The 72089-nt window shown below is 32.7% G+C and overlaps 1 protein-coding gene across 1 annotated transcript; it reads left to right on the top strand.

Annotated features, from left to right (window-relative positions):
* The first annotated feature begins 39874 nt into the window (after positions 1–39874).
* On the top strand, positions 39875–48635 carry LOC127705534 (uncharacterized). Its single transcript, XM_052209862.1, has 7 exons — positions 39875–39900; positions 42774–42879; positions 44108–44170; positions 45240–45411; positions 45956–45984; positions 46308–46363; positions 48521–48635. Exons 1-7 carry the CDS (start codon positions 39875–39877, stop codon positions 48633–48635), a joined length of 567 nt encoding a protein of 188 aa, XP_052065822.1.
* Positions 48636–72089: the final 23454 nt, after the last annotated feature.

Raw genomic sequence — 72089 nt, 5'->3', positions numbered from 1 at the left:
ATTCATACAAAACGTTTTGGAAAGAAATGAGAAAAAAAATCAAAAATAGTTGGGACACCAACTGATAATCTATTTATATTTTGTTTTAAATTGATATCCCAGCCAGTCATGTCAAACGATATTTGAGTTGTTAATTAAAGAATGACAAAAATGAAAATAAAATATATAGATTATATCAAATTCTAGGCTATATGCAGCACTTTTACATTTTTTTAAAACAAAACAAAACATCATCGAATTTTCCAATAATTCACCGTCGTAAACATAAAGGATTCAGTTTTTATATTTCTATGGAAACTTTCGATTTGTGTTAATGTTTTGGTGTAAAAAAACGCTGAAATAATTTTGACACAATAATAGTATCATAAAAAAAGAATGCGAATATACGTTTGGGTATTTATATTAAACAAACGGTCAATAGAAAAAAGAGCACTTTTACTGAATGTAAAAACTGCAATTTTAGAATTGTTTACATTTTTACATTTTATTGATAGATGCCATTATCATAGTTTGCAGTCGTAAGATTTAAGACAGTTCTGTATTATACACTGATTTAAACATGAAATTGTTCATAAGCCTTGATAAATGGAAATTTATTAAATTTCAATCATGCTAAGGATATATTTCTTGGCACCATGAAGCCATTTAAGTACCAAGCCACTTTGACATTTTGTTTTCATAACAATTATTTGATCATTATTGATATTTATTGAATAAATTTTAATAACAAAGTTGCTTCATATATATTGTTCAAGAAAAAAACAAAAACAAAAATTTTTAAATTAGGGTTTTCTTGTTCAATTAAAAATAATCTCAAAACTGAACTGTGACTTTTTGTCCTGTGACTTTTTGTCCGTGACTTTTTGTCTGTGACTTTTTTTCCTGTGACTTTCTGTCCTACATTCGAATTATAGTGTCAAGTTATATTGCTAATGCCTGTTTATCGAAGCAGTCTTATGATTATGATATGTCCTGAGACCATCATCACGGCTGTCATTCGGTATATCGAGAAAATGATCGTGAAAGAATACCTAATGGTGGTCAAGCATTGCGATCGGATCGTGAGGATCTGGTATCGGATTGTGAATGTAATGAATAGTAGTTCTACTTCAAAATCTGTGAAAAATCGACAGTATTTTCAAAACACGGAAAAAATCCGGAAAAATAAATTGTCTGTCAAAATGATTTAACTTTCTCAATAATAATGTGTAATAAGATAAACAAAATATGCAGTACTTTATGAGAAAACACAAAAGGCGCAACACAAGTATATTGGATGTATTGAAACAAAACACGTTGTGTACCTATAATGGTCACATTCCAATATATAATGGTATATTTGAAACTGAATCATTGGTGTGTCATAGTACAGTAAACATATAAGTTTTTACCCCTTGAAACCGTTCATTTTGTTTTTCAAAACATTGAATTTTGTTATTTTTTTTATCAAAATTAATCGTGAAAGATCGGGCAACGCATAATCTTGATCGTGAAAAAAATGGCTTGACCAGACGGACGCACCTGACGTTTTTGCTTTTTACCTGTAGCACTATAAAGGACATTTGCGCCTTAGACTTTGATACACCTGAATAAAATTGACAAGACATTTGCGCTTTTTACCCATAATAGTATACATGTAATCTTTAGAAATTTACCAAAGTCATGAAAAGATGTTCACATATTCTTTGAAAGTTCTTCCGAACAAACGACAAAATCAGAAAAAAAATATAGTACACGTTTCTGGGTAAACGATAGAAGAAAAAGAAAATTTTATGGATGGATCATTTAAATTTTGATCCAAATTCTTTAATTTATATAGCTTTCTTACTAGTGGATTAGAATTAGAAACTATATTCCTCTTGTGCCTATTTTGTTAATGAATAGTCGAGGAACTGTACCATCATAGTTTTTTTAAGTTTGTTTCAATTTGTGAAAGACCGGGAAAGGTTTATGATTTTAGCTGTATATAAATATATGAATGTTTGTGCTTTTTTTATATATTAAATGATTTTTTTTATGTTGATAAAGCGCAAATGTCCTATTAAAAAAAGCCAATGTCTTTTTTTTAAAAAGCGCAATATCCTAAAAATTTAAGCGCAAATGTCCTATCAAAAAGCGCAAACGTCCTGCGCCGGACCAGCATTAAAAATTTGTTTACCAATTGATATATTTGCAACTAGTTGAAGCGTGTAATTATTTTAATAAGAAAGAACATTAATGCTTTCATTTTTTTTTCTCACTTTTTTTCAAAACTTTTACTTAAAAGTTATTAAAATAATCAAAAACGTGTCTAAATAAGAAGATATCCAAGATATTGGCGAAATTACCAATTCAAATATGTATTGCCATATAAACTTTAAACATTAAGTTTGTGACAAATTACCAATCAACGAACATCGCTTTAGATTCTGCCTGATGCCATGCTTGAACTGTAATTTAGATTAGGCTCTATTCTCAATCTTAATTTGTATAAGATAATCAGATCATATGGCATTGAACGAGTATAGCCCTATTCACCAACAAAAGAGAACAGGAATGAGTCATGCAAATCCAATATTTGCTATACCAATTAGAAATATAAACCATCATATAATTAAAAAATGGTTTGAACGTTTTCGTTCCATCAAATCTTCCACGATCCTTTTCACGATCTTCGAAAAGCGGTACGCGATCTTTCACGATCCTAAAAATCAATGTTTTGTAAATATTTCATTGTTTGCAGAATGTCTGATTATGCTAACACAAGATAACTTTAGGAACCATTTAAATCATGAAAATGGAATGGCATGTTTCGGAAAAAAAAGTTGGTTAGTAATTTGAATTATGAAAAAAATCTTGTTTGTTTCCATATTTAATATCATTTAAATGTCGAGGAGCAATCTGCCTTTTGTAGTTTTGTAAAAACGGTTTACTTTTAAACCTTGAAATTCTCAGATACTAATCATAATGTTGAACCATTTTGACAGACAGTTTTATTTTTTGGTAAATTTGTCCGTATAATTAATTAAATTAGATAAGTAATTGACCTTGCATATATGTCTTCTCGATAAGATTTCCTTCCCGATCCTATACCAGAGCTTTCACGATCCAATTGCAATACTTGACCACCGTTACGTATTCTTTTACGATCTTTTTTCTGGATATAACGAATGACAGACATATCTTATGTGGGTGTATAAAATCTGTCGCAACCTAGAATATATCATAGGAATTATCCTAATTTAAGACACTAATTTAGGTGTCTAAGTATGGTCTTTTTAATATGGTTCTAACTTAAGGATACATTTGATGTTGCTTAATTTAAATCTCAAATCCCCCTTTAAGCACTATTATTCGCAACATTGCAACGGAGAGTTCACTAAAAGGTAATGATTTATGCGTTTCCACTGTCAACGTCTATTTGTTCCACCTAAAAAAGTTTCCTTGGATATTTTGAAGGAAACAATGCCATATATAATATGTGTTCCTGTTGGAACAAATATTCTATACTCTTTATTCCGTAAGGTACAACTACTGTCATAAATGCATTCAGGGGAGTCTGTTGTTCTGAATATGTAAAGTTTGGTTCCATTATTGTGCTCATATTCACTCGTATATTTCAACGTATGTGCTCTTTGAAACTTTGAATTAACTCACTAAAAATTATTTCATCATTTCTTATAAAATTATGCAAGTTTCCAGTAATATCATAATTTTACATGATGGTTCTCCTTCTTGTCTGTTTCAACCTTCAGTAGATTGTTATTATTGACAAGTGATTATTGATTGTGTGTGCTCCGCGAATTGTGCTTTAATAGAGCTAACCTCAACTCGACGTCACATTGAGAATGTTATCAAGGGGGATGTAAATCCTGAAAACAGTATAGATACTGCCGAGCGGAGCTGAAAAATATACATTTTCCAATCAAAGGTGGGTGGTTTGTACGTGCGCTAATGATGTTCAAAGTAGAGGTATGGCGACCCTATCCCCTATCCATGACTTTACTTCACAAAGGACACCTTGTATTTATTTTAATTACTAATATCTGATTAAAACTTAACACGGAAAATTTGTAATTATTTCAATTTCTGTGTAATACTTTAGAAATCTGGGATAATAGAGCTTTCTTACATTTTGACGAAAGGTTCGAACGAACGTAAAGGGAGCATGCACTACATTTCCACGATTACACTTAGAATCTTTGTTTAATCCGGTAAAACATCATTCTTGTCTGAATAAAACGTATCTTTAAAAAATTTAAACATATCGCAACTGAAACACGCTTTTAATATCTGAAAATAAAGAAAACTAGTTGCATATAAAAAAAAAGTAAAATCATAAAAATACTGAACTCCGAGGAAAATTCAAAACGGAAAGTCCCTAATCAAATGGCAAAATCAAAAGCTCAAACACGTCAAAGGAATGGACAACAACTGTCATATTCCTGACTTGGTACAGGCATTTTCTGATGTAGAAAATGGTGAATTAAACCTGGTTTTATAGCTAGCTAAACCTTTCACTTGTATAACAGTCGCATAAAATTCCATTATATTGACAACGATGTGTGAACAAAACAAACAGACATAATAGATAAAAATGTCAAAAAATAGGGGTACAGCTGTCAACATTGTGATATTATCTTAATCACTAGAAAAACAAAGAAATATCTTAACAAACATTTACCATGGCACAAAACACAATGACGGGATGTATAAGTACAGAGCCACGTCATATGTAACAAAGAAACAAAAAAAGTCATAAAGACATGAATACAAAAATAATCATAGAACAATAACACAATGACGGGATGTATAAGTACAGAGCCACGTCAAACGGATACCACTAAAAACAGACTAAACAGTAAAAGTAATATTCATAAAGACAAATAACAGAACACTATAACACGTTATTAAGATGATAAACAAAGTCAGTACCCAGAATCTTTACTTCAAGACCATCGTGTATTATTTGTGAAGTTGATACGGAATATTTATCAACAAGGTCTTGATACCTTCCGATGAACTTTTTTAGAAAAAGGACGAGACGTTCTTTGACATACCCCTGGTTCATCAACTTTCTACTCAAACACTGGTGACGTTTTAAAAATTCCTCAGTAGTTGCTGCATGCCCTCGAATACCGAATAAGTTGGGAAATGTATATCCCATGTGCAGGTAAAGTTGGTATATTGCTACTAAGGTTGGGGAAATTGATAATTTCAAAATTAAAATCATCTCATTTGTCATAGATTCTGGTACTGAGATGACCGTGTACAATTCGTTCCCATAGGAATGCCGACAATTTGTTGAAAAAGTCTACCTTCAAATTCAACAAATATGTTGTCAATAAGAAGAAACTCTAGCACGCTGATCACTTGTTTCTCTGTGTAGCATGTTTTACCTCTTTGTTCATTATTAACAAAATATGCCGTATGGTATCCCAAAGTAATAAATTCATAGCGTATGCTACCATTTTTATGTTGAAAAGCATTGTGGATTATTTCTTTTAAACGATTTTTCAATTTCGCATGGGGAATGGTGGTATACAGGGTTGAAAAATCAAAAGTTTTGATAGAACTAATTTCAGAAAAAGATCGAGATTTAAAATTATCCAGAAGTTCTTATGTCCGATACGTAACTTATGTTAACAACGATTACACACATTTTCGTGGGAATTTTTCAAGCATGCGTTTCACGATTAACGTTGTAATGAAATTATTGAAGTAGGATACTCTAAATTTAACGACAAGATTATTTTTATTTTAAATGAGTATGCTACCATCAAATATTCAACGTGGATCATCGAGATTTGCAAGAAAAGGATGCTGTAATGTTTTAAAAAAGAAATCATTTCTTATTATGTGAAATAAATATGGGAATCTAACAACGGATGTTCTTAAACCCTGCTGACGGCCATTGGCGATTGCCAAATAAACGGATCACCAGATGTAACAAAATGGATACATCTCGTGATCCGTTTATTTGGCAATCGCCAATGGTAGTCAGCAGGCTTTAAGAACATCCGTTGTTCGACCTGCTAGTCAAATGCGTTTTGTTTAAATATACTTTTTCACTTTTTTGGTCTTTTGGAAAATGTTATTTTGTGCTGTATTTAGATCCCTCTACAAAGAAATTTGTTTTGCATGCACACGTATAAAAATTAGGGTTTTTATCCAACGCAATCATAGGTTTGAACGTTGTTTTCAATTTAGACTTGTATATATATATATATATATACTGTTCCCGGAGTAACTGACGGACTTAACAATGATCTACAGACATCGACCTCTAATTCTTGATATTACAAACAGCTCCAGATAGGGTCCTGCCCTAAAGCCCCGATTCTTTTGGTGGGGTAGCTCTTCAACTTTTTCGGTTCTTGTACATCATTGGCTTTCAGAAATTCGGCTTTGGGCGTTCCTGATGTAGGTAAATCCAATTTATAATGTGTCGTTTTAATTTTTTCTTTTATATATCTATTGACGTAAGATCCTCTAATAGTCTACCAGCAGAGGTATCGAACCAGTGCTGTAAAAGATGAAAACAACACGTATCAGGAAAATTAGTGAAAGCGTTTTTGAGTAATTGTCCGAAGTGTTGACGACGGACGGACGGAAAGACGAACAATGGTTACCAAAATACGTCTTGTAAACTGGCGTATAAAACAAAACAAAACCCAACAAAATCAGAGGTGTGATCTCAGGTGCTCCGGAAGGGTAAGCAGTATTTTTTCAATATTATTTATAACATTTAAAATACTCCAAAAAAGAGACAGCCAGACGCAATTTAAGTTATTTATTAAATAAAGAAAAACAATAAAAACCAAAACGTCAGTCAAGAAGATAAAAAAAAAAAACAAAAACAACAAAACACTGAGACAAAGCAGAGGAAAACAAAAAAGAACTAAATAGAGACCTGATTAAACTTGCAAGACATGGTGATAACATCTTATATGGTGTATATGATGTCATAAATGTTTTATACGACTCCTACAGATACGATCAGATACATGTACTAGCGTTTTACTTTTTTGGCAAATATCAAAATATTTTTTCCCAAAAAATCACACAATATTATCTGTCAGAGCAAAAAAGACGATGACATCCCGTTAGTCCGACAACCATTATTCCAACATCCCCTTACTTCGACATCCCATAATTCAACAGCCCATTAATCCGACATCTCTTTATTCCGACAACCCACTACTCCGACATCCAATTATTCCGACAGCCAATTATTCCGACATCTCATTATTCTGACACTGCATCTGTCATAAGTTTATGGGTAAATTTTCTCCAAATAGACCCAACTACTCTCATGTGGGATATTTGTCTCAGTGCCTTGTAGTTGATACACATGCTTATTGCAACCTCACGGTCCTTATCCTACGGTCCCCCATTTCGTTTTACGGGTCGGGTCCTGGTATTCTATTTGTCTTTAATTTTCGGCGTTTGTGTGTCCATTGTCATTCGGTGCTGATCTAGTCCCAGGATTTGTTTGTGTCCTGATTTACCATCTAGATCATCAGTTTCCCCCTTTCGTATTTTCACCACTACTAACTACATATATAAATATACCAGAGTTGGATTATCCTACCCGCCCTCTTTGATCGTAACACTTTTAACCACTTGTATCACTCAACTAAGCTTTTTTTTAAATTTTGTCGCGGAAAAAAACAAATGAAGCGTCAGTTAAAAATGAGGAAAATCACCAGACAAATACAAACACAGGACCCAAAAAAAAATAGGACAAATAGGACGAACTATGTATGTACTCCGAACAGATTAGCAACTCTAGCTGCTATCAAGATACCTAAATTGCGGTTTGATAAATGTCATGTTCGGAAATACGAATCCACGAAATACGGAGACAGTACGCGGCACCTACAATAACGGTCGATCAGACATAGGGATTACACTCAATATATATGTAGGGGTACCGATTTTATATCCTGAGCTTATTTTGAAATCTAGAAAAAAAAACATGCCACTTTAATAATGCAGTTTTGAGGCGCAGGACGGGGTGAATGATAACAAAACTATTTACGATAATTAAACAAATATGACAAGCATGAACCAACGACAACCACTGAACTTGACTTGGGACAGGCACATAAATAATGTGGCGGGATTAAACATCTTTGAAGGCGCCAATCCTCCACAATCCTGGGACAGTGGTGTAAAAGTACAACATAAGAGCAAACTATAAAAAAGCAGTTCAAAAGAATTTAACACATCCGATCGAAACAAAATAGAAAGCATCTAACACAAACACAGACCGGACGTGGCAAGGTATTAATACATCCCTCACAGCAATAAAAACACAAATAAGACAAATTTAAAAGTACTCGCAGTTACTGACAGCTAGTTCAAATCCAATAACAAATATTAAAAAATCGTGTATGTAAGACGCTGTGTGCCTTTCTTGTCCCATGTGTGTCTTTGTCAAATGATTTCCCTTCTCCTGGACTTACACTTGGAGTGTCTACCATTCATTGGTTTAGTCAAGACAATTGTTGAGACAAACTGACTGTGCATAACACTACTGTATCGATTTTATTCCAATATTGAAGTAAACTGGCGGCAAGGTCTTTAAAAAGATATTGAAGTTTAAGGTCAATTTCAAAATGCGATTATTGAAGTAAAAAAATACTTCTATAATAAACAATAGCTTGTAAAAAGAAAAGTGTTTGTTAATGTATCATAATACGGGGCCCCAGTAGAATACCACCTTAAGGTCGCGTAAAAAATGCATCAGTTCGCCTCACTTTGAAGCAAATATAAAAAAAAAAATAATGTCGTAGGTTGTTATAAATGAAACGCAGATTCGCTCACTTAATCCCTTAAGTGGCGGGTCTGATTATGCTATATTGGGGCCACACAATATCTAATATACAGAATAAATTCTGTATTTTAAAAAGCAAACCTGCAGAAGCAAATTGTTGTTTTTGCTTCGCCGGGATTCGAACTCATGCTATTGTGATATCGAGACAACACCGCCTGCAATATGTCCATCGCTCTAGACAACTCGGCCACCTACACTGAACTAAATAATTCAGCTTTCGGTGGCCTAGTGTTACCTTCTCGTCAGTAGAATCTAGAGTTGTAACACAGTACTTGATATATGGAATTGGTTGCAGATTAGCTAAATATCGTAAGATACAGTCACAGAAATAATTATTTTGATAAGTACGTCTAAACACGTGATACACGGCTGAAACACATTTTATATTCTTAATTACTCTAAATATCAGCACAGCTCTGTATTTGCGTATAAATGTTACGTCATAATTCCGTATACACGGAATTTGAAGTCTATCCATACGGAAACAGTTCTGAATATCCGTCTTTTGAATTCTGTAAATACATAAACGATTTCTGTATATACAAAAAGGGCGCGAACATACATAATTGAATAATATACCCCTATACACAAATTGTAATTTTATTGCTGTTCTTCATCTCAAAGTCACAGTGAGGCCTTCAACACGGAGTAAAAAAAAAAAAAAAAACTCCCACCTCACTGCTCACTAAATAAGATGGCCCTTAGCACCGGCTTCAGCGGAATTCTTTGCAAAACTAATTTGGATACACTTTGTAAGATGTCACACCACATAATCGGGCCTGGACAGAAAAGAACATACTGGAAAGTAGTACATATTTAAAACAAAATAGTTCCTACGCATACAGGTAAAACTGGCGGAGTAATGGGTTATCGAATAATTTGGTTGTCGGACTAATGGGTTGTCAACCCCTTGCTACTGTGCATGTGTCATGAGGAGAACCACTATTGGGATAATCTCATATCTGTAGCTAGTTCTAAATGACCTCCCTTTGATGACCTCTGCATTGTTGTGATGTAAAGTCCCTCGCTGCTGTGCACTTGTCATGAGGAGAACTACTACAACATGAGCTAGAAACTATATTTCCTGTTAATAAATTTTATATCATATTCTTTTAAATTTTTTATAAAACCGACCTCTTTACACTTAATGCTTCATACTGTAATAATATCCTACATTGCTCATATTATCACTTTATTACTTTGTGTTTTATGTATTGTGTATTTCACTAAAAAAAAATTTTTTTATAACAATCATTGTATTATGATGTTTAATGTCTAATGATTGTCGGACTAATGAGCTGTCGGAATTGGTTGTTGGAATAATGGCGTGTAACAAAAAAGACAAAGGACAGGAAAACAGTCTATTGCTTGGCTAAGATCAATTACACAGCTCCGATTACGATCATTTTGACATTGTATACCAAATGATCTATACTGGTTTAATGTCAATTATCAAAAATAAATTGTATGTGCAGAAAAATCACAATTTCATTATTTTTCTGTTAATCATTTATTTCTTAAATCATTTTTTTCCCTTATTCTTTATTTTTTACAGAATATTCTTTATATTTTAGCACCACATTTGTCTCAATTCCTTATATTTGAGCACCTCATTTTTCTCTATTCTTTACTTTTTGGGTCATTGTTCTCTATTCTGTAAAACCCATTGATGTACATGCTCGGCATCGTAGGATAAAACAGCCCTCAGTTCACTCTAAATCTAGTCCTCGGACCGATCACAGAACAAATCCCCCCCCCCCCCCCGCCCAAGGGTGACATGCCTTTTTTCCTGACGCCATGACCTTTTTTTTCGGACGCCATGCCCTCATAGCCAGAAATTAGTAGTACTTTTGCTAATTAATATTGATAATATGTAAATGAGAATTGTACCACGTGATAATAGTTTGAACTGGACTGGCTTGATATCATTAAAATCTTTAAAACACGGATATTATAAGTTGCCCGTCACATAGTCCTTGTTTATAATCACTCTGATATTTCCGTAAAGTTGTCAGGCGGTCAAAATCAAAACAATGAACGTGAATTTAGTGAATTTTTCGTGTTTTAGTGAGTTTATTCTTCTTGAAATAGGGGCATTTTAACTTTACGTGGGAACCTAGAGTTCAACGACTACACATACAAGGTTTGGACTTGCTTATTCTTTGGACATTCAAGTTTCAAGTTTCATCCCCGCAACCTGTTTTTGTAATGACCTTGTTAGCCAATTTTCAACACGAAGTTTGCAAATTTGACGTTTCAGCCATTTTAGCCTGTATTTAATACTGCAACGTTAAAAGCCTCTCGCTTCGATTTTTAAAATAGCTCAGGAACCTTGATTTTTGCAACGACAGTCATTATGTTTCGTTTAAATGGTGTTTATTTATTTTCTTCCCAGCAACCTGTCTATCACTTAAATTAAAGTTAAAACAGACATTTTTTTTCAAAATTCCCTATCATTTCAATATAATTTCCGTGACCCGTATCCGATTTCTTTAGTATAATATTCACTGAATAAGCAAAGTGGCGTTGATTTCTGGACATGTTTTTCTTCTGAAAAATTTGACGCCATTTGCCCTTAAGCGAAATAAGGGTCGAGATCGGATCGCGATATTGGGGTTTTTTCGCTGATCGAAAGGCGACAAGCATCGTCTAAAGTTAGTTGCATGTTATTTCATGAAGACAGTATTTATCACTTCCGCAATACTCGAGAGCGTACGTCAAATCATTCTTAATTTCGGCATAATAAGTCGGTTACTTCGTAAGAACGTGGTGAAATTGCATGAAGTAAATTTGTTATTCATTTATTGCATTAAAAACGTCATATTCCTTTCCAAATTGCGTGCCTAACATCATTTTTTTTGGTAAATTTCCTCGTCCGCCATTGAAATATTTATCGGAGTCGGAAAACGGACCAACTATGAACGAAATCCGGATCTTACGATAATGACTACGGACGCATGAATGGCACAGCTGACGGAAGAATATTGATCCACACGCATTAACATACTTTTGTTTAGATCACCTCCCTCTACACGAATATTCCACATGCAGATGGCATTGATGCATGCAAAGAAGTTTGGAATTCCCGACCAGTGAAATATCCACCTACTGAATGCCTGGTCAAAATGCTCACGCTGGTACTCAAAAACAACAACTTCACTTTTGATGGAGACCATTATCTGCAAGTTAATGGAACTGCTATGGGCACCAAAATGGCTCCATCATATGCCAACATATTTATGGGCAAATTAGAAAAACAACTCCTTGAATCTTCCATCGAAAAACCGCTTTCCTGGTTTAGATTTATAGATGATGTGGATATGAAATGGAATAAAAGTGACGAGGATTTAGATACATTCATCACTCATGCTAACAACATACATCCAAGTATTAAATTTACTCATGAGAAATCTAAATCCAAAATTACCTTCCTCGATACCTCCAGCTCGCTCACAGATGGCATCATATCCACTGATCTATATTCTAAGCCTACTGACACTCACCAATATCTGTCCCCTAAAAGTTGCCATCCTCCTCATTGTACTAAGAGCATCCCGTACAGTCAGGCACTCAGAGTCAAGCGAATATGTTCCAACTCAGAAACAACTAAAAAACAACTACGTCAACTCGAAACCCGCTTGAAGAGAAGGGGCTACAAACACAAAACTATCCAAAAAGGCTTTCAGAAAGCGGAAACTATAAACTGTTAGAATACAAATATAAAAAGAAAAATAAAAGGACTCCATGTGTTCTTACTTACCACCCATCTCTCAAAAACAGCTTCGGTGTCATTCGTGAGCATTGGAAAACAGTTGAAAAGAATTCCAAACTATCCAAGATTTTTCCCGAGCCTCCCATGATAGCTTTTAGGCAACCCAATAGTCTGCGTAAACTGCTGGTGCGGGCTGAAGTGTCTGATAATAGAAGTACTTCTGGAGAATGTCGTTCGTGTGATGAAAAACGCTGCAAATGCTGCCTACAGATGCATCACTCATCAACTTTTCACAGTAAGGCAACCGAAAATAACTATAAGATATTTTGCAATGTTAACTGCAAAAGTATGAATGTTATTTACATTCTAGAATGTTCGGTTTGTGGCCTCCAGTATGTTGGTGAGTCAAAGCAGCCTTTCCACAAACGCCTCAATGGCCATAGGAGTGATATCTCTAAGAAGCCACTTCTCCCAGTTTCTCAGCATTTCAGACAGTCTGGTCACACACTTGATGACTTTAACCGCATGAAGATCCTAGTGATTGAACAGAACATTCACTGGAGTGATGCCCAGCGACAGGTCGGGAAAGCTTTTGGATAAAGGAACTAAATGTACATCATCCAAACGGCATCAATAAAAAATACTAAGTTTTATTTTTCACTCATTTTGGGTTGTAAATATACACAGTCACGTATATTTGAGTATTGAGTTTTGTTTTATATTATGATGTTCAGGATTTTGGATTAAATCAATAGACCAAAACTTACCTGTATTATTGAGCTATTTTTATACATATTATCAGTATTGTTAAAATAATTGACACCGAAGAAGGCTATTTGTTAAGCCGAAATATTTGTCAACACGATTTATTAACAACATCTTCGTATAATACCATCTTATATTAGTATCGTTGTGCAAATCTCTAGACTTATATATATATATATATATATATATATATATATAGAACCTTTCATACTTTCTTAAAGTAAAAGATGTGTGTCGGAGTCAAATGACATGAGAACTCTGTAATACTTGTACGATTATAGCATGTAAAAATTCCTACTCAATATGGTTGTATTGGGAAAAAAATCATGACGCTTATATTTCTTTAAATCAGTCACATCTGATTCATCAAATATTGCTGTTAACAAATACTAGGAGTTATATACAATCGGAGCTTCTCCGTGGTATACACCTGTGAAATATATATATATATACGAACTTAATTCGGTATTGAATCTACATCTCACAAACAATTTTTTTGAATTACCGTCGGATTTTGAGTGAACTTCCACCAAACCAATAAAAACGTATGGCAAGATATAACCATTTAGTTTTCGTCAAGCACAAGATAAATAATCACTCTCATAAACGTATATGCATGCTGTTTGTAATATCAAGAATTAGAGGTCGATGTCTGTAGATCATTGTTAAGTCCGTCAGTTACTCCGGGAACAGTATATATATATATATATATATACAAGTCTAAATTGAAAACAACGTTCAAACCTATGATTGCGTTGGATAAAAACCCTAATTTTTATACGTGTGCATGCAAAACAAATTTCTTTGTAGAGGGGTCTAAATACAGCACAAACAACATTTTCCAAAAGACCAAAAAAGTGAAAAAGTATATTTAAACAAAACGCATTTGACTAGCAGGTCGAACAACGGATGTTCTTAAACCCTGCTGACTGCCATGGCGATTGCCAAATAAACGGATCACAGATGTAACACAATGGATCTTAATTATATTAATTTAATACCAAACAGAAAACAATAAACTTGCGGAAAAATATATATATAAAGTAAACTTATACTAGGAAAGGCTTGTTTCAAGAACAACGAGGTTGAGTCGAAAATCGTCAATATCAGAAATACATTACTAAGCTATGCCTTTAATTACTACTATTACTAGTTTGGATTAATGACGGCTACCTTGTAAAGCATTGCACTAAATTATCATAGAATATAAAAACGGTTATATTTAATTTTCATGTTTTCAAACTTAAAGACATTTATAACACATCATAAAAAAGGATTATAAGAAAACGAATAAGCGAGTAAAAGTTCATTTGTTGGGAAATTGGTCTCCTTTGATCTCGAATTAACTTGTAAAAAATCATCATACAAAATAAATAATTAATTTATTAGCTTAGATTTATAATGAATGTGAATCTATTAATGAAATAAATGATAATTGTCAATCTTTTCACAAATAATTCGTCTAAGATTTAAATACAAGTTAAAGAATTCCGGTAAATTAAATTAAACAGATGTGCAATGGTATCTCTCTATTAAATTGGGAAAATATAACATTATTTTTTTAAGATTAAAAGTACTATTCTTTTAACTTCATATTTGAATCTTTATGCTAATTGCATAGAACGTAATCAAAAATTGTTTCATTTTAATTTTGTACACTTCCGGAATTAAAAAGTTGAATGTTATTTTCAAATAATTTATACAATTTTATTATTGTATCTCTATTGTCATCGGGTACTCGATCTTGGTGTATTAAACACTCTTAAATACTCTGTCTGTTAATCCATTCAAAATGATAACATACACACCTGTGTATGCTTGATTCACACCTGTGTACGGCTTGAGGCTAAATTGCTCCAATGTAAAGTTCAAACGAAATGTCCTCAAATCGAGAAATAGACAATGACTTTACAAAATAATATACACTCTCTATTCACACAGATTTTGCTTTGAAATGGTTGCCGAAATTAATAAGTAAAAAATAAAAGCGGAAAATATTTTCAGTTCAACATCAGTAAAAATGACTTTGTGAATGTGTTTTTTATGTTAAGATGAACATATTTAGATGATAAGTAAAAATCGCGGATTTTCCCTTTAAGCCATTTAAATTGATATTTTATAGTGTGTCTTTCAATGTTGTGATGTTACACTATTGTTTCAGATAAGGGTGAAGGTTTGGTACCATTAAAACGTTTAAACCCGCTGCAATTGTTTGCACCTGTCCTAAGTCAGGAATCTCATGTTCAGTAGTTGTCGTTTGTTGATGTGGTTCATAAGTGTTTCTCGTTTCTCGTTTTTTATGTAGATTAGATCGTTGGTTTTCCCGTTTGAATGGTTTTACACTAGTAATTTTTAGGGCCCTTTATAGCTTGCTGTTCGGTGTGAGACAAGGCTCCATGTTGAAGACCGCACTTTGACCTATAATGGATTACTTTTATAAATTGTGACTTGGATGGAGAGTTGTCTCATTGGCACTCATACCACATCTTCTTATATCTATTAGCTACTTTCCTGGACTTAACTATAACCCCTAATGTATTGGTCTTGATTTATTTCGATTGTCTTCTTATTTAAAGATTTTTAAAATGTCGACTATAATTGCACATTAATTAGAAATAGAGATTGAAATGATGAAGAACATAGTCTTTCAATCAGTTTAATTGAAGTCTGGAGCTGGCATGTTAGTAACTGCTAGTAGTCCTTTTGGTAATTTATGTTATTGTCATTTTGCTTAGTTTCTTTTGTTACCTATTATGACATCGGACTCGGATTTTTTTTAAAATGTGTTTAACTGTATGTATTGCTGTGTGTTTGTTTTTTCTACATTGGCTAGAGGTAAAGGGAGAGGGTTGAAATCTCACAAAACATGTTTAACCCCGCCGCATTTTTGCGCCTGTTCCAAGTCAGGAGCTTCCGTCTTGTATGATTTTGAATTTTAGTTTATTTGTATGTTTTGAATTTAATATGGCCTCCATGATCACTAAACTAGTACACATTTTTGTTTAAGGGCCATCTGAAGCACGCCTTCGGGTGCGGGATTTACTCGTTTTGTTGAAGACCCATTGGTGGACTTCGGTTGTCTTTGCACTTTGGTCGGGTTGTTGAGACGTCTCTTTGACACATTCCCCATTTCCATTTTCAATTATATTGAAAGATGTAAAACTGCAAAAAAAGAAATTGAAGATGATATATATTTTTTACTTAAATGTCTTTAATACATCGAAGATTGCAAGCCTTTTCTATTTAATGTAGAACTAAATAAGGGTGTAAAATTAAAAGACATTCACTGACAAATCTAAATTTTTAAATTTGTCTTGATGTATTATTCAAATGGAATAGGTAAATCACAGAAGTCCATTTTTGGTTTTCATTACACGGAAATATTTGTGGATCTATACAAGTGTGTTTTTGTTGAACAATCTACTGAGCTTCAGAGTAATTACCTCTTTTAACACAATTGTCGTGATTACGAAATGTGCTAAGTTTTTAAGTTCAATTTCGATTAGCGGAAGTGGAATTTATATTATAAACGCGATTTTTTAAGCAAGTGAATATTCAAAGTGTCATGCACAGAGAGTTTTTTATTTATTTTACCGTTTTTTTTAATCATTATTATCATAGTTAAAAAGAAGATAAATAAAATAGGCCGAAAGACAAAGCCTTTGAATTTGGATCATAATAACGGGATGAGTACTAGGCAGTGCAGTCAAAGAATTCTAAAATAAATTGAACACAGTTATTTCGTAGAGCAATTCTTTTGTTGGACAATAAATTCAAATAGAAAAAAAAATCGCTCCTGCTCTATCTATATGTTCGTTGTATTTTAGCACCCCAGTTTTTTTTCTATTCTATATATGTTAGTACCCTATTATTTATTCTCTATTCTTTAAATTTTAGCATCCCATTATTCTCTATTTTTACTCTTTTTTTTCTGTTTATTTTTAGTCCATTATTCTCTCTCAACACCCTACCCAAACCTTCATTCATGTATATGACAGGCATCCCGATTTGTCTAGTAATATAAAAAATTTCAGAACGAAATTTACATTTTAGTCTTTTTGTTTTAGTTTACATATTATTCTCTTTTTTTATCCTATTATTTTTTATTCCTTTTTTGTGTCTATTCTGTGGTCTTTGTGTATTATTCTCTATTGTATAAACTCCATCCAAAACTTCATTATGCATATGACACGGCAGGCATCATTATTTGTATAGTTATATAAAAATATATTTAGAACAAAATTTTTTTTTAGCTTATAGTTTACATAATATTTAAACTACCAAGCCAATGAAAAATACTTACATTTTCTAAATATTAATTCATATAAATCCTGACAAAAACAATTTGAATTAGATTAAAATGAGAAGAAAAGAGATGTATATTAAATCTTTTTGTGAAAAATACATTTGTTGATATATTTGTAATTTCAAAATGGTTGTGGGAGCACACATCTCGTTTAGTTATTCTCTGAAAACTTAAGATACTGTGGAAAGGGAGGCAAATCAAATTTTACCAAAAAGGTGCCGTATCGCCAGCTGATGGTGCAAAATCAGCAGGTGCCGTATCAGCAGGTGAGTGATTTAGACCTTACTGATACAAATCTTTACCAAGGCATGTTAAATCCGATATCAGTAGGTTCACTGAACCCATTAAATTAGCAAATGGACAATTAATATTTGTGGAAGGAATTTCTTCCGTAACAATTAAAACGAATCAAGGTTTACATGAGGTCAAAGTGTACATTCTTAGCACGACATCACATCCGTTAATTTTAGGTATGGAATACTTGAAATCTAGTAATATTACATTGAAGTTCAGTGAATTTAACACAAACAGTAAATATCATTATGTGAAATGTAATAAAAGGCTAAGTATTCAGCCAAATTCTGAAATTTTTGTTCGGGCAAATGTGCCGAAATATTTATCTGTTGGTCTTCAAGGTATATGTACAAACAATGCGTTTTCGTTAGGAAAAGGGCTGCTTCTTGCAAAAGCGTTAGTCACTGTGTCAATTGATAAAACTATTCCTTTGAAGTTAATGAACCCTACAAATACAACAATTTCAGTCTCTAAAGGGTCAATATTGGCCAATTTTCAGATATTGAATGCTGACTTTAGTGTTATAACTGAAGACATTAAATGTCCCCCTGTAGTTCAAAATGTACAGATCAGTGGATCCATTAATCAGATTATTTCAACTGGTAGAAACAATGAATTTACCGATGAAACCAAAACTGTGTTTTTGTCAAATTTTAGTATTCCTGAACCATTAAATCCGGAACAAACAACGCAATTAACTGACTGTTTGTATGAAAACAAAGACATTTTCGTAACAAAAGAAAATCCTGATCTAGGGTTCTCAACTTATGTACAACATAAAATAAATCTTAAACCTGATGTTAAACCAAAACACCAACAACCTTATCGACTCCCGCCACATAAAAGAGAAGTATTGCGGCACCATTTAGATGAACTCCTTAAACAAGGAATCATAGCACCGATTAGCGAGGAAGAAAATGTGCCTATCACAAGTCCAATAGTCTTGGTGACTAAACGAAAAAGACAAAATGATACTTTTCAAAACGAAAAGGATGCAGCCTTATCACAATATAGATTTTGTTGCGATTTTAGATATTTAAATTCTTGTACCGAACAGTTTAAATATTTTATTCCCAATCTACAAGAACTTACAGAGTCATTTTCACAATTTGTTCCAAACTATATATCGTCAATTGATTTGTCCTCTGGATTTTTCCAGTTAGGTATTGACCCCGACTCTACACGCTACACAGCATTTAATACATGCTTTGGTACATATAAATTTTTGCGTTTACCGATGGGACTTTCGTCATCACCGGCATCTTTCCAATTACTCATGGACAAAGTGTTGCATGGACTAAAATTTAAGTCATGTCTTTGTTATCTTGACGATGTTTTGATATGCTCGGAGACATTTGAGCAACATATTACTGACTTACAAGAAGTTTTTCATAGATTTCGTTCTGCAGGTCTTAAGTTGGGACCAAAGAAGTGTTCGTTTGCTCAGTCGTCATGTATCTTTTTAGGCCATTCTATTTCAAAGGAAGGAGTAAGTCCGCCACCTGATCGAGTACAGGCAATTCAAGAATACCCACCCCCTAAAAATGTAAAAGAGCTACGACGTCTTATAGGAATGCTTAACTGGTTCCGAAAATTTATTCCGAATTTCAGTGCAAAAATATCACCATTAACTAGATTACTGAAAAAGGGTCAGTTTTTCGTTTGGAATGTTGAACAACAATGACTCTTTATATGATAAAACAACTGACCAGTGCAGTGACAAACTAGACATTTTTGATATTTCCACGGTGTATGATACGACAAGTGACAATAATTTCGATAAACCTACTCAAAATATTATGAATAATCAAAATCATGACAATACGTTATCGGAACTTGAAATTTTAAAAAACAGTGATTTAACACCTCAAAATATTAAAGATTTGCAAAGGAAAGATCCTGATTTATTACCTATGATTATTTACTTGGAAGAAAATAAACTTCCTAATTTACAGAAACAAGCCAGGAAATTATTATTACAAGCGGCTGATTATCTTTTAATTGATGGCGTTTTATTTCATAGCTCCGTAAAGAAGAAAACCCGTAGAGCATGTAATTTAGACAACTTTCAACTTGTGGTTCCAAGATTAATGAGAAATTTAGTGTTACACATGTGTCATGATTCACCGCTCGGAGGTCATTCTGGAATTAAAAATACAATCGATAGAGTACGTGAACATTATTATTTTTTGAGGTTATCTACAATAGTATCAGAATATGTCAGAACCTGTCACGAATGCCAAATACGTAAAACCTCAAGTGTACATACTAAAGCAGGTATTATTTCTTTCCCGACACCATCAGCACCGTTTCAGGTATGGGAAGTAGACTTATGTGGGCCTTTCCCACTTTCATCGGCAGGACATTCACATATATTCACGGCTGTTGACATGTTTAGTAAACTTGTATTTGCTGTACCTTTACATAATTGTGATGCTCTGTCTGTGTGTCATGCACTTTTTCAATTATTTTCGTCTTATGGTGTTTGCCATACTTTATTGAGTGACCAAGGGTCAGAATTTATTTCAAAAGGTACAAAAGAACTATGTAAAATGTTGGAAGTTTCCCAAGAGTTTACACCAAGTTTTGCGCATCATTGTCTAGGTACATGTGAACGTTCACATCGAACATTAGAAGAACGAATGACTCCATATATAAGGAAAGGTAGACCTTGGAATGATGTTTTACCAGCTGTAATATTTTCAATGAATTCCTGTACAAACGCAGCTACACAATACTCGCCATTTGAAGTGGTATATGGTAATAGACCCCAATTTCCGCTTTCAACTCCTCCTGATTTAGATTTAAGAGACATTCCAAAAGATATACACGTTTACCTTAAACAAATGCAACAAAAAATGAACACAATAAGAAAAGAAGTCCAAATAAACGTTGAAAAGGCAAATGCTAAAATGGTTGAAAAAGTAAATAAAACAACATCAACTCTAAAATTGTCAGTTGGAGACTATGTGTACTTGCACGACGAGCCTACTGGGCAGGGACGAAAATTACAAGCTAAATATACTGGACCTTTTATTGTTGATAATATACCAAGTCCTCATTTAATAAAAATTAGAGATCCTGAAAACAAGCGAAGATTTCGAATGCCTGTACACATAAATAGATTAAAAATGGCATATATTCGTGCCCCGCAACCACAGCCGTATTTGCAACATGTAAGTGAAAGCCAAAGTTCCAATACTACGGTCGATTCTTCTAGTTCATCATATTCTGAACAAGTCCCTGTACGTCAGTCAACTAGAAATAAAAAGCCACCCACAAAATTTAATGACTTTGTTAATTTAGATTCCGAATTAGGAACAGAATCAATATCATCAGACGAAAATCGATATCATAAAATCAAACGTGTTTTAGCAAGGAAAATCGATAACAATCAATTAAAATATCTTGTACAAATTGTCGGCGAACCAGCACAAAATTCTATATGGGTAGAGGAGTCAAGTTTATCCCCTAAAGCAAAGAAGGTAGTTCAAAATAGACCACCTCCAATGATACTGTGAGTTTATTTTTGTGTGTGAAAATTGTTTCGCCACAACCAATCAACATTGTTTCAGACGTTTTATACAGATCTGTGTGTGAGAATTGCCTCGCCACAGCTAGTCAAGATGAAAAGGTTTATACTTGTGTGTGAGAATTGCTTCGCCACAAGATTCTGAAGTTGAGTGTGTGAAAATTGTCTCGCCACTCTCTAAAGATGTACCTTAATACCGAACCATGGATACCATAGATGTAGATGGAAGAATATTTGTGTAACAATATTAAATAATTTTGACATTTTGATGATATGTTTTAGAATTGATTTACATTGAACTGTTAGTGACATTAACTCTATTTGTTTGTTATATTGATTTTTGTTCTCTTCTTTTGCATGCTTATATATATAGGGCTACACGTGACTGCATTTAGTAGTAGTATATTTGTTGTTGTTGATCCTTAAATCGTGCTGATAAGGTTATTTGTAAAAGTTACTTTTGCTATTTGAGTGTCTAATTGTATTAGGAATTTTCGGGTGGAATCAAATGATTCAAGAGATATAAAATTAAAAGTGGCCAAAAATTGGTGGTCGGTATGTTATTAAAGGGGCCAAAAATTGGTGGCCGGGATTTGTGAATTGTTTGAACGTTGAACAACAGATGTAGTAGCGCAAAAGATGTTATGCTAGAAATAACCTTTGTTTTCATATATTAATATCTATTTTGACTGAATGTTGTGTGAATCTTTAATCTACTGATCATAGATTATAATATTGATTATGTGAGCGAGTGAGAATAGACTAGTTATTATTATTTGAAATCTATTAAGAGTCACGGGTCTCTGCTAGTGTCATCACTTTGAAACATGTATGTTTATTTTCAAAGCTACATTTTTATGCATCGCAAGTGTTCACTTGAGCAAAGTTGACAGCTGTAATCTGTCGTGCTCTTGGAAGTATCCGTAAGATAAACAAGTGAGAGTTTAATGGTCAAGATTTTACGACCTATGGTATCGAACATCTGTGTCTGGGATTTCACAGAAAGATATTTATGATTTACATAATGAGTTCTAATGAGATTTAGGGGTTAGATTAGTTGATTTGTAACTATAAAATTTATGTACACTTGTCATTTTGACAGATCAGATAAACAGAATTTCCGTTTCAAGACTGCAATTTAATTACACTGGGAACTAAGTTTAAACCATGATCATTGATTTTAATTGAAAAATGTTTTATTGTTTTCTGTTTTTGTATACATTTTGACATAATAATTTTTTTTAATGCATATTTCAAAGAAGAAAAAAAGAAACCTTTTATTCTAGATCTTTAAAAACTTTCTGTTTTTATTTTAGTCTTCAAATTTTGCAGTTATTTAATTTAAAACATAGTATCATTATTTAATGAGAACTTATGACTTTTTTTTAATTGTGTGTATATTAAAGTACAATTAGTATTTACTTAGAGATTGTTTCAGATTTTTTTTTTTTTATTTTGTTATTAATAGTTTTTATATATAAAGATTTCATTTACCCAATAGCGTCTACAAGCAACATCCACGATCGTACCAGTCACCATCGTACCGGAAAAGTAACGAGTGTACCTGTGTAATGGCATGCGCAAAAGGTTTAGATAATCAGAACTTCAGAATTTTACACCAATCAAAATTGAAAATATTATTAAAATGAAAGTAGCTCAAAATAATTGGCATGCAGAAAATTATTGTCAAGAACATTTAAATTACTGTTGACAGAGACATATAATACATGTATTATATGTCTCTGCTGTTGATATTATACTTACTGGACAAGTTTTAATTTTTAACATGTACAATTAGCAATAATAACATACTTAATTGAGTTTATTATAGATGTACACACTGCACATAAGATATCTTATAAAAGTTATGATGTAGATCTATATTTTAAAACACAGAACATACTCTTATCGCTTGTTTCTGTCCCCTACACAAATTTGTCTCCCCAGAAGGGTGGGGAGCATGGACGACCAAGAAGATTGTAATGAAAGCTTTGTGTTTAAAGATATAGACCGTTTGGAAGCACAATTAAAACGATGTACAGACTGCTGTAATGGTGATTATTCGTCGTATCACTGTCCACTTTGTCCAATTACCCAGTACAAGCCAAGACAGATATCCAAAGTTAAACTCCACCTTCATGTTCATTGGAAAGCTGGAGTTACAGGGAAAAATGGTATAAATGAATTAATAGTATAATAATGATAAGAGGGCAGAAAGGGGTAAGGGAACATGGGATTGAGAGGGGGGGCAGGGGGCAGCCCCAATATAAAATTGACCTCCAAATAGTCTGACGGTATCAGGTCCTTTCGCGCCCAATACACGTTCGCACCTCACATGTTCGCCCCCGAAGTCTGTTAGCACCCTACTTGTTTGCGCCAAATTTTTATTCAAATTACTGTTGAATTATTAGATATATTTTTATATGTCATGTATGTATATACCAAATAAATTATATTTTCCTGAATAAAATTTGAGGCATTATTATTTATTAATTTGATGATTAATTATTAAATGTATGATTACTGCTAATTGGTATTTATACACAGCTAAATTTGGTGTTTTTGTTGTGTGTTTAAAATAATGATTGTTGTTTTAACTTGTGGAAAAAAATATATTTATAGCAATACACTAACCAAAAATCATGCGCGTAGCTACGTTTACATCAAAACGCCCTCACGTGCACATGACTTTCGAGGGGTGAAATATTTTGATCCAAATAAATTAAAGGAACTTTTTAAAGCACATGATCAATTATAATGCTTTCGACGACTCGTAATTGAAGATAAAAGTGACGAAATGTACTGTTTAATCAACTGGTATCATTTTTTTTTCAATTTGTTCATTTTCTGTCAAACTTTGAATCTACTGTGAATTTCTACTCAGATAAGTTAATTGGTTAAAGCAATTAAGTGTTTGTGTCTTGCATTTTTATGTTACACCTGACCATCTATGAAAATTATTTTTTCGTGCGTCCTTTAACGAAATTTTCCCGTAAAAGGGTTGAAAGTTATAAAATGTTATAAAAAGTGAAAATAATGAATAGAACTTTCAATTTACTTTTTTTTTTAAAGTTTAGATTTTTTTTCGATTGCTCGGTTTACCCAACATCAACTTTCTTAAGTAACTAGTTTGGATTTTTTCTCCAAAACAAAGGACCATAAGTTTCCAAATCAACACACTGAAATCAACATTAAAAACAAACCCTAATCAAACTTTAAAAGAGTGGCGAATGATACCAAAGTATAATTCAAACTCATCAGTTGATAACAAGCTGATAATGCAAGTTCAATAGATGAAAAGACAAACAACAGTATATAAAAGACAACATAGAAAACTGAAGACTAGGCAATACCAACTAAATCTAAAACCTGGGGTGATCACAGGTGCCCATTGTATTTAGTAAAGTTTTGTTCTCAACCGAACAAGTATATTGCTATTTGGGATTTTAAAATGACAGAAATGGTATATTTTTCACGGTAAAACTTGATCTTCAGAGGGTTTCGTCCCCATCCCGGAACGTGTTTTTGGGCGAACTGACCCGGATTCTAGTCTGACACCCCATGGGTCTGACACTTTAATAGTCTTACACCCCAGTGGGCAATCACCAAATTAGTCCTACATCACCATAGTTTGAAACCGCATAAGTTCGACATAAGCCAAACAAAAGATACGTTCAATAGTCAGTCAAGGGTATAAATGTAACTTAAATAAGTTATTAGAGAAAATAACATACATGTTGTTATTACAGATAATTTCATGTCGAGTTGTTTACTTTTGTTTCTAAAATTTTCTTCATCTGTAGTAACATATATATATATGTTTGTTATTTGTTAAATAATCATAAATATTTTTATTTTTGGTGGGCACTTGGGAAATCTTGAAACTTTGCGCAATATCTTAATACATATAAAAAAGAAGATGTGGTATGATTGCCAATGAGACAACTCTCCTCGAGAGACCAAATGACAGAGACAGAAATTAACAACTATAGGTCACCGTACAACATTCAACAATGAGCAAAGCCCATACCCCATAGTCAGCTATAAAAGGCCCCGAAATGACAAATGTAAAACAATTCAAACGAGAAAACTAACGGCCTAATGTATGTACAAAAAAATGAACGAAAAACAAATATGTAACAAACGACAATCACTAATTACAGGCTCCTGACTTGGGTCAGGCACATACATACAGAATGTGTAGCCTTGATAACATTTTCAATACATTTTTAATCAACCATGGTAAATCAATGAGACAGTGTTTTCCAGTGATTAAACTTAGCAGGCATGTAACTTAGAACATGTAAATATGTGAGACACTTGGTAATTACTTGGAAGCTTGCACAGAACCATTACATGCTCTGCTCATTATTTCTTGTAACAAATTAAAATACATTGTGTTCAAGCATGATATATGTCTGAGCAAAGGCTTTGAAGTTATGTAGAGAAGCTGTAATAACACCCTTTAGTTATTACGGGCATATTTTTCTGTAAAAACATAGGTGTACTATGCATGATTGCCAAACTATAAACTATTATATCTTACTAAAGTTTAGTACACATAAAGACAATAACAATGCCAATAGAACTTGTATACATTTCAACAAAACAAAGGATGTATATTGCCACTTTGAAACATGTAACATACATATGTTATCACAGTTTTTTAGCTCACCTGGCCAGAAGGGCCAAGTGAGCTTTTCTCATCACTTGGCGTCCGTCGTCCGTCATCGTCTTTAGCTTTTTACAAAAATCTTCTCCTCTGAAACCACTGGGCCAAATTTAAATTAACTTGGCCACAATCATCATTAGGGTATCTAGTTTAAAAAATGTGTCCGATGACCCCGCCAACTAACCAAGATGGCCGCCATGGCTAAAAATAGAACATAGGGGTGAAATGTAGATTTTGGCTTATATCTCTGAAACCAAAGCATTTAGAGTAAATCTGACATAGGGTAAAACTGATTATGAGGTCAAGATCTATCTGCACTGAAATTTTCAGACAAATCTGACAACCTGTTGTTGGGTTGCTGCCCCTGAATTGGTTATTTTTAAGGAAGTTTTGCAGTTTTTGGTTATTATCTTGAATATTATTATAGATAGAGATAAACTGTAAACAGCAATAATGTTCAGCAAAGTAAGATCTACAAATAAGTTGTACGACCAAAATTGTCAGTCGACCCCTTTAGGAGTTATTGCCCTTAATAGTCAATTTTTAACAATTTTTCGTAAATTTTTGTAATCTTTTACAAAAATCTTCTTCTCTGAAACTACTGAGACAAATTTAACCATACTTGGCCATAATCATTATTAGGGTATCTAGTTTAAAAAATTTGTTCGATGACCCCGCCTTCCAACCATCATGGCCAACTTGGTTAAAAATAGAATATAGGGGTAAAATGCAGTTTTTGGTTTATATCTCTGAAACTAAAGCATTTAGAGCAAATCTGACAGGTGGCAAACATGTTCTCATCAGATTTAGATTTATCTGCCCTGAAATTTTCAGACGAATCCGACAACCCGTTGTTGGGTTGTTGCCCCTGAGTTAGTAATTTTACAAAAATTTTGCATTTTTTTGTTATTATCTTAGATATCATTATAATATCTAATATCTAATACTATTAATTATGATTTTAACCTTATTTTACATGATTTCCTAAGCATCAGTAAATACAGGTGAGCGACACAGGCTCTTGAGAGCCTCTAGTTTTATATTTTAGCCCACAATAACACCATGTATGTTATTTTTTTCTAATAACTTATTCAAGTTATACCCTTGACTGATAGTAAGGGAACATGTCATGCAAATTAGGTAGCCTAGTGAAGTACTGATAATGAAGCGGTATTTAAACACCAGTGTTATTAAAACCACGAAGTACTTCGTTAACCCTTTCCTCCATAATGATGCCTTTTGACACCTTCCCTTTTACTCCATAATGACGCCTTTTGATGCCTCAGTTGAAACGTTTTTCCTATGAAAAGTCTGTATCAAACTTAATAAAATTTATATCCAATATAAAAAGTATATTTATAAGAATACCTGACTCGAACTTCATTGATGAAATATTTGTTTTTCGCAATGCATTAATACTTTAAACGTGCTAATTTTTTTATAAATTGTGGTCACCATTTTTTCAAAGTATGTAAATTGCGAAATTTCCTACCATTGGACAATAAAATAGAAATTTTACAGTTAGATTAGAAATGAAAAAAAAGAAAAGAAATATTGAAAAAAAAATGGTCAGAAAGAATATCAGACTAGCTATGAATATGGCTGGATCACAACATCGATGATGCTTTGATTTGTCACAGGTGACACATGAAGTTTGCTTTTTTTTCCAGTACATGTATATGTATCTTTTGCTTTGTCTGTTATTATTTTAGAGACATTTATAATTTATCATGGTTATACACCTATTACGTTTAACAACCAGTGTCAGTGTCCATGACAGCAGAGTAACCATTTACAATATAATATTGTTTTCCAGATTATCATGATTATGAGATTGACAACAGTAGAAATAAAGGCAAACACTTATGTAATCAACATGCTTTAAGTGAAATGATTGTTGAAATTTTCACTTAGTATGTTAGTTATGTACAATTTGCTAATATCAACATCTTATGATCAACAGCAACATCAATATAAAGAACAACATCAACAGCCACATCAGAAACCAGAATGTATCAGCAATTATGTTGACCCCTAAATGTCTTTTGCAATTTTTGTGTTACATTGTTTTTGGTTGCTGTCTATTTACTTGTATACTCCCACATCTCCTTCTTATCATATGTTTCTTTGGTCTTACAAATCATTTCTTGTAATTAGATTGATTTGTTTGCCACCATGCTTAAAACTTAGTTAACGAAAAATGTAGAATCCATGAAATTGTATTGTGCTATGGTGACTATGGTCTATGTGCATTACCCTAAAACATTTGTGTATGGAAAGATGTGCTTGAAACTTACTTCCTGTCAAATAAAAAAAAAATTGAGGTTATAATTTTTGCTGTTGCAAATGGATTCTTCTGTGTCAAATACAGGCTAAAAAATAAAGTTTAAATGAGGAAAAAAATCACAAATGTAAAGAAACATCTTCCTTATTGAACTAGTTTTTCAACAAAATTTGATTTATAAGTATGATATATATTCATTGCAAATTGTTCCCGTAAAAATTGTTGAATATATTTACAGATTATCTATTGGGATACATAGAAGTGTGTATGTTTTGATTTAAAAAAATCCTCTTATCATGCTTATGGAAAATGTTGTCACTTTTGAGGAAAAAATATAAAAATTTCCTGAGGAAAAACATCTTCACTTACAAAGTAAGCCAAGTAACTGAATAAGATGGCTTCTGTGTAGAATTTCTAATCTAATCTGTAGGTTAATGAGGAGTACTTAAACATGTAAGTATTGAAAAATATTATCTTACTTTAAAAATCTAAAGTTTCTTAACTATATTTTTTTCATCATTTAATATCAGCTAAAATGTTCCAGTTTACAGTATAAAGTAAACTGTTCGGCCCCTGCAGTTTACAGACATAACATTAATTGTATCTACCGGTAGTATGTTTTGATCCTGTTTGAGATTAAATAATCAGTTTAATTTTGACTTATTTCAGGGATGACCTCAGTTATATGCCATTTGCAGCATGGTGAGCTCACTGGAAGACACTATCACTGTTCAACTTGCTTCAAAATTATCAAAAAGAAGCAAAATATGGTTCATCATGCTCAGTCTTGTATGGTTAAAGAGCTGTCAAACATTCAAGCTAGATCCCATGACAATGAGAATATTGAGTTAGGTAGCAGTCATTTTGAACATTCATACAGCACCAATAACTTTGACACCATCTCTTCTGACACAGTCAGTACAAACGTTAAGAGTAAGGAAAACGTAAGGAGAAAGAGGAAAATTGCTTGTGTTTCTGAAGGCCGGGCAGAAATTTCACAACATCATACTGTCATTGTTAGTCCAAGTGAAGGCATCTTTTGTTCCACCATCAACATCAGAGGACCAGGATATCCAGTACACCTGATTAAGAAAACAGCAGGAGATAGTACAGAAAGTTTTTGTGAACATCTGTCATGTATTGAAACCAAGGAGACAGCAGTAAGAGGAAATAACATCACCTTTGAATGTCCACATTTAATGTCCACACCATATGCAGTACCTGGTAAAGTAATTAGTTTAACATCAGAATCATTGCAAGAATTGAAAGACAATAACTTTATTACAGAGGCAAGGTTTAATGATTTACTTGCATGGAAAAGCAGTCTCACTTGTACCAGAGTGCCATTAGCGGTTACAATACCTCAAAAACTGGGTTCATCACAGAGGTATCTCTACTTATCAATTTACACTGGTGTACAACGTTATTGGTCTAGAACTGGTCGTACAATAGTAACTATTGACACATCAAGAAATACCGTTACCTGTAAATGTTCCAATACAGCACGATACTGCTTACATAAGGCCATCGGCAAATGGTATATGTTTCAAGAACTACACCAATCTGTGGACTATACCTCTCCAGATGAAACAGAAGAATTTGGTCCCAAAATTTCTGACGGTGACATGGTCAATGAAAAATTAAAGAAAGCAAATTTAGAAGTAGATTTAGAATATCTGCAAAGTAAAAGAATTCCAAGTATAATTCCAAAAGTAGCATCATATCAACATGATCAAGTTCAAAATAACACTTTCTCACCAAAGGAAACACATTGTCATATTTGTTCTGGTGGTTTGAAAAGTGAAGTGGTTTCTACTAGATCTAAAGTTATATCTATGACAAAAATAGTCAAGGGTGAGTAAAATTAGTATTTGTCTAGGTGGTTTTCTAGATGGCACAAAAGCTTATACTTCAAGCAATATTTCGATCATGTCAATTATTGATCATGTCAATTATTGACAAATGATTGACAATGTTACAAAACCTTTTAATATTTTGGGTTTGTAGATGTTTGCCTGTCAGGTGGATAAATCATTAAGAGAACAATTCATCAAAAAAGGAAAAGACATCTCCAGATAACCAAATGGTCTTTAACAATATTCAAGTGTCCATATACCAAGTAGCAAGTTTAAAAAGTGTTCTTACTTCTGTTCATCAAATTCATTACTTACTGCTAAATATTGAATGATCAGAAAATTTCCTGTTAATTTGGCGCTATATTGTATATTGTATATGACATGTATGATTATGAGAAGAAAATATATATTTTTCAAAATTTTATTTTTGATATCACACATTGTCCATGTTGTCTAAATGGTTGATAGTTTTTTGTCTATCACTCATACGTTTTTTCATGATTTACTCCTTAAAAATGGACTTTACAATTACATTATATGGAATGACTGTAAAAAGTTTCTGTCCATTTGAAATAACCTTAACAATGTGGTGCACACTTTAAGTGACTAGGCTGAGTGAGCACCACATTCTTGATGTTACTTCTTAATAAACAGACAAAATGTTACAGTCTTTCCTTAAATGTTTAACAGATTTCATTGGTAAAATGTCTATATTACAAAAGCATTAAAACCAGCATCATCAGTATTACAAATTGCTTTTGAATAGTAATGATAATAGATATCTTTATTTCAAGAGGGTATAAGCTCAATTAGCTAAAATACTGTAAATGTGTATATTTTGTTTAATTACTATAATTTCAGAAATTATTGCAAATGTTCATATTAATGTAATAAATGTAGACAGTATCAGGTTCACAATGATAAAACTTACATTCATACTTTCAGTATAGATTTTTCTTTACAATTTTTTCAATCCCAGTAATTATATATCACAATTTTGCCAGTATTCAGTGATTTGCAGTAATAAATGCACACATCAAGTTTTGAATTTACAGTATTTACATTCATAACATTAGAGTTTGAATAACCATCATCCTCTTATTACAGGTGAAGTCAGGTAAGAATTAACACTGTGCACCCTATAGAATACCTTAATGCTTGGTGTGTTTTTGGTTTATATCAGTATACTACACTTTTTCTTTACATTTACACCATGTAGCTATATGAACCTTGCTTTTACTTCACATTCATTTTGTATCTAGTGGTTTATTTTGGTGATATATTTAATCATTAACCTTTTTATAAATACTATTTCGCTATTTTGATTTCATCTGTACAGGTAGTAAAACATAAGACAGTCCTTTAACTGTTAAATATATATACAGATTTTTTTTCAACTCTGATGATATGCAGAGGAAGATGACCTATTTTTGCGGAAATTCTTTCAATATTTTTATTATATCCCAACCCCAACTTCAAAAAAGGGGGTACATGTATGTTCAATTGCACATTTCCATCCCTTTATCCATCCATCACACATCTTGTTAATAGTCACCAGAAACCAGCAAACCAATTCTCTTGTAAATTGATCACAATGTCAGGAAACATAATCATTGACATTTACAATTCAAGAGATAATTTTGACTTGGATGGAGAGTTGTCTCATTAGCACTCATACCACATCTTCTTATATCTAATTATGCCCCATATAACAAGTTATATTTTTTTTGTACCAGATCATTACCACTTGACAAAATATATTTAGATTTTAAAACAATGTAATGATCCATGAAATACAGGTTGTTTGAATTTGACTGTTTTTAATTCTTTTAAAGTTATGCCTCGTAAAATTAGGGATTTTTTAAATTTTGAATGAATCATTGTAACTAAAGCTCTGTGTGAAATAATCTTTTTAAAATTGTTAAATAATGTCATAAACATGCTATTCTACAAGAAAAGCTTGATTTTGACATATATATATTTAATATTTACTGATCAAGAGTTATGGATCTTAAGTTTTCTTTGAACAAAGTACGAAATTTTATTTTTGGGTTTATGGGTTATAGTAAATGTCCACTTGAACAAATCATTTTGATTTTTATACCATTATCATTGGCAAAGTATACCAAGAATGATTTTGAACATTTTCTGTTGAAGAAAATGCTGATTTTGGAGGACCTGTAATTGCTTAAATAATCTAATTTAAAAGATTAACAACATTTTACCTATTATTTCCATTTAGATTGCTTTGGAATTCTTTTCAATATTGCATTGCCTTTTAAGTCATATTTTTAAACGTCCTTGGAACTATGGCAAGGATTTCAGAAACTATTATTGTGATAAATATGAACAATTATTTGATCAAAGTGCTCAAATATGTCTCCTGCATAGTATATTACAATACATGAGTTACTTTATTACATTTTTTGAGTAGTTTGTGGCACCTTATTTGCAACAGATAAGAATTGATGTAAATTTATGTGTAAAGCTTATCTTTGGTGAAGGTGTACATTTTAAAATATATTACAGGAACAATGTAGATTAGTCTATTTAATCTGAGGTTGCCAGTGACAAAAAGTACATATTAAACTTAAATTTGTTTATTTGTAATTTTAGCTCCTGTTAAGTCAAAAGACATGTTTAATTGTTTAATAATTCATTGTTTGCTCCTTCCCACAAAATCAATGATTACTTAAAAAAATATTTGATTTAGAAATCAGTTTATACTGGCAGATTTAAAAAAGTAAATCAGAAAGAAAGAAAGATAGAAATAGATATTTGTTATCAGTTTTTATTGATAGGATACAAAATTTAAAGGCACATTCTTTTCTTGTGTTCTTTAGCAAGTTGATTGATTATGTTTTAAAGAATGATTATAGAGTGTGAAATCATTTCCATTTTTAACAGATGTAAAGGTGTACATAAAGATGTGCCCCCGATGTAGAACTACATACCGGTACCAAGAATGGGAGGATGGCATCCATAATTTTAACAATTCTCTGCTTATTGGATTAGATGTGTGCTCTTTTCTAAGAGCTGGTATACAGGTAAACTATACCTTATCTAAATTGTACAACATGTACAATGCACATTCATTAACTTCATATTTACCCAAAATGTAACACATTTTCAATGTGTAAAATGATTTGTTTTTGTCTTTCAAATCATCACTTTATTGTCCCATTCAAACCCTTTCATCAGTCGCCAGTAAATTAAATTTGGGACCATCAAATCACCAATTGATGCCGTCGGAGCTTAAAATACAATACAGTTATCTGATCATTCAATATTTAGCAACAAGGGCATTAAGTGTTACCATTATAATTTTGACATACATACGTCCAAAATTAAAATTGAGAATGGAAATGGGGAATGTGTCAAAGAGACAACAACCCGACCATATAGCAGACAACAGCCGAAGGCCACCAATGGGTCTTCAATTTTAGTTTACATTTCACAACTTGGAATGCCTGAACCAAATGTTATGAAACTTATACACACTGCTTATTATAAAACATAGATCATGTTCAAATTTGGATTGTGTCACTTTATCTGTTTTTAATGTTATCTGCAACCTGGGGCATCATTTGTGTCCCATGGACACATTTTCCATTTATTAGTCCCGCACTGATGAAGTCGAAGTCGAAGGGGGCTTTAGGCTTGCACTCTGTCTGTCTGTCTGTCTGTCTGTCTATCCATCTGTTCGGCCATCAGTCAGTTTGTCTGTCCGTCCGTACAGCAAATCACTTTATATTTTGTTGTTTCTTGAATGTGCACAATTTTTTTTCAATTCTAAACTGCATAAAAAAAATTTATGTCAGTCATTTTTATATGTCTGTAAAACTTTTGTACAGCAATAACAAAATTTAAAAAAATTATATAAACTGAGCAACAACAAAAAAAGTAAATAACGTTGACTCTAACATTTCTTATTTGCTTTTTTAGATTTTTCTTTTTTCTTCAATAATTTTTTAAAAGTCTTATGCTTCTACTTCATTTCAAGCAATTGGTACTGTGATTGTATGGAAGCCAACTGCCAAATACACATCATTTCAGTGTTGATTGGTAGCTCATAATTATATGGTAGCTTTGAAAAAAACATTAACTATACAGATATCACACTTGCCTTTATTTTAGGACATCAGTGTCTCTTGAAGAGTTATTGTTATGTTATTTCTACTTAAGTATTTGTTTTAAAAACTAATAAACGGTGTTTGGATGGATATTTGAACACTCTTCTCAACTTACATTATTTCATGACGAATAATTTGAGCAAACAAGCTTAATATTACATTTTATATGTGTTATCTTAATTTTCAAACAGTTTCTTCAATTACAGAACCATGTTGCTCTAGGACGAACTTTGTCAGTTTTGGAAGATGTCCTTCAAGAAAAATTGAACTTTCTGGAGGTGGAGAAGGCCTATCTTCATTTTGAAGCAATGTCTGATCATGATTATAATTTTAACTGTGTGCTTTGTGGATACCACCCAGCCATTCTTATCTGGGATACCTTTCGCAAGGCCCGCTTTCAATATCCTGGTAATATTTTATCATTTGCTTCTTTTCTGTTCTTTGTATGAGTGATACATAGGAAAAATGTTTTAAAAGATTTCATAAATAGAATGTCCTAAATATGAATGCAATTGTCTTAAAGTGTAATATAAGGCCAACAACATATGAATGATAAAGTAACAGACCATATAAATAATATATGAATAAAACAATCACAAACCATACATAGCACATATGAATAAAACAACCATGAAACTGGATACCTTGCATCTATCAGGCTTTTCAATAACATATGATCAAATCACTGAAAGATCCCCCTCCTAAATTACTAAAAACTAGCATTCTGCATTGACAATAATATCTTAGTGTAAATTAATACACCCATTCGGACTAACACCCTCAAAACATAGAAAATATACAGGAAACTATCACAAACCATACATAGAATCAATTGCATTCAAGTATTTGTAGATATGAAAATCATATAAGAATTATCTTAAAATATAATTTGTGTTAATTTTTTTAATATTATTTTAGTTTCAGATCTACGATTTCCAACCACTGAAAGTGGGATGAATGAAACAGTAAATGTCAGATCTTTTTGGCAAAGAATAGAAAGAAGCATAGTTTTGGCAGGAATGAATAGAGGTATTACAGCTGTATTTTAATATATAAATCAAATTAAAAGTGTTAAAAGAATATATTTGAAATCAACACATGTTTGAACCATTACATTTACGAATGAATGAAGAAATATTTAAGATGATAGCAGCATATGTTGCCAGAAGTTTTACAGCAGACCATGAACTAGTATGAAGTTGATACTATTTTACCCACTTTTTACCATTATTTTTTAACAGAAAAAATCATGAAAATGACAGCTCCAGTCCTGCTCTATTATTACCTACATTTTGGATAGTGTGCTTATCTATGGTTTTGTAACAATTATACAGATCACATATCTGTTTATTTCGTTTAAAAGTTTCCCTTATTTGTGCCATTAGAAAAATCATAAAAAAAATTTAAAAATTGGAACCATATAACATCCTAAATTATTATACCTCAGTTATCATTTTCTATATGAAATAAGTACACAATATTTTGACTATTTTTCAAATTGCAAGCGTTGAACTATTTGACCGGTCAATAGTTTCCAACTATTGGACCTCGATGAAACTATTTGACCTCAAGCGTCATTATATTTCGCAGAATTTCAAATGCAGCTACATGATTGGATAATGTTGAGAATACAGCGGAGTTACGACATCTCATTTTGACAAGTGTATCTAGAGTTTGCTTCAGTACGGGACGTAGATTTAGCATTCAGAATATAATTATATGAAGTAAACGTGAAACAGTATGGTTGTGTTTCTGCTTTTTATATTACGATAGTTGATTTAGTACTGACATTTATTGTCTGTTGTCTCTTTCTGTATAATAAAACACTTACTGACTGGATATTCCTGGAATAGTAAGTGTATTGTCCCCTCGGATACAACTATTGCCCTCGGCTATGCCTCAGGGTAATAGTTACACCTTGGGGACACTTAACTGACTATTCCACTCATATCTAGTCAATAAGTATACAATATATATCTGAATTTTTCATGTAAATGTGTGATGGTCTAATAGTGGTCCTTCATATGATTTAGATATAGGTCTGTGGGCCTTTTCTCTTTCTCTCTCCATTACTTCACCAAGGGACTTAATTGCTAAATTATTCTGTAAATATTATGTGATATAATTGGTTTTAATTGTGTGTTCCCATTTTCCCTGGACTGCATATTTCCAGTGTTAATAATTTCAAGTCTTAATGGTTAAAAACAAGTTTTTATTAAAGGATATGGGAAATGAACTAAGATATGATAATGAATATTGTTTGGTACGGTATATTTCTAATGAGAAGGCAAATTTACCTTAAATGACAATTGTTTTAAAATGAAATGTGTTGGCTATTGTAAATAAATTTTTGAAATCAACATTTAAAAGATCCTTAATAACATCTTTTTGTCACACCTTAGACTTATCCAAAGATGTTATGATAAAGCCAAACTTTGAAGAGTGGAGTCCTTGGGTAGGAGAGATGTCAAGAATTGGCGATGACATATATAATACAGAGTATAAGAAGTGTGTTGCTGGGATATCTGAAGAAATAGATGAACCTATGCCAGAGGAATTACTTTCCCATTTATTATTGGATGAAAAGGTGAGTTACATTTAGATATTTTTTTCATAAATATTCAAAAGATGTAAATTTTACAGGAAACAACTAGTTTAGGTAGGGCCTTCTTTAACCTAAATCAGGTGCAAAATTAGATACATTTGGCATTAAAATAATTCATATTTGTTTGCATAGTGTGAACTGAAAGGTCTTTTAAATGTTTTGAATATTTACCAATATTATAAGGTCATAATAGGACAAAAGTGAGTTTTCTTAAAAAAAAAAGGAAAAGGGATGACACCTGTTTAGTTCTAAGATATATTTTTATGAGTGGGAAATGTTGATCATTTAAAACAGCACAAAAGTATTAGTTAGGTCTAGTTTTTATACGACCGCAAAAATTAAAAAATTTTTGGTGGTATATTGGTATGACGTTGGCGTCGTCGTCGTCGTCGTCGTCCAGCGTCGTCCGAAGACACATTGGTTTTCGCACTCTAACTTTAGTTTAAGTGAATGGATCTCCATGAAATTTTACCATAAGGTTCAATACCATGAAAGGAAGGTTGGGATTGATTTTGGGGGTTATGGTACCAACGGTTAAGGAAAAAGGGGCCAAAAATAAGCATTTTTGTAACTTCCAGACAATAACTTGTGTGTAAGTGTATGGATCTCTCTGACATTGTACCACAAGGTTCCATATCACAAAGGGAAGGCTGTAATTGATTATGGGGGTAATTGCCTCAAAATTTTAGGAATTAGGGGCCAAAAAAGGGGCAAAAAACAAGCATTTTTCTAGTTTCATGACAATAACTTGTGTGTAAGTGTTTGGATATTTCTGAAATTGTACTACAAGGTTCCATATTACAAAGGGAAAGCTGGAATTGAGTTTGGGGGTAATTGCCCTAAACGTTTAGGAATTGGGGGCCAAAAAGGGGCCAAAAATAAGCATTTTTCTAGTTTCCAGACAATAACTTGTGTTCAAGTGTATGGATCTCTCTGAAATTGTACTGCAAGGTACCATACCACAAAGGGAAGGCTGGGATTGAGTTTGGGGGTGATGAATCATAAGGGGGTTCAAAAAATTTGGGGGGGGGGATTTTTTTTTTTTTTAAATTTTCCATTTTAAGTTGGTTATTTCTGATTTATATTTAAAAGCAAATAATAATGATATGGTAGGAGATACACACCAAACAGGATGTGTAAATTATTATATAATAAGTTTTGTGCAATAGCAAGAAATTTTCAATTCCACAGTATTGCACAATAGCAAGAAATCTTCAATTGCACAGTATTGCGCAATAGCAAGAAATCTTCAATTGCACAGTATTGCGCAATAGCAAGAAATATCCAATAGTACAATATTGCGCAATAGCAAGAAATTGTCAATTGTACAGTATTGCGCAATAGCAAGAAATATTCAATTGCACAGTATTGTGCAAAAGAAGATATTTCGTATAAATTGCTTATTTCTTGATCAATTTCAATGGGGTTTTATTCTTGAATTTTTGGGGTTCTTTAATATGCTGAATCTTACCGTGTATTAAGTTTTTGGATTTTGGGCCCCGTTTTTAAATTGGTCCACATTGAGGTCCAAAGGGTCCAAAATTTAACTTTGTTTGATTTCATCAAAAATTGAATTATTGGGGTTCTTTGATATGCCGAATCTAATCGTGTATTTAGATTCTTAATTTTTGGTTCCGTTTTCAAATTGGTCTACATTAAGGTCCAAAGGGTCCAAAATTAAACTTAGTTTGATTTTAACAAAAATTGAATTTTTAGGGTTCTTTGATATGCTGAATCTAAACATGTATTTAGATTTTTGATTATGGGCCCAGTTTTCAAGTTGGTCCAAATCGGGGTCCAAAATTAAACTTTGTTTGATTTCAACAAAAATTGAATATATGGGGTTCTTTGATATGCTGAATCTAACCATGTATTTAGATTTTTGATTTTTTGGCCCCGTTATCAACTTTGTCCACATTGAGGTCAAAAGGGTCTAAAATAAAACTTTGTTTGATTTCATCAAAAATTGAATTCTTGGGGTTCTTTGATATGCTGAATCTAACCATGTATTTAGATTTTGGATATTGGACCATAATAGGTGAATGTCCAATTTAAAATTTTTAAGTTCTTAGACCACATTCATTCTGTGTCAGAAACCTATGCTGTGTCAAATATTTAATCACAATCCAAATTCAGACCTGTATCAAGCTTGAATGTTGTGTCCATACTTGCCCCAACTGTTCAGGGTTCGACCTCTGCGGTCGTATCAAGCTGCGCCCTGCGGAGTATTTTATTTATATTTCAGTTTGCAGAAAACTTTCTGAGTGGTCTCAGTTTATAGTTCAATCTGACAACAGAAGATAATATTATTTATCGTAGGAGGTTGGGAGCATTTCTGCTGTTGCAAATAGGTAATTTTAATTTAAAGAGATAGGATAAGACATTTAAAACTTTTAATCTCAAGAACTTACTGTATTCAGTTCAAAAATAATTTTGGTAAATTTTTACGTTTCTGGTTGGAATTTGATATTGCCTTCATTTATTCAGATATTCCATTAGACATGTCAGTTGAACAAATTTAAATCAGGTAAAAAACTGATGAAATCAAATATTTGCATCATTTTCTATGTAATATTTTTTTTGGTCCATGTCTATAAGACCAAAGAAATAGAATGGCAGAAATTTTCACTATATGAAATATAAACTAGCAATGAATCCATTGAAAAAAACATAACATTAATCTGGAAGAAAGTTCAACAGAGGGGATCATAATTTAAAGACCATGTTACATTATTTCTTTTAAAATTCTTTCACACATTTTGTTATTAAATAAAGCGTCATAAGTAAATGCATTTCCAGATTATAAGATTTTAAAGCTGATTTATTGTTTGATAGAATATATCTTATGTTATAACAAATAGATAGTACAGCAGAAGAAGTAACAGAAAATGAGAATGGCATGGGGCATCAGGAAGACCAGGTAAATATTCATCTTTAGAGGAGTCATTTCTAATTATTAATCCTTTTACAGTTTTTTTCCTTTTTTTTCAAGAAAGTATTGTATTAAACTGTAAATGGCATGTTTGGACATGCATGAATATCTTTTAAAGCAAAAATACATTCTTGATGCAACGTATGCACCAAAATTGCAGTTAGTGATACAGGCTTTAAGAAGCCTCCAGCTTGTGTACATTATTACGAGCTAATTTTTAGAAATGATAATTTGCAGATAGACAGCTTTTCATTTTTATTGACTGAATTTTTACTTCAGTCCCTAATTTCAATGTTTTCATTTTCTTCTTTTTTCTTCAGTCAGGAGCACCTACTGAAAGTTGTACAAGGCCGTAGATAACACCCGGACAAATCCAAAGAAGGTATTCCAATAAAAGTAGTTCATCATTACTGAAAATGTCAGAAGTTTAAAGTAGATTTTTGCAGATACTATTGCAAATCAATTAAAGACAATAGTGCTATGTATTATGGAAATGATATATTGATAATAAATTTTTCATTGAATAATGAAAGATTTCACAGTAAAATTTGATGAATGAAGCAACAGTATAAGGAGGATAAAAAGCACACAACATGATCAGTATTTATATGACCAAAAAAAACAAAAATTGAATACCAACAGAACAAAGCTTTTCACTTTGATACCTGCTTACACATGTCTTTTACTGTAAAAGTATAAATCATGCTCTAATGTTTCATGTTCACTAGAAACATTCAATTGAACATTAATAAAGGTTTACATGCTAACTTTTGTGTGTAGTCACCTTGTGACATACTGTTTAATTTCCGGACATGATGAACACACATGGTGCTTTTTAATGTATGATTCCTATATAACATTAACTGATTTTCTATTTAGAGAATAAAAATACCTCTGACTATTTAAGAAACATTAAATTCTACTCTATTAAACTCATATTTTTACATGAAGAGTCTTCATTGAAAACATTTCTTAAAGTATTTCTGAATGAATAAACATCTTTCCAAATATAATGTTGAAGATAAATATGATTGAAATACAAGGTTGGTGGTTGTGGCTACTTTGTGAACATGTATATTGACGGTAAATTGAACAGCATTTTTATTTATAACTATCCATACTTTTATTATTTCAGAAAAGACAGAAATCATTCATTTTTCCATCCTACAAAATTGGGGGAAAATATGAATGCATTTGCAACAACAAAAAAGACCAAGGGTAAGTAGCTTTTATAATATATAGCATATCATTTCCTTATGATTCCTGGTTTCCTCCAACAAGTATTGACTTTTTAACAATAACTAATAAAATGCTCCACTGGGCACAGCTTGATATGACCGCAGAGGTCGAACCCTGAACAGTTGGGGCAAGTATGAACACAACATTCAAGCTTGATACAGCTCTGAATTTGGATTGTGATTAAATATTTGACACAGCATAGGTTTCTGACAGAATGTGGTCTTAAGAACTTAAAAATTTTTAATTTACCTATTCAAACCAAATCATTATTATTTGCTTTTATATATAAATCAGAAATAATCAATTTAAAATGGAAAATTTTAAAGAAAAAAAAGGAAAAAAAATCCCCCCCCCAATTTTTGAACCCCCTTATGATTCATCACCCCACAAACTCAATCCCAGCCTTCCCTTTGTGGTATGGTACCTTACAGTACAATTTCAGAAAGATCCATACACTTGAACACAAGTTATTGTCTGGAAACTAGAAAAATGCTTGTTTTTTGTCCCCTTTTTGGTCCCAAATTCCTAAACGTTTAAGGTAATTACCCTCAAACTCAAACCTGGCTTTCCCGGTGTGATATGGAACCTTGTAGTACAATTTCATAAAGATCCATACACTTACACACAAGTTATTGTCCTGAAACTAGAAAAATGCTTGTTTTTTGCCCCTTTTTGGCCCCTAATTCCTTAACTGTTAGTACCATAACCCCCAAAATCAATCCCAACCTTCCTTTTGTGGTATTGAACTTTATACTAAAATTTCATAGAGATCCATTCACTAAAACTAAAGTTATTGTGCGAAAACCAATGTGTCTTAGGACGACGACGACACCAACGTCATACCAAAATACGACCGCAAAATTTTTTGCGGTCGTATAAAGACGGGAGATGTTTTTCATTAAAAAGTTATTGTGGCAGTTAAATATTGGAACAGGTTAAACAATCCATGACGTTGACAATCAGCTGACATATCAATATATATTCACATTTTACCATGGTTGTGTACTCAAAGTGATTGAAGAACATCATATTACAATATATTTGAACAATGATTTTAAAACATAATTATTACAATGATGTAACTACATGTATATCAATAAAGACTTGATAGTGACATCAAAGTAAAATGACTAACTTCTGAAAGGAAATCAAGGGCCTTCATTTATATGGATACAATAACCCCCATCCCCCATTTAAAAATGAGTAACCCAGATGGATTGAAATCATAAATGGGTACGTTTACTTTTCTATATTGGCTACAGGTATAGGGGGAGGGTTGAGATCTCATAAACATGTTTAACCCCGCTGCATTTTTGCGCCTGTCCCAAGTCAGGAGCCTCTAGCCTTTGTCAGTCTTGTATTATTTTTAATTTTAGTTTCTTGTGTACAATTTGGAGTTTAGTATGGCGTTCATTATCACTGAACTAGTATATATATTTGTTTAGGGGCCAGCTGAAGGACACCTCCGGGTGCGGGAATTTCTCGCTGCATTGAAGACCTGTTGGTGACCTTCTGCTGTTGTCTGTTCTATGGTCGGGTTGTTGTCTCTTTGACACATTCCCCATTTCCATTCTCAATTTTATGAGACCTTTCTGTTATTAAACTTTATTGTTTATTTATAGGTTATATTGGTCATGTGCAACATGTGAAAGGAACTTTCATCCACAATGTTTAGGATATGCTGAAAATTCAGTAAAACCCTTTGATTTCCATTGTCCAGAGTGTGAGGTACGTAATTGCCATTAACATACTTATAACATTGATGGCACTCAGTACTTCTCACAGTTGATAGATATGAATGAAATGTTATTGTCTAGTCATGAAGGTTAAGAAAGTTGAAGAATTTAGGTAAACATTTGATAGCTGTATAATTTTCAAAGTGTATTCTTGTTTGACTTTTATATGAATTAACAGAAATTAATTAATATTCATTGTGTGGAACTACTTTCATTTTTTCAAAAATGTGACACACAATATCACCACCTGATTGTGTTTTGGCTATGCAATGCATTTTCTGTCCCGCCTACGAAAGATTTTGGGGGCATTTATGTTCTTTCAGTTCATCCTTCTGTTTGCTCATCTGCCAGTTCCCCTGTTTGGTGTAGTTTTAGGGTGAAGTTATTACATGTAGTAACATCAACTTCAACCTTAGTGCACATGTTCCTTTTAATGTGATCTGTGTAATTTGCAATCCAAATTAGGGTTTTAAATTAACCTATTTTCAAGATTCAATGAACATAGAAATATATGACAGTGTGGAAACAGTACAATCTGATGTTGAAGTTTTTATTGAAGGTAGTTTAGGGTGAAGTTGTAGTAACATCAACTTGAAAATAAGTTCACAGGTTTCTTATAATGTTGTTTCTAAATTGCATGCAAATATATGGTTTTGATCCCATTATTTTGGTTCTATGAACCTGGATAATGATAATACAAGCAGGGTATTATTGAAATATGGAAACATTTTCTTGTTAATGTTATTTTATCAACAGTTGGCCTTTACATATAAAGTAATGAAATCTGAAGTGTGATGATGTATCAGTTATTTTTGTATTAAACAAAGAGGGCGCCAATAGGAAAATGGATGATTTTAAACATTTCTGTGGATTTTTTTGAATGAAATTTTTTATGTGTAATAAGGAACCATTTGTAATTGTACTAACCATTATCGGGTGTTTTAAGGATGGGATGTCAAATTAAATCCAAAAGTATACCCATTTCTGTTAAGTAATTTCTCTCATATATTCTCTCATATGTGTTTAAGATGAAAACAATCTGTATTGTGCAAACATATTTAACTTTTAAAGGCGATTAGAAACAGGAGTCTACGAACTTGACCATTTATACATTCTGTAGTAATGAAGGGTTCCATTTCTGATGATGGGTTTTATCAGGATTATAGACTGATATTATAAAATGAATGTTATGGAAAAGATTCTGTTAATTTTAATTTCAGTTGTCACCTGTGAAAGCATTAAAGAGGAAACGTTACAGTGTTAACATTGATAAGGAAACCGAGGTGAGTTTTCCACTATTTCGTTCACCTTTTCCATAAAAAGTAGCTCTAGTATGAATGTAGAGAATGTTGATACATGTATATCAGTTTGTGATTTGGATTGAAGTGAGAAGGTAAATTATAGATTTGATTATGATAGCCTGTTCATTTATTGTGTAATTGAAGGGCACTTTAACAGTAATTTTACATTTTTTTTTTACAATCAGGAATGATTGGGTTTTTTTTACTTCTTCATTAAAACTTCCAATCACATATGACAGTGCTATTTCAAAATAAGTAAATTATAATCTAGAGAATAAGAACAGTGAGTGTGTCTAAGAGACAACAGCCTTACTGTAAAGAGAGAAACGAAAGGCCACAAATGGGTCTTCATCTTATCATGAAAATCTTGCATGTAGAAGCAGGCTTCAGCTGGTCCTTAATTTATAATGCATTCCAGTTCAGCAAAATGGACACTACGTACACTTAACTCCAAACCCAGTTTTTTTTTGGTGCGTGAAACCTGACTGTTTGTCAGGCAGTAGTGATTGCATGTCAGTACCATCTGGATCATCATACATATGGGTTCTATTTCCATTTTTGTAAGTTTGAATCTAGTTTAGTGAGGGATTCAGTGCAAATATACTTTAGCCTGTACAGTTTCTGATTTACGTTATTGTTTTGCATATCTGGCAACCTACAGTTAATTCTTGATGTTTGCCCAACGCTTTAGCAAAAGACTATTTGATATGATTATCAATGACAGAACTGTCTACCAGAGAAAAACAAATCTAGATGTAAGCTAGGACCTATTTATAGTGCCTTAAATTCAGAGTGCCAGCAGCAATGAACAAAGCCCATACTTAATAAAAAGCTTTAAATTTCTTGGTATGCATGAAATATGAATGAAACTGTTCAATTAGGAAAACCATTAGTCTGCTTTATTCATGGAAAAACAATAAATCAACTTAAACAGAGTATTAGAAATAAGAAGATGTGGTATGAGTGCCAATGAGACAACTCGCCATCCAAGTGTGTACAGATTGAAATACATAATTAGAAACAAAACAGTGTAATCTGATATAATTTACAGGTAAATGAGGAAATATCAAATTATAAGGAAATGGAGGATGATGGGGAAATCACGGATAATGAAGAAATATCACATTATAAGGAAATGCAGGATGATGAGGATTTAACAGATAATGAGAAAGTGCAAGGATATCATAAAACTGACAGTGAAAGTGAAGTGGAATATGACGATGGTAATCATTGTAATGTTCATCATTCTCTTTATTCAATTTAGAACATACTAGCAGATATCGTTCCATGTTCATTTATGTGATGCTGATTTTTATTTTTTTTTAATAACAATAGAAAGAAAATCCACTGAGCATTTATTCAATATGCTGCAATTGGTCATTTTTTATTTCATACTAAGTTTATATATACCATGTATACTGTGAATTCATTTATTTTCGTGGGTACCAATTTTCGTGGATTGAGGAAAACTTGCACTTTCGTGGATACTTGATTTCTTGGTTTTCCAAAAGTCTGCATATATTCATAAAGCGAATTTGTAATTCCTTGAATATTTCAATTCGTGGTTTCCCTGTACCCACGAAATCCACGAAAATTGGTATCCAACGGATAACGATGAATCCACAGTAGTGGAATTACTTCAAGGTATACATAATAACTCCTATGTAGATTTTTGTTAATTTCATGACTTACAATGAGACATTTAGTAACACAGAAAAAATAAACCAAGCACTCTATTCATTCATTTATTCATTTCTTTTATTCCAGATTTCAACCTGGAATTTGCAGATTTTGAAGTAAGTGTAATTTCACATATCTTAAGTGTAAGTAATGTATTTCAGTGATTGATAATTGTAAATTGTAATTTCTAGGTTCTTGCTCATTTACTCATTTGTAGAAAATATAAAATGTTGTTAGTGTAAAACTTTTTAAAAGACCTTTGAATTAATCATATAAAAATGATAGGTAAAAGTTTTTAAATGTTACAATATTAAAGAATGGCATTGGTGATATAAGGCACAAGTCCAGTTTGATGAAACAGACTTTTTGGAGAATGTGGTTTTGAATCGGTTTATAACACACATATTGAGTTTTAACTTGTTATTTTTTGGCATTTTAGCAACTGAGAATAAAGAATCACTTGTATGAAATCATGAACTGTGAGGACAGTAAATGGTGAGACTTTACTTTAAGTTGAACAATTACTAATAGTAAATGCATGCAATTATTAAGAATCTGTTATGGTCAGTAAAATAAGTTTTACAAGCATTTGGTTCATTAGTATTTCATTAAGATTAACCACTTACCATTTTCATGAATTTTATAGGTTATGTAGTAACGGAAGCATTTGTAAAAAAAATCAGCATACTGCTATTTTTAGCAGGCAAAAGCTATTGCTTCATATTTAACTTTGTTTTGTTTGTATATTGTTTTATTTATGTAAGATGTTGTTTGAAGAAAAGTGCAGGGACATGACATCATCATTTTTTGCATCCTCAATTTTGAAAAATTGATCACTATTCAACAAATTATTTATTAAAGCTTGCTTTAGAATACACATTTGTTTCCTTCACATCAAAACAAGTTTAAAGTTGTAAAAATCCCTTTCATTATACAGTGTATTTTGTTGGTCTCAAGTGACACAATCATAAATTCATGCCCAGATCAGATTTAGAGAAAGGAAGAAAAAATTAGGATTTTTTGCACGTAATGACTATTTGTTTTTCATTATTTTCATATACCGGTATTCAAAATATGATTTATTACTGTAACAAAGAATCATTGACGTTTAGTAGTACTGAACCCTTATTTATGACTATGTCACATTTGCTCCTATATAAAGTCATAGGATGAGACTCAACATTGAATGGGTAAATATATAGGAGCAACACATAGGATTCACTACGTGCAGATTAAAATGTCCTTTCAGAGCATCTAATATCCAAGTTTTTAACGGATACTAAATGTTGCTAAGTTTTCAATATTGCATTTTGACATTTGTTGTTTTCTTTCTCGTTCTTTTCTTTTTTAAATAATATAAAATTAGATAAGGCATTATTATTAACCAGTCATGGTACCCAAAATCTGACCTTATATACAATCAAATGAATTATTACCAAATTAAACACAGTAACTGATTATAATTATTATACTACATTTCAACAGAAACATGTATACACATTTAAAGAAAGCAACATATAAACAATGTCACTGACAAAACATTAACTTAAGTCTGAATAATGAAAGCCACTGTGACCTAGAGAAGTTATTTATTCTTAATCAATTTATAGACCTAGGCCTATGGGAGACAACTCCTGTTCGATTTAAATAAACAAGTTTATTTTGTTCTCCACAAAGGGAGTGCAATATTTTAAAAAAAGTTTGAAGTAACAAAAAATCTTCAGATGAGAGAATCCAAACAATTTTCGTCTCCTGAGATAAATTAATTTGAAAAATTTTTGAATTCAGAAATGAAATAAGACAGATGTTGAGATCTTGTATTTTTGAGAATAGGATATTTTAAAAGAAAAAAGAACTCATCTTCAACTGCTTTTTTAGGAAGTTCCGCTTTTATATTTATATACTTCCTCCTTTCAATTTCAAGGTCATGACATATATAGATATAAATCTTGTAATTATTTGCCTTTCTTTTTTGGAATTTATTCTTAAATAATGGTTCAAACAGAAAAATGTCTTTAAAATTTTTGTCAGTTAAACTTATTGCTGAACTGTATATTGGTACTCTTCTCACAATTGCTTTCTTTTGACTAGGTAACCCAACATTAAATTTTGTTGTTAGAGAATTTGTTACTTTTTTTAATATATGGATTTGTTTTTTAAGTTTGACTGGTTTATGAATATATAGTGTATTATAACTAGGAATTTTAGAAATATGTCTATTATGTCTCCTATCCAGTGTTCCTGGTTAGATTTGTTCATAGACTGGGATAGTTTTTTTTGAAATAAAGTTATCCGTGTTTGTGTTTCTTAAATTTGAATTTGAGTTTGAATGTTTTCATTTAGTATCTTCCACCTGTTTTTAAATATTTTAAAAACAATAGCCAATCTTTCTTCATTTAACTTTGACCTAGGTATCTGCCAAAAATAAGGTTATGCCAGGAGCACTTGTACTACATTTAGTTCATTTTTGTACAAAGGATAAAAATATGTATTACTCCCAAAAAGGGAGTTAAGATGAAAGCAAAATCAAAAACAATATAGAAATTGTTTTGGGCCTTCATCCATTTTAGTTCGAAGATCTTATTATTTAAACACCAACACTCTAAAATTATTTTAGTAGATAAGACACTAAGTTTCTGTTATTGCTTTTAGTGTTGAAGTTGAACATGAGCGCCATCACGAATTTGTCAGTGCTCCCCAAAAAGTATATAACAGAGAGAGAAGAACAGTGGCATTTGGATGTGAAGTAGTAAATCAAAAGGTATGAGTTCATGATTTAAATAACCATTTATTGATTGTTAGTGTTTTAATGCCACTTTCACCGCAAATGGTTTATTTCACGGCAGCCAGAATCTATTGGTCGTGGAAGCTGGAGCCCCCAGAGAAAACGATGAACTACTGCAGGAAAATTGACAATCCAAGGCAATTAAGACTGGAGTCACTAGCCTAGTGGGTTTCAAACTTACAATGTCAGTGTTGAATAGTTAGTGATTACACTGTATAAAGTAAACTACTAATCCACTAGGTCACAGAGTCCTCGACATTTTTTAAAAACAAATGCTGTACTCTGGTCAGAAAGCTTTTATTGTGCTGGTGTTTTTTAAAATTTGATAGATGAGAATGCATAGTACCATATGTCTTCACTACCATCTTTTACTATCAATTAACCAGTCTTGGGAAATACCATGTCCACCTTATCTTACTTTAAAATATTGAAATTAAGATAATTACTAAATATTATTTGTACAGAATTCTTGTACAAGTTATCCTGCAGTCAATTGTGAACCTCTTATTATATAGACAATAGAAAATAGAGAATATTTATTAGCACAGACACATTTAAAAAAATTACGGTATAATATATTACGAGGCTAGATAAAAACTGACGAGGAAAGGTAACACCCGGCCATCGAAAGCTTTATTTTTATAGAGCCTAGATGGTCAAGTGGTCTAGTGCATTGGGCGTAGTGCAAGGCGGTTTGGTGCCACGATATCTGCCAGGGAAGAACAAAAAATTTGCTTCCGCAAATTTACAGATCTAACATTGTTGGGCTGTTGTTTAGATGAATTATATATATATATATATGCTCGGAAACAGGCCCTTATTCAATAAATATAATTCTTAATCTTCTTATTCTTATTCATTTACATTAAATGTTTATGGCATACAGTATAGTACAAGTGAATTAATAAACTGACAATAATTGAAGTAGACTGACAGTGGTCTTCACACGATAAAAAATACTACAAACATGTATTAACAGATAAACAATTATTAATGTCCATGAACAAAAAAGGAATAACACAGGAAAACAAAATTGAATAACTTGATATATGTATTTTTTCCACAACAACAAGTTTCAGATTTGTACATAGCAATGATAACAACCTTGACATACAAACACAAAAAGGCATTTAGACTTCATATAAAAAAATAGATTTATATGTATCATTACTACAAATTGTTTAACAATGATGAAGGATTTATTAGGTTCTAATTTGTTTTTATTTATAGATCATAAATGCTCTTCATAAATATCTTATTCAAAACCTGGTGTATAACCATAAAGAGCCTTTCAGGTTTGGAGGGAGACGAATAATAAACTTAAGGAATAGCAACCTTCAACAAATTTTCATCCAATATAAGATGTAAGTTAAATCATAATTTGCTTAAATATTGTATTGAATGAAATCATGATACTGTATGGTCATTTATATACAACTTGTTATTTTCCCCTAAAGATATGTTTAAAGTTATGAGCAGCTATATGTGACAGAATAGGTAATCTTATGAATTTTATTTCATAGATTACTGTGGATTCCTCAATATTTGTTTGATACTAATTTTTATGGATTTTTTTGGTACATGTAAACCAGGATTATTAATTTCCAACAATGTACAAATTTTTTTCAGGTTTTGATTCTGACTTTTGCAAAATCTGAATAAATCAAATTTTCACAGATATGTTATTTTCAAGAAACCATAATCCCCCCCTATGAACACCTACTGCTATATAGTTAATCTGCAATCCTTTTCATCGTGAAACAATTTGTTTACCATCATTTCCTATGAAGATTGAATCAGAAATAAGTGAAAAATTTTAGAGACATTTATGGTTGAAATGCAAATCCTGTGGAGTTGATATTGGTACTGTCTACTACCATGGTTTTTTATTTGTTTCATTGAACCAGTTTTTTGGTTAATTGTTTAACTTAACTGTTAATTCGCTAATAGTCAGTCTGATGAGTTAAGTCATTCTTAAATTATTTTTATCCTTTGTTCTTATGTCTTGCTGTTACACCTCTATTCCAGGTTAGGGGGAAGGTTTTCATCCAACAAATATGTATAAACCAGCTGCTTATAAACTGAATGTACCTGCCCTTAGTCAGGGCCTCAGGGGCCTATAATTTAGTGGTATCTTGTTGCTGTATTTCCTATTTGTTTTTTGTTAATTATTTGGTATATAAATGCAGATATCACATAGTCATTTAAAATCCATTTGATACTGATATATGTAGTTTCTTTTTATTTTAACCTTAGGATGGCTGACCACTATGTTACCTATGTTCTACATAAGGAGGCAATAATATACCTCAAACAAAGAAAGTCAGGATGTCCTTATGAGGCTGCTAATGAACGATGTGTAAATTCAGACGTTGATTTCAACAAGGAACTAAAAAGGATGAGATTAAAATAAATTGGACTTTTTTTTAAATGTTTGTCATTTTTTGTAGTACATGTAATACAAATGTATAGTGGGAATTTTGGTTGGAATTTTCGTAAAATTAATAGTCAATAAGTTAATTAATATTTAAGAACAAAACCTAAAAAAGATTGCTTTCATGTTGTGTTTTAAAGTTAAATCAAAAGTAATTGCAGAAGATATTAAAATATAGTATATGTAACCAAATAAATATATAAGGTTTTTCTGTATACTAGATTTACCATATTACATACTGGAATGAATGGTACATGATAATCTTTGTATACAGGCTTTATAAATTGAGTAGCTGTTTCACATACCCTGGGTCACTGATGAAACAGCTCCTTAAATATTCGCAAAATTAAATCATTATCACTGTACAACAACATCATTATAGTTTTAGAGATGAGACAATGTTGAAGGTTGGAGGAGTAAATATACTTAATTATATACTGTATTTGTTTTGTGATGCATGTATATAAATTATAGTTGCTATCCTTATTTGTATACACTGAATTTACGTATATATATATACAAAATGATATTTGTGTAATGAGTAAAATGGGATTGATGTTGAAGTTTGTTTATTAATGATACAAATTGACATTCCATTCGATTATATTGATATTTTTTATTTCAAATATAATACAATACTCTGAAATATTGTTAGTTCAAAAAATATTACTTATTTACATATAAATATAGGTTGATGGTCATACAATATCTATGTTTATGTTATTTTGATATTTACAGTGCTATTTACCATCTCATTACAAAACTATGAAACATAATACACAAGAGCTGATAGAGTATTGCCACATATAATAAAAATTCGTAAGGGTTCTGTGGAACCCAGTGTCTTGCCTACTTTTGCTGTTAGTCGCAGGCTCAACAAAAATGGGGAAAAAAATTATTAAAATTTTTCTTCTAAATACTATCTTTGATTGTAAAAAGCTTCTGTCCAAGTTTGGTAAAAATCCTGGATGGTTTATGAATCTAATAAATGTTTTAAAAAACTTTAACTGCAGACTGTATGTAATGTAACTGAAAGAAAAACTAAGTCCATTTATAAGTAATAAATGGAAAAACAGGAAATACATTTTTACAACATTTCCTTCTAGATATTAGCTTTTGTCTCGCTTTTGCGACAAAAGTCACAGACTCTGCAATAAATGAAAAGACATTAAATACATGTATTGAAGTAATATTGGTACTAGACTAAGGGAAGCAACTCATATTAACATCCTAAACAATTCATCAAAATTATATTTCTTTATTCTTGTCTATACTATATTCTGAATTCAATTTGACATTGATACATAAAACAATCTACGAGACTAAATCTAGCACTATAAATAACAAATACACAGATTTTAATGAATATGTAGATGTGAATCAATCATTTTTGCTCTTGAGAAAGGGAAGCAACTCCTGCTTTTTATTTTTTTCCTAATATTCCTGACTATACAATGTATCATATATTACAGATATTGCTACTTTTAAAGCAGAATTCTGCTTTTAACATTAAAAACTACCACTTATGCAATTATTTAATAGAACACAGACTTAAAAAGGCGACATTAAACTGTTTTAAATATAAAATAACCTCAGATTTCAGAATAATTATAACTTGGTACATTTAATAGTATGGTTAATATTTCTTTATATGCTTATGAATTGCATGAATATTGTTAGCACTGTTTAGCCTTTAGTAAAGGCTGGCTGGTAAAGTATACTATAACTGATGTATTGAGATGTAATTGTGATGTTTATATTGTATTAGACTGTACTTCAGATAATATCAAATCCATACAAGTACATTCATACTAGATTTAAACAACAATAAAATTTATGAATCTCTTTCATTTGCAGACATGAACATGCAAACATTAAAATAGAAAAAGAACCTTAATCATTATTGATTGTCTTTATGTTTAAGCAATTTTTTCATATAATTTTTTAGATGGGCTAGCACTTTTTTGCAGAATTTAAAAGGATGAACATCAACTTTAATAACGAAATAATATTAAGAATGCACTTGCCCATCTTAAATATTTAATGGTCCCTTATTTGGATTAAATTTCATCATACATTTAGAAACAATTTCCAGAAATCAAAATTATTACAGATTAAAATAATTACTTGTTTTGAGATGATGTTCTAAAACAGAAAATTCAATACAAATGAACATGTTTCTTTTTTTTTTAATGGTATAAGAGTATTTTCTTAAACTATTCTAATATGCAAAGGAGGTTTTAAATGTTGTTTTATTATCCCTTACCTTTAGAAGTGGTAAATATGTCTAAGATGAATGAATACTTTATTGTAGGAAGCATTACATTTATTATAGCAAAGTTCACATTTTTTAAACAAATCCAACCAAATCAACTAATTTTATCGGTGTAAATTCCAATACAGGAATGATACATTCACAGACATTTACAAGACAAATATACAAAGAGTCATATTTTCTGGTTGATAATAGACGCACATTTTATAACTACATTGCGAGGAGGTATTATTTATGAAACATGATATATGATAAACAACAGAGACCAATGTATAAGATACATAATAAGAAAACAAGCAGCATTAAGCGACAATATGTGATGTATTTAACCAAGCCTATTTTCTGTAGTTGCACAATATCTTTGTAACCGAAGAATCAGTAATGTACATAATTAGCGTAGTTTAGTACTGCTTAGACAAGAACCATACAGTTTTAGAAGAAAGATGAGACCAAATTTATAATTAACTGTACACCTTATAAGAAAGTGGAATTCATTTTCATAATATAGCAAAAATGTAGTTCCCATACAATATGGATTTTACCGATTCAATGTTGAGCTCAAGTGTAGCACTATGTAATCAAATTAAAAAGTTTCAAGAATAACAGTAATCTATTTGATCTTCAATCCAAAATTCTAAGTTTATATTGTTAAAAATACAAAGTTTTTTTAATTCTTTCCACCGATTTTGTATAGATTGATCATTAATTCTATCCTTAATAACATCAGTAAATGTATTTTTTAGTTATGACTGTTGATACAATGTATATTATTTGTAACCATTTGTAACCATTACAAAATAAAAAATCACATTCTTAAGAAGGCCAGTTTGTTTTGCCACATCATGTACCATTTTATAAACATGATATTTACAATTTGTGTTTTGTTATTCAAAGTATTAAACCAGTATTTTTGAATATACTATCTCATATAAGGTCATTGATATTATATTGGAATTAAGTAACTAATTTTGATATCAAACAATAAACTTACAATCCTTATAAAAAATTATCGATAAAATTTTTTTTTTTTAAAGGTATTTGATATAAATCCATATACATGTATCAGCTTTGTCAGATCATCAAATATTATGATGTCATAAATGCAGTTATATGTGTACTCTATTTTGTGTTTTAAACATGTTAAAGTCCATTAACGAAATTCATTTTTGCAATTTTTTTTCTTTTTTAATAAAAGGTCTATTATATTTTGTTCTTAAACTGTACCGGTATATTAAGTTTATATCATTTGTGCTCAGTCTCATATGATTAAAAAGAAAACAGATATATGATTGGTTATTTAATTTTTCTTTGTTGGTTTACACTTGCTGCATACCATTTGCAAATGTAATATATATCTAATTTTAACAGTCTTAAGATGTCAATGGAAGTTACATGTTTAAAAGCATGTTTCAAAAAACTTGGCAGATAATAACTAACAGAAAAATACATAATGCACTTTACCTATAGTGGACCTTTCAATGTCACCTAAACTACATCACAGATGCCTGTTCTCAAAATATTATAAATCAATATAAGGGGTAGCACAAACGTTAAGTGACTGATATTTGGTTTGACTCATCTTTTCACAGGAGATATTAAATGTGGTCTCACTCATCAGTTGTGGTCAATTGTCTTTTATCACTTCTGCAAAGTTTCATCAAATGTAAGCGTTTCTGAGTATGTCAATTTAAAAGGAGTTGTATGTGAAAGAGTCCCTGATGTTTTGTATGCAGTTTTCATAATCCCTATTTTTATACATCTGTTTACAGGATGTATTATGGTTTGCTGTTGTCCCTCTGTCTGTCCTTCCATCGTCAACATGTCGGACAATAACTCAAAAACATTGTAACCAATTTTCAGGAAACTTTAGTGATTTGTTTATATCTATTGACGTAAGCTCACTTTCGATTTTTATAAATTGCAGATTTTATGTTTCGAAGTTATGGAATTGTGTTCATAAAAGGGTGGATTTCCATTTCTTACACCATAACTTAAAAAATGCTTTGAGCAGTTTTCATGAAACTGAGGTGACTGTTTTATATCTATTAAATTATCTCCCTTAAATTTGTTTTCTTAATTTCTGATTTGACATTGAGGAGTAATGGAACTTAAATTGTTGAAAATGTGACAGGGGTATCATTCTCTCATGGTGCAGCTGTTTATTCATATCGAATGTCATCATTTGCTCATGCACCTTCATGGACATTGTTTGTTGACTTCCTATTTTTCTATTTAACATCTTGTCATTATACCCTTTGGTTTTTCTCTCCTGTTATGAAAGTCGAAGTATGTAATAAATAGGGATTACAATCCAGCAACAACTGTCTTTGGTTGAAATAGATACAGTGCTCCATAACACAGTCTATCAACAGTTTTTTTCTATACCTACCGTCGGTATTTAAGATGCACTATAGTATTCCTATGCACTATCTATCAACAGTATTTGTCTATACCTACCGTCGGTGGTTAACATACAATACAGTGCTCCATTACACAGTCTATCAACAGTATTTTTCTATACCTACCGTCGGAGGTTAACATACCATATAGTACTCTAATATACCGTCTATCAACAGTATTTTTCTATACCTACCGTCGGTGGTTAACATACCATATAGTACTCTAATATACCGTCTATCAGCAGTATATGTCTATACCTACCGTCGGTGGTTAACATACCATATAGTACTCTAATATACCGTCTATCAACAGTATATGTCTACACCTACCGTGGGTGGTTAACATACAATATAGTACTCATATGCACTATCTATCAACAGTATTTTTCTATACCTACCGTCGGTGGTTAACATACAATATAGTACTCCTATATACCGTATATCAACAGTATTTGTCTATACCTACCGTCGGTGGTTAACATACAATACAGTACTCATATGCACTATCTATCAACAGTATTTTTCTATACCTACCGTCGGTGGTTAACATACAATATAGTACTCCTATATACCGTATATCAACAGTATTTGTCTATACCTACCGTCGGTGGTTAACATACAATATAGTACTCATATGCACTATCTATCAACAGTAATTTTCTATACCTACCGTCGGTGGTTAACATACAATATAGTACTCCTATATACCGTCTATCAACAGTATTTTTCTATACCTACCGTCGGTGGTTAACATACCATATAGTACTCTAATATACCGTCTATCAACAGTATATGTCTATACCTACCGTCGGTGGTTAACATACCATATAGTACTCTAATATACCGTCTATCAACAGTATATGTCTACACCTACCGTGGGTGGTTAACATACAATATAGTACTCATATGCACTATCTATCAACAGTATTTTTCTATACCTACCGTCGGTGGTTAACATACAATATAGTACTCCTATATACCGTATATCAACAGTATTTGTCTATACCTACCGTCGGTGGTTAACATACAATACAGTACTCATATGCACTATCTATCAACAGTATTTTCTATACCTACCGTCGGTGGTTAACATACAATATAGTACTCCTATATACCGTATATCAACAGTATTTGTCTATACCTACTGTCGGTGGTTAACATACAATACAGTGCTCCATTACACAGTCTATCAACAGTATTTTTCTATACCTACCGTCGGTGGTTAACATACCATATAGTACTCTTATATACCGTCTATCAACAGTATATGTCTACACCTACCGTCGGTGGTTAACATACAATATAGTACTCATATGCACTATCTATCAACAGTATTTTTCTATACCTACCGTCGGTGGTTAACATACAATATAGTACTCCTATATACCGTATATCAACAGTATTTGTCTATACCTACCGTCGGTGGTTAACATACAATACAGTACTCATATGCACTATCTATCAACAGTATTTTTCTATACCTACCGTCGGTGGTTAACATACAATATAGTACTCCTATATACCGTATATCAACAGTATTTGTCTATACCTACCGTCGGTGGTTAACATACAATACAGTGCTCCATTACACAGTCTATCAACAGTATTTTTCTATACCTACCGTCGGTGGTTAACATACCATATAGTACTCTTATATACCGTCTATCAACAGTATATGTCTACACCTACCGTCGGTGGTTAACATACAATATAGTACTCATATGCACTATCTATCAACAGTATTTTTCTACACCTACCGTCGGTGGTTAACATACAATATAGTACTCCTATATACCGTATATCAACAGTATTTGTCTATACCTACCGTCGGTGGTTAACATACAATACAGTACTCATATGCACTATCTATCAACAGTATTTTTCTATACCTACCGTCGGTGGTTAACATACAATATAGTACTCCTATATACCGTATATCAACAGTATTTGTCTATACCTACCGTCGGTGGTTAACATACAATACAGTGCTCCATTACACAGTCTATCAACAGTATTTTTCTATACCTACCGTCGGTGGTTAACATACCATATAGTACTCTTATATACCGTCTATCAACAGTATATGTCTACACCTACCGTCGGTGGTTAACATACAATATAGTACTCATATGCACTATCTATCAACAGTATTTTTCTATACCTACCGTCGGTGGTTAACATACAATATAGTACTCCTATATACCGTATATCAACAGTATTTGTCTATACCTACCGTCGGTGGTTAACATACAATACAGTACTCATATGCACTATCTATCAACAGTATTTTTCTATACCTACCGTCGGTGGTTAACATACAATATAGTACTCCTATATACCGTATATCAACAGTATTTGTCTATACCTACCGTCGGTGGTTAACATACAATACAGTGCTCCATTACACAGTCTATCAACAGTATTTTTCTATACCTACCGTCGGGGGTTAACATACCATATAGTACTCTTAAATACCGTCTATCAACAGTATATGTCTACACCTACCGTCGGTGGTTAACATACAATATAGTACTCATATGCACTATCTATCAACAGTAATTTTCTATACCTACCGTCGGTGGTTAACATACAATATAGTACTCCTATATACCGTATATCAACAGTATTTGTCTATACCTATCGTCGGTGGTTAACATACAATACAGTACTCATATGCACTATCTATCAACAGTATTTTTCTATACCTACCGTCGGTGGTTAACATACAATATAGTACTCCTATATACCGTATATCAACAGTATTTGTCTATACCTACCGTCGGTGGTTAACATACAATACAGTGCTCCATTACACAGTCTATCAACAGTATTTTTCTATACCTACCGTCGGTGGTTAACATACCATATAGTACTCTTATATACCGTCTATCAACAGTATATGTCTACACCTACCGTCGGTGGTTAACATACAATATAGTACTCATATGCACTATCTATCAACAGTATTTTTCTATACCTACCGTCGGTGGTTAACATACAATATAGTACTCCTATATACCGTATATCAACAGTATTTGTCTATACCTACCGTCGGTGGTTAACATACAATACAGTACTCATATGCACTATATATCAACAGTATTTTTCTATACCTACCGTCGGTGGTTAACATACAATATAGTACTCCTATATACCGTATATCAACAGTATTTGTCTATACCTACCGTCGGTGGTTAACATACAATACAGTGCTCCATTACACAGTCTATCAACAGTATTTTTCTATACCTACCGTCGGTGGTTAACATACCATATAGTACTCTTATATACCGTCTATCAACAGTATATGTCTACACCTACCGTCGGTGGTTAACATACAATATAGTACTCATATGCACTATCTATCAACAGTATTTTTCTATACCTACCGTCGGTGGTTAACATACAATATAGTACTCCTATATACCGTATATCAACAGTATTTGTCTATACCTACCGTCGGTGGTTAACATACAATACAGTACTCATATGCACTATCTATCAACAGTATTTTTCTATACCTACCGTCGGTGGTTAACATACAATATAGTACTCCTATATACCGTATATCAACAGTATTTGTCTATACCTACCGTCGGTGGTTAACATACAATACAGTACTCATATGCACTATCTATCAACAGTATTTTTCTATACCTACCGTCGGTGGTTAACATACAATATAGTACTCCTATATACCGTATATCAACAGTATTTGTCTATACCTACCGTCGGTGGTTAACATACAATACAGTACTCATATGCACTATCTATCAACAGTATTTTTCTATACCTACCGTCGGTGGTTAACATACAATATAGTACTCCTATATACCGTATATCAACAGTATTTGTCTATACCTACCGTCGGTGGTTAACATACAATACAGTGCTCCATTACACAGTCTATCAACAGTATTTTTCTATACCTACCGTCGGTGGTTAACATACCATATAGTACTCTTATATACCGTCTATCAACAGTATATGTCTATACCTACCGTCGGTGGTTAACATACAATATAGTACTCATATGCACTATCTATCAACAGTAATTTTCTATACCTACCGTCGGTGGTTAACATACAATATAGTACTCCTATATACCGTATATCAACAGTATTTGTCTATACCTACCGTCGGTGGTTAACATACAATACAGTGCTCCATTACACAGTCTATCAACAGTATTTTTCTATACCTATCGTCGGTGGTTAACATACCATATAGTACTCTTATATACCGTCTATCAACAGTATATGTCTACACCTACCGTCGGTGGTTAACATACAATATAGTACTCATATGCACTATCTATCAACAGTAATTTTTTATACCTACCGTCGGTGGTTAACATACAATATAGTACTCCTATATACCGTATATCAACAGTATTTGTCTATACCTATCGTCGGTGGTTAACATATAATACAGTACTCATATGCACTATCTATCAACAGTATTTTTCTATACCTACCGTCGGTGGTTAACATACAATATAGTACTCCTATATACCTTATATCAACAGTATTTGTCTATACCTACCGTCGGTGGTTAACATACAATATAGTACTCATATGCACTATCTATCAACAGTAATTTTCTATACCTACCGTCGGTGTTTAACATACAATATAGTACTCCTATATACCGTATATCAACAGTATTTGTCTATACCTACCGTCGGTGGTTAACATACAATAGAGTGCTCCATTACACAGTCTATCAACAGTATTTATCTATGCCTACCGTCGGTGGTTAACATACCATATAGTACTCTTATATACCGTCTATCAACAGTATATGTCTACACCTACCGTCGGTGGTTAACATACAATATAGTACTCATATGCACTATCTATCAACAGTATTTTTCTATACCTACCGTCGGTGGTTTACATACAATATAGTACTCCTATATACCGTATATCAACAGTATTTGTCTATACCTACCGTCGGTGGTTAACATACAATACAGTACTCATATGCACTATATATCAACAGTATTTTTCTATACCTACCGTCGGTGGTTAACATACAATATAGTACTCCTATATACCGTATATCAACAGTATTTGTCTATACCTACCGTCGGTGGTTAACATACAATACAGTGCTCCATTACACAGTCTATCAACAGTATTTTTCTATACCTACCGTCGGTGGTTAACATACCATATAGTACTCTTATATACCGTCTATCAACAGTATATGTCTACACCTACCGTCGGTGGTTAACATACAATATAGTACTCATATGCACTATCTATCAACAGTATTTTTCTATACCTACCGTCGGTGGTTAACATACAATATAGTACTCCTATATACCGTATATCAACAGTATTTGTCTATACCTACCGTCGGTGGTTAACATACAATACAGTACTCATATGCACTATATATCAACAGTATTTTTCTATACCTACCGTCGGTGGTTAACATACAATATAGTACTCCTATATACCGTATATCAACAGTATTTGTCTATACCTACCGTCGGTGGTTAACATACAATACAGTGCTCCATTACACAGTCTATCAACAGTATTTTTCTATACCTACCGTCGGTGGTTAACATACCATATAGTACTCTTATATACCGTCTATCAACAGTATATGTCTACACCTACCGTCGGTGGTTAACATACAATATAGTACTCATATGCACTATCTATCAACAGTATTTTTCTATACCTACCGTCGGTGGTTAACATACAATATAGTACTCCTATATACCGTATATCAACAGTATTTGTCTATACCTACCGTCGGTGGTTAACATACAATACAGTACTCATATGCACTATCTATCAACAGTATTTTTCTATACCTACCGTCGGTGGTTAACATACAATATAGTACTCCTATATACCGTATATCAACAGTATTTGTCTATACCTACCGTCGGTGGTTAACATACAATACAGTACTCATATGCACTATCTATCAACAGTATTTTTCTATACCTACCGTCGGTGGTTAACATACAATATAGTACTCCTATATACCGTATATCAACAGTATTTGTCTATACCTACCGTCGGTGGTTAACATACAATACAGTACTCATATGCACTATCTATCAACAGTATTTTTCTATACCTACCGTCGGTGGTTAACATACAATATAGTACTCCTATATACCGTATATCAACAGTATTTGTCTATACCTACCGTCGGTGGTTAACATCCAATACAGTGCTCCATTACACAGTCTATCAACAGTATTTTTCTATACCTACCGTCGGTGGTTAACATACCATATAGTACTCTTATATACCGTCTATCAACAGTATATGTCTATACCTACCGTCGGTGGTTAACATACAATATAGTACTCATATGCACTATCTATCAACAGTAATTTTCTATACCTACCGTCGGTGGTTAACATACAATATAGTACTCCTATATACCGTATATCAACAGTATTTGTCTATACCTACCGTCGGTGGTTAACATACAATACAGTGCTCCATTACACAGTCTATCAACAGTATTTTTCTATACCTACCGTCGGTGGTTAACATACCATATAGTACTCTTATATACCGTCTATCAAAAGTATATGTCTACACCTACCGTCGGTGGTTAACATACAATATAGTACTCATATGCACTATCTATCAACAGTAATTTTTTATACCTACCGTCGGTGGTTAACATACAATATAGTACTCCTATATACCGTATATCAACAGTATTTGTCTATACCTATCGTCGGTGGTTAACATATAATACAGTACTCATATGCACTATCTATCAACAGTATTTTTCTATACCTACCGTCGGTGGTTAACATACAATATAGTACTCCTATATACCGCATATCAACAGTATTTGTCTATACCTACCGTCGGTGGTTAACATACAATATAGTACTCATATGCACTATCTATCAACAGTAATTTTCTATACCTACCGTCGGTGTTTAACATACAATATAGTACTCCTATATACCGTATATCAACAGTATTTGTCTATACCTACCGTCGGTGGTTAACATACAATACAGTACTCATATGCACTATATATCAACAGTATTTTTCTATACCTACCGTCGGTGGTTAACATACAATATAGTACTCCTATATACCGTATATCAACAGTATTTGTCTATACCTACCGTCGGTGGTTAACATACAATACAGTGCTCCATTACACAGTCTATCAACAGTATTTTTCTATACCTACCGTCGGTGGTTAACATACCATATAGTACTCTTATATACCGTCTATCAACAGTATATGTCTACACCTACCGTCGGTGGTTAACATACAATATAGTACTCATATGCACTATCTATCAACAGTATTTTTCTATACCTACCGTCGGTGGTTAACATACAATATAGTACTCCTATATACCGTATATCAACAGTATTTGTCTATACCTACCGTCGGTGGTTAACATACAATACAGTACTCATATGCACTATCTATCAACAGTATTTTTCTATACCTACCGTCGGTGGTTAACATACAATATAGTACTCCTATATACCGTATATCAACAGTATTTGTCTATACCTACCGTCGGTGGTTAACATACAATACAGTACTCATATGCACTATCTATCAACAGTATTTTTCTATACCTACCGTCGGTGGTTAACATACAATATAGTACTCCTATATACCGTATATCAACAGTATTTGTCTATACCTACCGTCGGTGGTTAACATACAATACAGTACTCATATGCACTATCTATCAACAGTATTTTTCTATACCTACCGTCGGTGGTTAACATACAATATAGTACTCCTATATACCGTATATCAACAGTATTTGTCTATACCTACCGTCGGTGGTTAACATACAATACAGTGCTCCATTACACAGTCTATCAACAGTATTTTTCTATACCTACCGTCGGTGGTTAACATACCATATAGTACTCTTATATACCGTCTATCAACAGTATATGTCTATACCTACCGTCGGTGGTTAACATACAATATAGTACTCATATGCACTATCTATCAACAGTAATTTTCTATACCTACCGTCGGTGGTTAACATACAATATAGTACTCCTATATACCGTATATCAACAGTATTTGTCTATACCTACCGTCGGTGGTTAACATACAATACAGTGCTCCATTACACAGTCTATCAACAGTATTTTTCTATACCTACCGTCGGTGGTTAACATACCATATAGTACTCTTATATACCGTCTATCAAAAGTATATGTCTACACCTACCGTCGGTGGTTAACATACAATATAGTACTCATATGCACTATCTATCAACAGTAATTTTTTATACCTACCGTCGGTGGTTAGCATACAATATAGTACTCCTATATACCGTATATCAACAGTATTTGTCTATACCTATCGTCGGTGGTTAACATATAATACAGTACTCATATGCACTATCTATCAACAGTATTTTTCTATACCTACCGTCGGTGGTTAACATACAATATAGTACTCCTATATACCGCATATCAACAGTATTTGTCTATACCTACCGTCGGTGGTTAACATACAATATAGTACTCATATGCACTATCTATCAACAGTAATTTTCTATACCTACCGTCGGTGTTTAACATACAATATAGTACTCCTATATACCGTATATCAACAGTATTTGTCTATACCTACCGTCGGTGGTTAACATACAATAGAGTGCTCCATTACACAGTCTATCAACAGTATTTTTCTATGCCTACCGTCGGTGGTTAACATACCATATAGTACTCTTATATACCGTCTATCAACAGTATATGTCTACACCTACCGTCGGTGGTTAACATACAATATAGTACTCATATGCACTATCTATCAACAGTAATTTTCTATATTATACCTACCGTCGGTGGTTAACATACAATATAGTACTCCTATATACCGTATATCAACAGTATTTGTCTATACCTACCGTCGGTGGTTAACATACAATACAGTGCTCCATTACACAGTCTATCAAAAGTATTTTTCTATACCTACCGTCGGTGGTTAACATACCATATAGTACTCTTATATACCGTCTATCAACAGTATATGTCTACACCTACCGTCGGTGGTTAACATACAATATAGTACTCATATGCACTATCTATCAACAGTAATTTTCTATACCTACCGTCGGTGGTTAACATACAATATAGTACTCCTATATACCGTATATCAACAGTATTTGTCTATACCTACCGTCGGTGGTTAACATACAATACAGTACTCATATGCACTATCTATCAACAGTATTTTTCTATACCTACCGTCGGTGGTTAACATACAATATAGTACTCCTATATACCGTATATCAACAGTATTTGTCTATACCTACCGTCGGTGGTTAACATACAATACAGTGCTCCATTACACAGTCTATCAACAGTATTTTTCTATACCTACCGTCGGTGGTTAACATACCATATAGTACTCTTATATACCGTCTATCAACAGTATATGTCTACACCTACCGTCGGTGGTTAACATACAATATAGTACTTATATGCACTATCTATCAACAGTAATTTTCTATACCTACCGTCGGTGGTTAACATACAATATAGTACTCCTATATACCGTATATCAACAGTATCTGTCTATACCTACCGTCGGTGGTTAACATACAATACAGTACTCATATGCACTATCTATCAACAGTATTTTTCTATACCTACCGTAGGTGGTTAACATACAATATAGTACTCCTATATACCGTATATCAACAGTATTTGTCTATACCTACCGTCGGTGGTTAACATACAATACAGTGCTCCATTACACAGTCTATCAACAGTATTTTTCTATACCTACCGCCGGTGGTTAACATACCATATAGTACTCTTATATACCGTCTATCAACAGTATATGTCTACACCTACCGTCGGTGGTTAACATACAATATAGTACTCATATGCACTATCTATCAACAGTAATTTTCTATACCTACCGTCGGTGGTTAACATACAATATAGTACTCCTATATACCGTATATCAACAGTATTTGTCTATACCTACCGTCGGTGGTTAACATACAATACAGTGCTCCATTACACAGTCTATCAACAGTATTTTTCTATACCTACCGTCAGTGGTTAACATACCATATAGTACTCTTATATACCGTCTATCAACAGTATATGTCTACACCTACCGTCGGTGGTTAACATACAATATAGTACTCATATGCACTATCTATCAACAGTATTTTTCTATACCTACCGTCGGTGGTTAACATACAATATAGTACTCCTATATACCGTATATCAACAGTATTTGTCTATACCTACCGTCGGTGGTTAACATACAATACAGTACTCATATGCACTATCTATCAACAGTATTTTTCTATACCTACCGTCGGTGGTTAACATACAATATAGTACTCCTATATACCGTATATCAACAGTATTTGTCTATACCTACCGTCGGTGGTTAACATACAATACAGTACTCATATGCACTATCTATCAACAGTATTTTTCTATACCTACCGTCGGTGGTTAACATACAATATAGTACTCCTATATACCGTATATCAACAGTATTTGTCTATACCTACCGTCGGTGGTTAACATACAATACAGTACTCATATGCACTATCTATCAACAGTATTTTTCTATACCTACCGTCGGTGGTTAACATACAATATAGTACTCCTATATACCGTATATCAACAGTATTTGTCTATACCTACCGTCGGTGGTTAACATACAATACAGTGCTCCATTACACAGTCTATCAACAGTATTTTTTTTATACCTACCGTCGGTGGTTAACATACCATATAGTACTCTTATATACCGTCTATCAACAGTATATGTCTATACCTACCGTCGGTGGTTAACATACAATATAGTACTCATATGCACTATCTATCAACAGTAATTTTCTATACCTACCGTCGGTGGTTAACATACAATATAGTACTCCTATATACCGTATATCAACAGTATTTGTCTATACCTACCGTCGGTGGTTAACATACAATACAGTGCTCCATTACACAGTCTATCAACAGTATTTTTCTATACCTACCGTCGGTGGTTAACATACCATATAGTACTCTTATATACCGTCTATCAACAGTATATGTCTACACCTACCGTCGGTGGTTAACATACAATATAGTACTCATATGCACTATCTATCAACAGTAATTTTTTATACCTACTGTCGGTGGTTAACATACAATATAGTACTCCTATATACCGTATATCAACAGTATTTGTCTATACCTATCGTCGGTGGTTAACATATAATACAGTACTCATATGCACTATCTATCAACAGTATTTTTCTATACCTACCGTCGGTGGTTAACATACAATATAGTACTCCTATATACCGCATATCAACAGTATTTGTCTATACCTACCGTCGGTGGTTAACATACAATATAGTACTCATATGCACTATCTATCAACAGTAATTTTCTATACCTACCGTCGGTGTTTAACATACAATATAGTACTCCTATATACCGTATATCAACAGTATTTGTCTATACCTACCGTCGGTGGTTAACATACAATAGAGTGCTCCATTACACAGTCTATCAACAGTATTTATCTATGCCTACCGTCGGTGGTTAACATACCATATAGTACTCTTATATACCGTCTATCAACAGTATATGTCTACACCTACCGTCGGTGGTTAACATACAATATAGTACTCATATGCACTATCTATCAACAGTAATTTTCTATATTATACCTACCGTCGGTGGTTAACATACAATATAGTACTCCTATATACCGTATATCAACAGTATTTGTCTATACCTACCGTCGGTGGTTAACATACAATACAGTGCTCCATTACACAGTCTATCAACAGTATTTTTCTATACCTACCGTCGGTGGTTAACATACCATATAGTACTCTTATATACCGTCTATCAACAGTATATGTCTACACCTACCGTCGGTGGTTAACATACAATATAGTACTCATATGCACTATCTATCAACAGTAATTTTCTATACCTACCGTCGGTGGTTAACATACAATATAGTACTCCTATATACCGTATATCAACAGTATTTGTCTATACCTACCGTCGGTGGTTAACATACAATACAGTACTCATATGCACTATCTATCAACAGTATTTTTCTATACCTACCGTCGGTGGTTAACATACAATATAGTACTCCTATATACCGTATATCAACAGTATTTGTCTATACCTACCGTCGGTGGTTAACATACAATACAGTGCTCCATTACACAGTCTATCAACAGTATTTTTCTATACCTACCGTCGGTGGTTAACATACCATATAGTACTCTTATATACCGTCTATCAACAGTATATGTCTACACCTACCGTCGGTGGTTAACATACAATATAGTACTTATATGCACTATCTATCAACAGTAATTTTCTATACCTACCGTCGGTGGTTAACATACAATATAGTACTCCTATATACCGTATATCAACAGTATCTGTCTATACCTACCGTCGGTGGTTAACATACAATACAGTACTCATATGCACTATCTATCAACAGTATTTTTCTATACCTACCGTAGGTGGTTAACATACAATATAGTACTCCTATATACCGTATATCAACAGTATTTGTCTATACCTACCGTCGGTGGTTAACATACAATACAGTGCTCCATTACACAGTCTATCAACAGTATTTTTCTATACCTACCGCCGGTGGTTAACATACCATATAGTACTCTTATATACCGTCTATCAACAGTATATGTCTACACCTACCGTCGGTGGTTAACATACAATATAGTACTCATATGCACTATCTATCAACAGTAATTTTCTATACCTACCGTCGGTGGTTAACATACAATATAGTACTCCTATATACCGTATATCAACAGTATTTGTCTATACCTACCGTCGGTGGTTAACATACAATACAGTACTCATATGCACTATCTATCAACAGTATTTTTCTTTACATACCGTCGGTGGTTAACATACAATATAGTACTCCTATATACCTTATATCAACAGTATTTGTCTATACCTACCGTCGGTGGTTAACATACAATACAGTACTCATATGCACTATCTATCAACAGTATTTTTCTATACCTACCGTCGGTGGTTAACATACAATATAGTACTCCTATATACCGTATATCAACAGTATTTGTCTATACCTACCGTCGGTGGTTAACATACAATATAGTACTCCTATATACCGTATATCAACAGTATTTGTCTATACATACCGTCGGTGGTTAACATACAATACTGTGCTCCATTACACAGTCTATCAACAGTATTTTTCTATACCTACCGTCGGTGGTTAACATACAATATAGTACTCTTATATACCGTCTATCAACAGTATATGTCTACACCTACCGTCGGTGGTTAACATACAATATAGTACTCATATGCACTATCTATCAACAGTAATTTTCTATACCTACCGTCGGTGGTTAACATACAATATAGTACTCCTATATACCGTATATCAACAGTATTTGTCTATACCTACCGTCGGTGGTTAACATAAAATACAGTGCTCCATTACACAGTCTATCAACAGTATTTTTCTATACCTACCGTCGGTGGTTAACATACCATATAGTACTCTTATATACCGTCTATCAACAGTATATGTCTACACCTACCGTCGGTGGTTAACATACAATATAGTACTCATATGCACTATCTATCAACAGTATTTTTCTATACCTACTGTCGGTGGTTAACATACAATATAGTACTCCTATATACCGTATATCAACAGTATTTGTCTATACCTACCGTCGGTGGTTAACATACAATACAGTACTCATATGCACTATCTATCAACAGTATTTTTCTATACCTACCGTCGGTGGTTAACATACAATATAGTACTCCTATATACCGTATATCAACAGTATTTGTCTATACCTACCGTCGGTGGTTAACATACAATACAGTGCTCCATTACACAGTCTATCAACAGTATTTTTCTATACCTACCGTCGGTGGTTAACATACCATATAGTACTCTTATATACCGTCTATCAACAGTATATGTCTACACCTACCGTCGGTGGTTAACATACAATATAGTACTCATATGCACTATCTATCAACAGTATTTTTCTATACCTACCGTCGGTGGTTTACATACAATATAGTACTCCTATATACCGTATATCAACAGTATTTGTCTATACCTACCGTCGGTGGTTAACATACAATACAGTACTCATATGCACTATATATCAACAGTATTTTTCTATACCTACCGTCGGTGGTTAACATACAATATAGTACTCCTATATACCGTATATCAACAGTATTTGTCTATACCTACCGTCGGTGGTTAACATACAATACAGTGCTCCATTACACAGTCTATCAACAGTATTTTTCTATACCTACCGTCGGTGGTTAACATACCATATAGTACTCTTATATACCGTCTATCAACAGTATATGTCTACACCTACCGTCGGTGGTTAACATACAATATAGTACTCATATGCACTATCTATCAACAGTATTTTTCTATACCTACCGTCGGTGGTTAACATACAATATAGTACTCCTATATACCGTATATCAACAGTATTTGTCTATACCTACCGTCGGTGGTTAACATACAATACAGTACTCATATGCACTATATATCAACAGTATTTTTCTATACCTACCGTCGGTGGTTAACATACAATATAGTACTCCTATATACCGTATATCAACAGTATTTGTCTATACCTACCGTCGGTGGTTAACATACAATACAGTGCTCCATTACACAGTCTATCAACAGTATTTTTCTATACCTACCGTCGGTGGTTAACATACCATATAGTACTCTTATATACCGTCTATCAACAGTATATGTCTACACCTACCGTCGGTGGTTAACATACAATATAGTACTCATATGCACTATCTATCAACAGTATTTTTCTATACCTACCGTCGGTGGTTAACATACAATATAGTACTCCTATATACCGTATATCAACAGTATTTGTCTATACCTACCGTCGGTGGTTAACATACAATACAGTACTCATATGCACTATCTATCAACAGTATTTTTCTATACCTACCGTCGGTGGTTAACATACAATATAGTACTCCTATATACCGTATATCAACAGTATTTGTCTATACCTACCGTCGGTGGTTAACATACAATACAGTACTCATATGCACTATCTATCAACAGTATTTTTCTATACCTACCGTCGGTGGTTAACATACAATATAGTACTCCTATATACCGTATATCAACAGTATTTGTCTATACCTACCGTCGGTGGTTAACATACAATACAGTACTCATATGCACAATCTATCAACAGTATTTTTCTATACCTACCGTCGGTGGTTAACATACAATATAGTACTCCTATATACCGTATATCAACAGTATTTGTCTATACCTACCGTCGGTGGTTAACATACAATACAGTGCTCCATTACACAGTCTATCAACAGTATTTTTCTATACCTACCGTCGGTGGTTAACATACCATATAGTACTCTTATATACCGTCTATCAACAGTATATGTCTATACCTACCGTCGGTGGTTAACATACAATATAGTACTCATATGCACTATCTATCAACAGTAATTTTCTATACCTACCGTCGGTGGTTAACATACAATATAGTACTCCTATATACCGTATATCAACAGTATTTGTCTATACCTACCGTCGGTGGTTAACATACAATACAGTGCTCCATTACACAGTCTATCAACAGTATTTTTCTATACCTACCGTCGGTGGTTAACATACCATATAGTACTCTTATATACCGTCTATCAACAGTATATGTCTACACCTACCGTCGGTGGTTAACATACAATATAGTACTCATATGCACTATCTATCAACAGTAATTTTTTATACCTACCGTCGGTGGTTAACATACAATATAGTACTCCTATATACCGTATATCAACAGTATTTGTCTATACCTATCGTCGGTGGTTAACATATAATACAGTACTCATATGCACTATCTATCAACAGTATTTTTCTATACCTACCGTCGGTGGTTAACATACAATATAGTACTCCTATATACCGCATATCAACAGTATTTGTCTATACCTACCGTCGGTGGTTAACATACAATATAGTACTCATATGCACTATCTATCAACAGTAATTTTCTATACCTACCGTCGGTGTTTAACATACAATATAGTACTCCTATATACCGTATATCAACAGTATTTGTCTATACCTACCGTCGGTGGTTAACATACAATAGAGTGCTCCATTACACAGTCTATCAACAGTATTTTTCTATGCCTACCGTCGGTGGTTAACATACCATATAGTACTCATATGCACTATCTATCAACAGTAATTTTCTATATTATACCTACCGT

The sequence above is a fragment of the Mytilus californianus genome, unplaced genomic scaffold (genome assembly GCF_021869535.1).
Source record: "Mytilus californianus isolate M0D057914Y unplaced genomic scaffold, xbMytCali1.0.p SCAF_6, whole genome shotgun sequence".
Taxonomy (NCBI): Eukaryota; Metazoa; Mollusca; class Bivalvia; order Mytilida; family Mytilidae; genus Mytilus; species Mytilus californianus.
Note: the sequence above shows the minus strand (reverse complement) of the source record. Positions and strands in the feature narration are given on the sequence as shown.

What these genes read in the sequence shown, in the direction of transcription:
- LOC127705534 (XM_052209862.1), top strand. Translation starts at nt 39,875, where the DNA reads ATGGCATGGGGCATCAGGAAGACCAG. An exon ending in TGGGGCATCAGGAAGACCAG is followed by an intron (nt 39,901 to 42,773) that starts GTAAATATTCAT and finishes GTTTATTTATAG; the next exon opens with GTTATATTGGTCATGTGCAA. An exon ending in AACTGTGAGGACAGTAAATG is followed by an intron (nt 46,364 to 48,520) that starts GTGAGACTTTAC and finishes TATTGCTTTTAG; the next exon opens with TGTTGAAGTTGAACATGAGC.